Here is a 70748-nt window from a genome sequence, read left to right as displayed (position 1 = left end):
TACTTTTCATTTGTCAGATTGGCAATAATTAAACAAAACAAAACACTCAGTACTTGTAAAGATGTGTTGAAAAGGGCACTCCTGTATATTGTTAGTTATTATTGCATTTTTGGGAAGTTAATACTACAATGTCTATTTGAAATTCCATATCTGGGGCTCCGCCCTACAGAAATAGATTTACCAAAGAATTGTTGATAGTGGCACCAAAAGATAAACCAGAAATAACCTGCCTGCTCTCAGAGGTGGAAGGGCTGAAAAATCAGAATACACTCCCAAAATGGGATATTACGCAGTTATTAAAAATAATTAGTTAGACATCCATCTATTCACCTGGGGCAGTTCCATGTCATATGAACTGCCAAGTTAACAAAAAAAATCAAATTTCAGAGGAAAAAAAAAAGGTCTCATGTGTGGTCTATCTATCTCTCTGGCTTTTCTCCCTTCCTCTCCCCTATTCTGTGGTGTTCTTCAGTCACATTTGTGATTCTTGGAACGGGCCAGGCTCTACCACACCTCTGGGCCTTGCCCATGCTGCTCCAGCTTGCCACCTTGCTAATTCCTACTTACGGCTCATGGTAAAATGGTGTCTCATAAAGCAATTATACTCCAATAAAGATGTTTAAAAAAAAGAAGGGTGTCTCCTTCTCCAGGAAGCCCTCCCTGATTTCCCCTCCCTCTGATGTGTCCCCCAGTCCCCCAGGCTTCCCTCTACTTTAACCTGACTATGTTGTTGCTACTCATCCTTTGCCCTCTGGCCTGGGGGCTCCTGCGGGGAGAGGGATTGGGTTTTGGTCACCCTTGAATGCTCCAAGCCCAGCACCAGGCCTGAGGACGGAGTGCAGGCAGCAGTGTTGGGCTGTCCATTGGGAATTGGACTGAAGCAAGGGGGTGGTCAGAAACTTTCTTGTTTGCTTCCCCAGACTTAGTCTTAGGAAATGTCAATCTATTTAAAAGAAATGCACCCGATGTTCTGTCCTCTGTTACCAAAACACTTTGAATGACTTGTGCACTTTCCAGCTCTTTAGAGGTGGTCAGAACCTGGATGATCTGCCTCCCTGGCTTTGGCACTGAAAGCCCGTATCCCAGACAAACACGCTCAGTTGGTCAGCTACAGTCTTGAGTTAGTTTCAGAGGCCTCTTTCTTTCCTCCCTTAGAGTCCAGCTTGCTGTGTGAAGAGTGGGGTCGCCGGAAGGAGGTCTCTAGGGGACAACGGTCCTGGACATAGGCACGTCCAGCTCCGGCCAGATTCCTGTCATTCTGAGTCATCTCAAACAACTTAATTCCATGAGCCTCAGTTTCATAATACACAAAATGGGCATTAAAATTCTAAACCAGGTTGGTGGGCATTTTCAGTGTGAGGTAAATAAAGGCCCTGGGGTGAGGTGGTCGTAGGGAGAGCTTCTACCTCTAGCGAACACACAATGGGGGCCAGGCACTGTGGTTTTAACCCTTAACGATCTTAGAGCTTGGCGCTAATAAGACTTCCATTCGACAGATGAGTAGACTGAGGCTCAGCGAGGCCAACTGATCTGCCCAGGGTTACAGCCTCATAAGCCGTTGCTCAGATGCCCGGGCTGTGTCTGTTTCTACCCCTGCAGGCTGCAGGTGCTGGCTGAGTAAGTTCCCCATGTGGTTGCTTTCTATGGGGCCAGGTCTCCCCACAATTGTTGGGCCATCCTGCTGGGGAGCCCCTGGCTAGGTCCTCTGGCCCAGGGCTGTGGGAACAGCTAGCAAAACCAGCAGCCCTGCTGGGAGTCCCTGCTACACAGCCCAGTGCTTTGTCAGAGTTGGGAGAAGTCAAGGGACCTGGCAAGGTGACCTGGGCAGTGATTCACTCACTCATGCAATCATTCTTGCATGCATTACTTCACGCAGGCATGCACTGTCTGTCTTTGCCACCTCTCAGGGAGGGAGACCTGCACCAGTGAACACGCTAGTGCTCAGAGGGAGGAAGGAGCGCTCGGGACTGTCTGCCTGGGGCAGTCAGTGAAGGCTTCCTGGAGGAGGATGCCTTTGAACTGAGGAGCAGGTGATAGCCAGCTTTGTGGGCTAGGAAGGGGCAGTTGTGCGTATTGGGGGACTGAAAGGGTCCAGGTGAAGAGAGCGATCAGGGCAGGGGCCCAATCTCTGCCCTTCCCCTGCCCCTGCACACTGCCCTTGTGCTCCTGAGGCTTCCTAGGTGGCCTCTGTGCTCCTGAGGGTCGGCCTGGGCCAGCCTGGTCCTTGGCACACCTTGGATGTCACAGACTGTGATGGAATGATGTTGGTTAGATAAATGACTCATTTACGAAAGACAAAACCCAGTGGGGCGGGAGGGGAAGGGAGGGGTCTAGGCGGAGGCCCAGGGCCCAAAGTGAGGGGGTGGGTGGAGGGCCGAGGGGTAAGAGGAGTGAAAGGACTTGGTTTGAATTTGAAAAGAAAGACATTACCCACTACCTTCCCTAGAAGGAGCAAATGCCTCTCAGTGGTCCTAACAGCCCCTCATCCTGCTGTTCTGCACAGTGTACAATTTCTTTGCATAACAGACAGAGTAATCTCATTTTCTCACTGGCTAGAGCTTAGCTTTTAACCAATTATTCCCAAATACATAAAAAACATCCCGTCTCCAGGTCACATCTCCGCTGCTCAGGGCTTCGTTTACCCTGTCAAGGAATTTGCAAAGCCGTTGCTTTAACAATACTTCCCACAAATTACCTTCAAATGCCTGTGATGTCACCCACGGTTAATGCGCTCCTGATAAATAATGCATCAGGAAGTGGTGAGGCATTTTTTTCCCCTTCCCTGAGATGCAATGGAGGAAAGAGCCTGCTCCAGTGCAAAGCTGTCTGATTTCAGCCTTGGGGCTGGGGCCTGTGGCTGGGTGCTGGGAGGCAGAGGGGGGTGGAGAGGGACAGCTGGAAGGTGAGGGACAGCTGGAAGGTGAGGGGGCAGCTGGAAGGTGAGGGGCAGCTGGAAGGTGAGGGGCAGCTGGAAAGTGAGGGGGCATCTGGAAGGTGAGGGGGCAGCTGGAAGGTGAGGGACAGCTGGAAGGTGACGGGGCAGCTGGAAGGTGAGGGACATCTGGAAGGTGAGGGGGCAGCAGGAAGGTGAGGGGCAGCTGGAAGGTGAGGGACAGCTGGAAGGTGAGGGACAGCTGGAAGGTGAGGGGGCAGCAGGAAGGTGAGGGGGCAGCTGGAAGGTGAGGGACAGCTGGAAGGTGAGGGGCAGCTGGAAGGTGAGGGGGCAGCTGGAAGGTGAGGGGCAGCAGGAAGGTGAGGGGGCAGCTGGAAGGTGAGGGGCCTCTGCAAGGTGAGCCGGCTGGGTGTGTACCCACCGTCTGGGTAGGTTCATGCCAGACCCTGTACCTCCCTGCCTGTCAGCTTCTGCTCCGGGACCCAGGATGGTTAGTGACCATCCTTACAGGTTTAACAAGGGTCCAAAAAACCCCACCCAGGAGCTGGTCCGGGAGGAGCTGCATCCCAAGGGCTCCCAGTCCTTAAGAACCATGGAGAGTGGCTGGGAAGCTTTCCTAGCAGCTTTCCCTGCACTGGCCAAGCTCAGTCTAAGGAAACCTGTGGGTCTGCCTCCTTAAACTCACCATCCCACATTCAGGGCAACTCTGGAGAGGCCTCTGTTCTCTGCATGAGACTGGGGACCCTTAATGCAGGGCCCCGGGATGCCCAGAGGAGTGGTGGCCTTGGTGGAGAGCTGTGCTCCCTGGGGGCTCAGGCAGCACCCGAGCTGGTCTTGGTTGGGGGCGGGATGGCTAGAAGGTCTGGGCCTCTGGCCGGGGTTTACGTAATTCCTTTATCGTATGCTATGTGCGGTGCGTGTGTGCACGCATGTGAATGTGTATGTGTGTATATGTGTGTGTGTGCACTGTGTGTGTGTGTGTGTGTATGTGCGTGCAATCGCTCCATGGGCAGGGCAGTGGACTGAGGCCTCCACAGCAGGGGCCCCAGAGCTCTGGAAAGGCCATGCTTTGGGGCTAGAGAATTTGCTTGCAGGAAAAAAGCTAATTTTTTCCTGTACGACTGTTACTAGTACTAGCGCCTTTATAGCTATAAGTGTATTTTGATATTGCAAGCTAAAATTGCAGAGTTTGTGGAGAATCAAAATAAACTGTACTACAGTTTGTAACAGCACCCACAAACCAAAGGTGCGCCAGCAGCCTGAGATCCCGGGCACTTTGAGGAAGGTTCTGGTCCCAGCACCGCTCGTGTCACCCCCAAGTGTGCGACTTGGGCTCCGTCGCTGCTGCATTTAACCAGGGCCTGGGAGGAACGCACACCGAGTCTCTTAATGAACTGATCGCTCTGCGTCTAAATTACGGCACGGGAGCAAACGCTGCAGGAGAAAACCCTGCCTCTTAGCAGGGCTGCTGGGGTACAGGGTAGGAAGGGCCTGGCTGCTCAGGGAAGTCGGAGGGGATTCTGGAAGGAGAGGACTTTGGGTTGAGGGTGGAGGGTGCGGAGGGTGAGTGGAAGCTCCTGAGGCCAAGAAAGGGGGCTGAGAGAGCGCTGGCATTTGGGGATGTGGCCCCTGGAGCAGGCTGGTGAGCGGTGGGGGCTGGACAGGCTCTCTGTGAGCACCTGGGGTTCCGTCTCTCCAGGAGAGGGGCTTTCCCTGGCAGTCTGGAATCTCTAACTCCACGCAGTGTCCTTGGATGGGCAGCGAGCTTGGGCTGTGTTGGTGGGGAGGTCTTGGGAGGTGCTGTTTACTGCTGCAAACCCAGGAGGCACATGGGGACAGGCAGAGCCTGGCCTGACTCTCTTCATCCCTAATGAAAAATGTCTCACAGATCCAGGGCCGCCAAGCTGCTTTGATTTTGTAACTTGTATTAACATAACGCACAGATGGGTTTTGTGAAACAAACTCTGGGTAACACTACTGTGGGTGGAGAGGAACCTTTGAAAGAACTGGTCCTTGTTTCTTGGGAAATCCTCCGGCTGGATTCTGGCCTGTGAAGGTTGGGATGCCCGACGCCAGGGCACCGGCTGACTCCTGGTGACCCGGCCCTCTGGGCTCCCGCACCGAGATCCTCTGAGGATCATTGGGGTGTGAGGCCCGGTGCACATGGAGTCATTGGTGGCCACAGTGTCCTGGTCTTCAGGCCTTTACCCAGAGGCACCTGAGCTGAGTTTTCTGAACCAGAGGATAAAGTGGAGACTGGAGAAGAAACAGAAATGTATGGAGTCAGAGAGAGTCAGCGTTCCGCTTCTGAATTTTAGGCTCCACAAAACCAGAACCCATCCTGGAGGATTTGGGGTCACCTGGGGGCACACATGGGGGAATTCGGTCCAGTGGAACCAGCCCTGACCTGTGCCCTCCTTCTCCTTCCTAAACGTCCTAAACTTCCTCTGGGGGTAACCGGCTAAGGTGACCAATGCTGGGGCGGGGGATGGGTACAACGTGAGCTCAGAGGTAAAACCCTGAGGAGGTGCTGATAGATCTCAGGTGGCCGACAAGAAGAGGAAAAGCTGCTAACTAGGCCAGAAAGGAGATAGACAGGGAGGTACCACTTCCCACCCAATTGGATGGAGGGATTTAGAACATTGAATAATAGTAAGTGTTGGCCAAGATGTGGGGAAGCAGGCCCCTCGTGTTCTGTGGGTGCAGAGTGGTCTTAGACGGGGTGTACCCTAGGACCTGGCGGGCCTACACCTGGTCTCGCTCACACGGGTCCCCAGGGAACTTCGACCCGGGGGAGTGGGTAAGGGACCTGCAGCAGAGTCACTGACAGCTATGCAGCAGTGGACACCATGGCTGGGTGTAAACACCAAAATAGACTGAGAACCAGAGGTTGAGAGCAAAGCCAAGAACGGGAGTGAAATTTGTGGTACAGCTCCATGTACGTAAAGTAAAATGCAAACGCTCAAAATACAGATTCCAGGATGCCTCCATATTCTAGGAAGTCTATCCACACATGGGAGAAGATGCCTCCAATGGGAAGGAGGATGGAGGGTGGGTTGGGGATCAAGGGGGAAAATCAGGGCAAAAACCAGAGCAGTGTCTCAGCCTGGGTTCCCCAGGAAGGACTGAGTCCCAGTGCTTTATTAGGGGGGATGGGTGGGTGGGACGGGACGGATGGAGCCTGGGCAGTGGACACCCCTGTGTGAGGCTGCATTGCCTGGTGTCTGGCTGCGTCTCCTCTCTGAGTCTGGACGAGGCAGGAAGAGCCAGGCCCTCCAGGAGTGTGCACACAGGCTGCAAGCCGTGGAATGGCAGGGTGGTTTGGTGTGCTGGGGGCTCAGGGGGCAGGCGGTGGAGGGGAGGAGGCCGAGGGCCGAGAGGGTCTGAGAAGGTGCCCAGGAGGCGGCCGCGTGGCCAGGTGGTGAAGGTGCGCCATGGGCTCTGGCTGGGAGAGGGGAGGCCAAGTCTCCCTGCCAGGGAATGTGTGAGTGTGTTTGCATCTTAGATGGAGACAGCCCCGAATTCGAGTCCTTGAGCAAATTACGTAACTACTTAGCCTCTCCTGGGTTTCCATGCTGGTCAAATGGAGACGGTGAGAGGCTTATTTCATGAGAGTTTTGTGAATCCCTTGTAAGGAGTCTTTCTTGCATGGTAATACAGCCTTGAAATCCTGCAACACGGTGCCCCTCACCCAGGAGAAAACCCACCCTGAGCAGTTGCTGCTTCCTAACCGAGCTCACCACTTATTTGTGCTTATCTCCTCAGGTTTTTTTTTTTTTTTTTTTTTTTTTTTTTCCTGGTACGCGGGCCTCTCACTGTTGAGGCCTCTCCCGTTGCGGAGCACAGGCTCCAGACGTGCAGGCTCAGCGGCCACGGCTCACGGGCCCAGCCACTCCGCGGCATGTGGGATCTTCCCGGACCGGGGCACGAACCCGTGTCCCCTGCATCGGCAGGCGGACTCTCAACCACTGCGCCACCAGGAAAGCCCAGGTTTCTGTGTTTTGACACCTGATTACATGCAGCTTCATACTCAGAGCTCTCTTTGCACTAAGCACTAATTATTTCGTGTGTCCTGTAACAGACAACAAAATGACACTTATTACATTAACTGGGATTTGTTTTACCTCCAGGAAACTTGTTCTGCATGTAGGGTTTACTCCATGTTTGTTCATTAACTCAGCCATCCACTCGCCTGACATTTACCGAGGGCTTACCATGCGCCAGGCACAGTGTGGGCACTTGGTTTGCAGAGGTGAGAGCCTGACTCTGTCCCCAGTCCCCACAGACCGGGAGGAGGAGATAGATGGCGCACAGTGGATGGCACAGCCGGAGGGGCTGAGCTAATAGATGAAGAGCCCAGGGGCACTCGGGAGCCGGCTGCCCCTAGAGGGCTGTCTGCGCTGGTCATGAAGCATGAATGGGATTTCTCAAGGTGCAAAGTGGGGTGGTTTGTCCTGATGAGATGCCCACATTCAGAGTGAAGAGTCCCTGGGGTGAGAGGAATAGCTGGATGTGAAGTTGGGGCCAGATGAGGTAGGTTTGAATGCTAGGCCCAGGCATTATCCTGTTGGATTTTAGGTAAGGGGTCACTCTGTTGGCCGCAGTGGGGTCCAGGGCAGCAAGCCTGGGGGTGGGGAGACGGATGGGAGGCTGTGAACACAGACCATGCCAGGTCCAAGGAGGACCTGGCTATGCAGACTAGAGGAGGTCTGGAGTGGTCTGGGGTGCACACTCATTAGGGGTTCACGGAGCCCATCGTGCAGGGCTGCCATGGCGTCTGGCCCCTGTCTTCTGACGCTGAGCTGAGCTCATTGTGAGTGTCTGCTGTCCTTTACTGCAGCACTCGGGACAGTAAGTTTTGCTTACAGAAATCCAGCCTTTGGTCCTTCAAAATTTGATCTTTTATTTTAGGGAATGTACTTATTTTATTTTATTTTTAAATTAACTTTTATTGGAATATAGTTGATTTACAATGTTGTGTTAAGTTTCAGGTGTGAATCAGTTATACATAAACATATACCCACTCTTTTCTAAATTCTATTCCCATATAGGTCATTACAGAGTATTGAGTAGAGTTTCCTGTGCTATACAGTAGGTCCTTATTAGTTACCTATTTTATATATAGTAGTGTGTATATATCAATCCCAGTCTCCCAATGTATCCCCTTCTCCCCCTTTCCCCCTTGGTAACCATAAGTTCGTTTTTTACATCTGTGACTCTACTTCTGTTTTGTAAATAAGTTCATTTGTACCATTTTTTAGATGCCACATGTAAGTGATATCCTATATTTGTCTTTCTCTGTCTGACATACTTCACTCAGTTTGAGAATCTCTAGGTCTATCCATGTTGCTGCAAGTGGCATTACTTCGTTCTTTTTTATGGCTGAGTAATATTCCATTGCACGTATGTACCTCATCTTCTTTATCCAGAATGTACTTATTTTATAAGACAGGACAGATTTTATGTGTTCATGTGGTCTACTCAATAGAAGGCATGAAGTTTTCAAGCAGTAACGACATGAACTACTGCTGGGGGTTAGGATGGTTAACACTATTTCCAGGAAGCCCTTTGCAAAAAGGTGTCCACTGTGGCTTGTCCTCCAAACAGCACGCGGCCCCTCCTGCCCAGGACATAAGGGTGGGCTTGGTGGAGCACCAAGGGAGAGGGCGTGAGCAGCCTACATGGGGGCAGAGACTGAGCGTCCAGTACAGCTCCCCCCGAGTGAATGAGTAAGGCTGGTGCTGGGACAGGTCATGGACCACCTAGAGTAGGGGCTGAGGTCTGCACAGGTGTGCCCTGTCTCCCTGGACAGCATTGCAAGACTTCCCTAGTGTGCATTTTCTAATCTAGAAAGGAGGTTGCATGCAGGTAGCCCGCACTCTTCTGCAGAGCTTCTGTTTACCCTTCATGGCTGCCACCATTAATGTAGGTCAACTGTTCATAGATCAGCTGGTAGTGTGTCTCCAACCAATACCAACTAACCCCCGGGTTCATCTAGTCTTGAGTTTAAAAGCCCTCTAGACAGATACCTGGTTACCCAGAGTCATGTTCATGGAGCCCAGAGTGGGCAGAGTGGGCTCAGGAGCTGAGGGCCCTCAGACAGGCCACTGCCCCTCTCTGGGTGGCCGTTTGCTCACCCATAAAACAGGGGGCTTGTGTGGACTTAATGAGCCCTATGGGCCGCAAAGTTTTGAAACAATTCACTTCTGGAAGCACCTCTTGGGCAGTGGGTATCAAGTCTCTCCTTGGGCCTACCTGGCTTCTTAGGCGACTCTTAGCAGACCCAGGACACCTGCTGGTTCTCCGGTGGGGGCCTGGGTGGAGAGCACCCAAGCCTGCTTTCTAGGTGGCGCTCTGGTCTTTGGCAGACGACAGATGACGTGGGTGGTTCAACGTGCTCCATAGGGTGTGTGTCTGTGGACTCACAGAGTGACTGGCTTGGCCCGGGTGTTCAGACTCCAAACCCAGTGCTCTTCTCATGGCATCTCAGGGCCTACCCCAGGGAGAAGTGAAACTGAGAAGGACCCTGAGGGGCTCCTGGGCACAAAAGCCTTTCCGTGTCCCCCATTTCTTGTGTGTAGAAAATAGGCTTCATTCAGCCTCCATGACCTTCCCTGAGTCCCGAAGGGCAGGTTCAAACAGTTGCTAATCAGGGAAGGGAGGGGATGCAGAAACAAGGGAGTAGTCAAGAAACAATAGTGCAGCCTTGGGGCAGGGTCCTGGTTCCCCCTTAAGGGTTACACATAATAATATCTTTGAGCTGTTTTGCAGATACTAAAACCCCCACTGGGTGAAAGAAGTTAACTGTATGCTACTCACAAGCACGTAGACCCCGGACCAGTTGGAACCAGAAGGCTGATGACTCCCGCTTACCTCATCACCAATGAATCAGAAGAATGTCCACGAGCTGATCACGCCCTCTTTGAACCATTACTGTAAAACTCCTCACTACCCCCTCCAGGTTGGGACACACAGTTTTGAGGGCATTAGCCCGCTGTGGCCACCTTTGCGTGGCAAAGCAATAAAGCTATTGTTTTCTATTTCACCCAAAACTCCGTCTCCGAGATTCAATTCGGTGTCGGTGCTCAGAGGCCGAGTTTCCGCATCAGAAGTGAGGTCCCTGCGTAAGTCAGCATTAAGTAGACAAACACTGATGGATAAGTGAGTGGATAAACCTCACAGGGTCAGTGCAGAGAGGTCTTGGGTTTGTTTCATCACTTAATTCACTACTGACATCGGGGGAACGGCAGTGGCTTGCCCCAAGCTGTGCTAGCTACAATTCCAGTAGGATTAGGGAGAGTCATTTTTTTGTGCCTCCTGGCTTGGGGTCTGGCCCACAGGTGGTAGAGACAGAACTCCCCTGGAAATGTTCTGTAATGGCTGGTGTAGATGGTGGTAGATTATGTGTCTTAAAATGTGATTGCAAAATCAATAAGCCAATTCCAGTGGTTAAATCTTGGCCCTTTCAGAGCTGCTTGCAAAGCTGAGTTGCTTGTTGCTGCATCAGGTAGCTGTGTGTCTTGACAGCAGGGCTGGAGGGGTGGGTGAAGCCTGCACGAAAGGTTTCCTCTCTCTCCTTTGGGAGCCCTGTCCTCACTCTTTGGCCTCCTCGGTAGAAAAAGCAGTTGCCCAAAGCTCTTTTGCATTTGGGCGCTGGAAATGGGGTAGAAAGTAAGTGACGCTTTCTGAGCACCTGTGCTGACTTCATATATTACCATTACTGTTGCAGGAAGGGGGACCCTTGCCTAACACTCGGAAATGAATTGCCCATGGAGACACACGTGCTGACACAGCAAGAGACTCTTGGGAAGGGGCGTCCAGGCAGAGAGCAGGAGGCTAAGGGAACCCAGGAGAGCTGCTCTGCCACGTGGCTCGCAGTCTCGGGTTTTATGGTGATGGGGTTAGTTTCCGGGTTGTCTCTGGATAATCACTGTGACTCAGGGTCCTTCCTGGTGGTGCGTGCATCACGCAGCCAAGATGGATTCCAGTAAGCATTCTGGGATGTTGGTAGGACATATGGACTGGCGTCTCCTCTCTCCTTTTGACCTTTCCCGAATTCTTCTGGTTGGTGGTAGCTTGTTAGTTCCGTGTTCCTTACCAGGACCTTCTATTGCAAGATAACTCATGCAAGTGGTCACTATCATGCCTGGCCGGGGCGGATGGTTTCGGTCAGTGGTTCCCCCAACATTACATCTTAACCCTGTGAACTAAGCCTTGGTATCATCATTTCACATAGAAAGTGCATCAGTTGTCCTTGCTACAGAGCAAACCTGCTCAAAACTCAGTGACTTAAAAAAAGCATCAACCATCTGTTTAGCCCACAGTTCTGCTAGGTGGTTCTTGCGGTCTGGGCTGGGCTGGACTAATCTTTGTGGGGCTTGCATGTGACTGTGGTCAGTTGGTGGGTGGAGTGGGGCTTGCCGGTCCTGAGTAACCTTATTCCCAAGTCTGGAAGTCTGTTGGCTGTTGGCTGGGGTGATGGGGGTGACTGCATCTCTCACTCTCCAGAAGGCTAGCCCGAGCGTGTTCCCATGTCAGTGGAGGGTTCTGAGAGCAGCAAGGATGGAAGCTGAAAGGCTTCTTTTAGCTTTAGACTCAGCACGGGCACAATGTCAGTTCCGCCACTTCCTGTTGGTCAAAGCAAACCACAAGGCCAGCCCAGGGTGATGGGAGGAGCTGTGAAGGACTGCAGCCATTTTTGGAATCCGCCCCACCAAGAAGCTGGGATTCTGGGGCTTTAAGCAGCTTGCCAAGGGCTTGTAGCTGGAATTGGGGCCCAGCCTGTGCCTTTCGCATGCTCTATGTGGTGTGCAGCCCCGACGGGGCGCCTCTACCCTTAAAGAGAGAACAGCGCTCAACTCAGATAAAGGAACCTGCACTGCGGATTTTGGCACTAACGGCTGATGGTGGCTGGGAGTTTGGGGCTGGATGGCGAGTTTTTAAACTGCTGAGTAGGGAGCGCATCCATAGCTTATGGCTGCTGAGTCCTCCTTGGCTGGGACACTGTGCCCCGGGTGGCCCCTAGGAAAGAGCTTCTGCACGTGCTTCTGTCCCCAGTGACCCACCCCCCGGTTTCTCCGTGGCTCTGATCTTATTCGTCCGTCCTCATTTTGTTGTGCAGGGTGTGTATGTGTGTCTGTGCCTCTTCCAGCAGAAGCTACGCCTCACCTTTTTGGAAGTGATGGGTTTAGAAAGACGAATTCGTGTCAAATAGGTTTCTGTTGCAATGCTCACATCTGGTATTTACTTCCACATTTCTAAATAATATGAGGATCCTGCTATTTCTTGATTAATCAATTTAAAAAAATATTTATTTATTTAATTTATTTTTGGCTGCGTTGGGTCTTCGTTGCTGCGCGCGGGCTTTCTCTAGTTGCAGCGAGCGGGGCTACTCTTTGTTGAGGTGCGTAGGCAGTGGCTTCCCTTATTGCAGAGCACGGGCTCTGGGTGTGCGAGCTTCAGTAGTTGTGGCACACGGGTTCAGTAGTTATGGCTCGTGGGCTCTAGAGCGCAGGCTGTGTACTTGCGGCACGCGGGCTTAATTGCTCCGCGGCATGTGGGATCTTCCCAGACCAGGGCTCGAACCCATGTCCCCTGCATTGGCAGGCGGATTCTTAACCACTGCGCCACCAGGGAAGCCCGATTAATCAATTTAAACATTGTCTATTGACTGCAGTAGAAGATGGTGAGTGACCTCCATGGACCTCCTGGCACTGGCCCTTCCCCCATCCTTCACTATACTTTTATCACAACTTTTGGTTAAATCGAGGGTCAATGTTTATGTTACTATGACAGTAAATTTTGCTTACCGCTAAGTGAAGTAGACTATGGTGATGTTTCCTGGACTTAATACCCACATATTTTCCCTTTATTTGGTTTTCTATGTACTTATATTTACTTTTTCTAAATGGTTTACCAGGTCAGTTATATGTGAATCAATATTTTCCAAGTAGTCAAATTGACATTCTATCACTTTCCCTCCTTCGGGGCCCTCCCACGTGGACTTCCTGGCTCTCGGCTGCTGTCCAGACACCATGCTCTGGATGGATGCCTGGGTCTCACGGCTTTCTTTCCAGCTTTACACCATTGTTTTGCTGAAGCATGTCCTCTCATAGCTTCCTAAGCTATTAGAAGTAAATTTTTAGGGTCCCTGCACATCTGAAAATATTTCCCCCAAACAGACTCTGAGACATGGGTCTGTGTAAAAATGATTCATTAGGACAATACTGCCGGGAGAAACTGGGAAAGGAGTGGGGAAAGCAGGAGAGGGCAGAAGGCAGGTCAGGGAGATTTCAGGTGGAGCACCAGTGTCAGCCTGAGCAGCAGCTCTGGAGTGGAAATTACCCTGTAGAGTTTGTCCTGAAAGAGGCAGTCATTGGCTCTAGGTCACCTGTAGGCAGGGGTGGGGTGTAGGGGAAACTGAGCTCTAGGGATTCAGTCTGGTTCGAGGGTAGTTGCCTGGAGACCACTGCGGTGTGAGCCCCTGGGAGCCAAGTGCACAGCAGCTGGTGGCGTAGGACCGGAAGGGGCCATCTGGGGACCTGGACCAAGTATCACTGGGTCTGCCCCAGTTTTCAGCAGGGTCTCACGCTTGCCTGCAGTTTGGCAGCTGTACTGCAGGAAATATAAAGCATTGTAGGTGTTCGCACCAATGTTGGAAGGGCTGAAGAAGCAATTTCTAAGTGGGTCTGCTTGGAACGATTTTCAGAATAATACAGAACTGCCCACGAGGGAGCTGTTCTCCCTGAGGCAGTCTCTGAACCAGACAGCCTGAGTCTGGAAACCCTCCTACCATGGCAGCAGCCTCTGGACCCGGGAGAGCCAGAGGATAGACAGACCCTTAGCTCTTCCATCCAGACTCGGAGTCATATAGAAAAAGCCACCTCCACCATTGCCACTGCTTGGCGTCACACCAACGAAGCAGCAGGAAGGAATCTGGGAACCTGTTAAAGGAAAATGACCCTTTAACCAGGACTGACTGCCAGAAGCTGGTGAGAACGAGCTCCTCCACGATGCAGAACCTGATTTATATCTAGGACCCTGGCTGGGAAATTGAGTTTTACTGGTTCAACGTTTACAAAATAGCAGGAGGGCCAATTGGAGGTTGGGAGAGCAATACCAATGTTGTACAGCTGGATATACAAGCCTAGATTAAGCAGCTTTTTATTTTTTTCCCTGAGGATTCTGAAGGCATTGCTCCATTATCATCTAGTTCCCGGTTTCATTGTTGCAAAGTCGAATGCCATTCAAAATTCCTTTATGAGCAATTTTCTATTTTTCTCCCTCTCAGAAGCTTTGAGGATCTACTTTCTGCCTGGCATTCTAAGAGGTTATGATGATGTGCGTTGGTGCAGGTGGTTTTTCTTCCCCTGTGCTGGGCACTCGGTGGGCCCTTTCAATCTGAACCTTACAACCTGTGCTATGGACTGAAATGTGTCTCCCCTAAAATTCATGTATTGAAACCAACCCGAAATGTGATGGTATGAGGAGGTGGAAACTTTGGGAGGTGCTAGGTCATGAGGGTGGAGCCCTCGTGAATGGGATTAAGTGTCATTACAAGGGACCCCAGAGAGCTTCTGCACCTCCTCCACCCTCGGAGGACACAGCGAGAAGACAGATAGCAGTGAACCAGGAAGAGGGCTCTCCCAGACGCTGAACCTGCCAGCGCCACGATCTTGGACCTCCCAGTCTCCAGACTGTGAGAAAGAAATGTTTGCTGTTTACCAGCCACTCAGTTTACGGCCTTTTTATTACAGTAGCCTGAGTGGACTAAGAAAACCTGGGAAATTTTTACTATCACTTCATTGCTAATTTCCCTCTCCTGTCTTTTTTATTCTCTATTTCTGGATCATGTATAGTCAGACCGCAGATTTTCTGAACTGACCCTTTAAGTTCCTTACCTTTTCTCTTCTATCTTCCATCTCTTTTTGCTCTACGTTTTGTCTTTTTGTTCCATTTATTTCAGCCATCATAATTGTAATTTCCAAGAGTTCTTCATGCACCTGTTACTTTTCTCACAGAACTCTATTCTTGTTCTGTGTCTGCAATATCTTTCTGACTTAAATTATTTCCTCCTTTTTTTTTTTTTTTCTGTTTTGGTTTCATTGTTTTTTTCTTTTGGGCTGTGCTGTGTGGCATGTAGGATCTTAGTTCTCTGACCAGGGATCGAACCAGCGTCCCTGTAGTAGAAGCATGGAATCTTAACCACTAGACCGCCAGGGAAGTCCCCTGGTTTTGAGCGCACACGTCCCCTCATCCTGTTTCTCTTCGCACCTCACACCCACCCTCCACTGTGCTTGGGTCCCCCAGTCTGGAGCCCTCTGGCTCTCCTGGGTCAGTAACACTCCTCCATCCATTTTCTAGATCCCAAAATGTACTGTAATTTTGCATCTGCTGCTGTCGCCTCTCTCATTTTCTCAGTACTCTTGGATTTATATGTTAAAAAAAAAATCCCCTGACGATATTTTAGTGGGGCATTGTGAGGGAGAGCGAATAACGAGTGTGACCAGTCTTCTACATTCCCCTACAAGTCTGGAGGGAAATGCGCTCCATTAGGAAGAACCGTGGCTGCCACCACACTTCCTAAGCTCTTCCTCCGCCAGGCTGTGGCAGCTCAGAGGTTTACTGTTTAATTATCGTACAAGTGGAGTTTGCTGGCTTTCTAGGTATTTACAGTGTACAGGTTATTTACTGGTGCCTCACAGCACCTGGCATTGGGCTGGTGATGTGAGCTCCTGCCCACACAGGCTTGCGTTCTGTTGGAGAGGACAGGTCTTGGGTAGCGGGTGCTGGGTCGGCTCATGCACATGCTGGAGAGGAGGGCTCCTTTTTTTTTTTTTTTCCCGGTACGCTGGCCTCTCACTGTCTTGGCCTCTCCCGTTGCGGAGCACAGGCTCCGGATGCGCAGGCTCAGCGGCCATGGCTCACGGGCCTAGCCGCTCCGCAGCATGTGGGATCTTCCCGGACCGGGGCACGAACCCGTGTCCCCTGCATCGGCAGGTGGACTCTCAACCACTGCGCCACCAGGGAAGCCCGAGAAGAGGGCTCTTTAACAGGCTGCGGGGCATCCGTGGCCACAGGGGCCAGAAATAGAGGCGTGAGGCGTAACGGACACCTTCAACGGCAGGGCATTTGAAGCTTTGTAAAGGAGAAAGTGTAAGAACGTCCAAGAAGCTTTGTAAAGAAGGCAAGCCCTCCCCTCCTCCTTCTCCCCCTCCCACTCCCATCCCCAGTGGGCAGAGGCACCATGGGGGCTACCTCTTGCCTCTTCCGGAACATCTACAGCAGCGTTGGGTGAACTCGTCGGGGCCAATTCTAGTTCACATTAGAGCGTAACAAGAATTTTCTTATTTGCCTAAGTGGTGACAAGAACGTGCTGGTGGATCCTGTGTCTCTCCCTAGCGTCTAATAAAGCAGAATTCAATTCGAGACAGATCCCCCTCTGCCCCATTAGACCTAGTGTGATTCAATTTCTTTCACCACCGATTAATTCCTTGAGCATTTGCTGCATGGGTTCCCTGTAGTTGTCTTCTGTGCTGAGTAACAAATTACCACAAACGTTGCAGCGTTTCTAACTCACGGTTCTGCAAGTCAGAAGTCTAGTGTGCACGGTGTGGCTGAGTTCCTCCCTCAGGGTGAAATAAAAGTTTTGGCCAGGCTGAGTTTTCTTCTGGAGGCTCTGGGGAAAAATCTGCTTTCTCACTCATTTTTTTTGACATATAAAATTGTATATATTTAAGGTGTATCACATGATGATTTTATACATATATATATTTAATAAATAACTATATACATAGTTAAATGATATATAATAGATAGTTAATATAGAATAACTATATATAGTTAAATAATAACTATATAGTTATTATTTTAATTTTATTATTATATTAATATATTATTATATTGTATATTTAAATATATACATATATAGTAAATGATCACCACAATCAAGTTAACACACCTATCACCTCCTATAGTGATCATTTGTGTGTGTGTGTGTGTGTGTGTGTGTGTGGTTAGATTTAATTTAAGATCTATCCTCTTAGCACATTTCAAGTATGCAATACGGTATTGATAACTATAGTCACCAGGCTGTATATTAGATGTCCAGAAGTTATTCATCTTAAAAGACTTTGTACCCATTGACCAACATTCTCCCCATTTCCCTGACCCCCCAAACCCTGGCATCCACCATTCTACTCTCTGCTTCTATGAGTGTGACTGTTTTTGATCCCACATTTAAGTGAGATCATGCAGTATTTGCCTTTCTGTGTCTGACTTATTTCACTAAGCATAATGTCTTCCAGGTTCATCCATGTTGTAACAAAGGGCAGGATTTCCTCCTTTTCAAAGGCTGAATAATATTCCATTGTGTATAAATACCGTGTCTTCTTTGCCTGTTGAAGGACACTAGGTTGTTTCCATGTCTTGTCTATTGTGAATAATGCTGCAGTGAGTGTGGGAGTGCAAAAATCTCTTCAAAATCCTGATTTCAGTATCTTTGGATGTATACACAGAAGTGGGGTTCCTGGGTCATATGGTAGTTCTATGGTAGTTCCATACTGTTCTCCATAGTGGCTGTACTAATTTCCCTCCCATCAACAGTGCACAAGGGTTCCCTTTACCCCACATGCTGGCTAACACTTACCTTTTGTCTTTTTGATAATAGCCATTCTAACAGGTGTGAGGTGATAGCTCGTTGTGGTTTTGATTTGCATTTCCCTGAAGATTAGTGATGTTGAACACCTTTTCACATACCTGTTGGCCATTTGAATTTCTTCTTTGGAGAAGTGTCTATTTAGGGCCTTTACTTGCTCATTTGTTTTGTTGGTGGAACTCAGTTACTTGTGGTCATAGGACTGAGGTTCCCTCCTCCTTGCTGGTGTCAGCTGTCCCAGCTGCTCTTGGCCCCTGAAGGCCACCTGCACTCTTCACCACGTGGTCTCGTCCACCCTCAAGCCAGCAAAGGTGCATTAAATCCTCTTATGCTTGGAATCTCTGACTTCTTATTCTGCCACCAGCTTTTAAAGGGCTTGTGTGATTAGGTTAGGCCAACCTGGATAATCTCCCAGTCTTGAAGTCAGCTGTGCCAAGTAACATAACCTAATCATGGAAGTAACACCCATTATACGCACAGGGCGTGTACACCTGGGGAGTGGAAATTTTGGGGGCCATGTGAGAATTTTGCCTACCGCATGCTCTGATCCAGTCTGCATATGGGGAAGGAGCTTATCTCTGCTCTTCACAGCTACACTCTGTAGGGGACATGAGGCTGACACAGATGAACTCAGTCTGGCATGTGGACAGTGTCAGGGGTTCATGTTCCATCTACTCCCATTTCTGTCACTACCGAGCTGCCTCTCCCTGAAGCTGCATTTATGAATGGCTAAACTGGGATGGACTGATGGCTTTATCTCCGGCCAACTCTGACTGGTTGGCAGTGGTGCATGGCTGGTGAGGTGATTGGTGTCTGTCAAGGACATTCAGTGGGACTTTATGACATCTACTGTCTGATCTCTAAGCCCTTTTAAGCTCATTAAAAAAATTTTTTTTCATCCTCCCAGAAGTATGATTGACAAAAATTGTATGTATTTAAGGTATACGACATGATGGTTTCATATAAAGATACATTGTGAACCGATTGCTGCAGTCGAGCTAATTAGCGTTCATTGCCTCATGTAGTTATGTTTTATCCTTTTCATAGTCCACCCGCCCCACCCCCATCCCCCTAGCAATCACCTGTTTGTTTTCTGTATCTAGGAGTCTGTTTCTGTTTTTTTATGTTTATTCATTTGTTTTGTTTTTTAGATTCCACATATAAGTGAAATCATGCAGTACTTATCTTTCTCTTTAGGGTAATACCTTCTGAGTCCATCTATGTAGTTGCAAATGGCAAGATTTCATTCTTTTTTATGGCTGAGTAGTATTCCATTGTGTGTGTGTGTGTCTGTGTGTGTGTCTGTGGTGTGTGTATATCACAACTTCTTTATCCATTCATCTATTGATGGACACTTAGATTGCTTCTTTATCTTGGCTATTGTATAATGCTGTAACGAACTTTGGGGTGCATATATCTTTTTAAATTAGTGTTTTTGTTTTCTTTGGAAAAATACCCAGCAGTGGAATTGCTAGATTGTATGGTAGTTGTATTTAAAAAATTTTGAGGAACCTCCATACTGTTTTCCACAGTAGCTGTACCAATTCTATTCCACCAACAGTGCACAAAGTTTCCCTTTTCTCTACATCTTTGCCAACACTTATTTGTTGTCTTTTTGATGATTACCATTCTGATAGGTGTGAGGTGATATCTCATTGTGGTTTTGATTTGCATTTTCCTGATGATTAGTTGACCATCTTTTCATGTGCCTGTTGGCCATTTGTATGTCTTCTTTAGAAAAACATCTATTCAGGTCCTCTGCCCATGTTTTGATCGGGCTGTTTATTTTTTGATAGTGAGTTGTACGAGTTCCTTGTATATTTTGTATTTTAACCCCTTATCAGATGTATCATTTGAAAATATCTTCTCCCATTCAGTAGGCTGCCTTTTTATTTTGTTGATAGTTTCCTTCCCTGTGCAAAATTTCTTTAGTTTGATGTAGTCCCATTTTTTTAATTTTTGCTTTTGTTTCTCTTACCTGCAGAGATAGCCAAAAAAATATTGCTAAGACCAGTGTCAAAGAGTGTACTGCCTATGTTTTCTTCTAGAAGTTTTGTGGTTTCAGGTCTTACATGTAAGTTTTTAATCCATTTTGAGTTTGTTTCTGTATATGGTGTGAGAAAATAGTCCTGTGTGGAGTTTGTTTCTGTATATGGTGTGAGGAAATAGTCCTGTGTGATTCTTTTACATGTAGCTATCCAGTTTTCCCAGCACCACCTACTGAAGAGACTGTGTTTTCTCCATTGTATATTCTTGCCTCCTTTGTCATAGATTAATTGACCGCATAAGCATGGGTTTATTTCTGTGCTGTCTTCTGTTCCATTGGTCTATTTGTCTGTTTTTGTGCCAGTACCATACTGTTTTGATTACTGTAGCTTTGTAGTCTGAAGTCAGGGAGCGTGACCCCTCTAGCTCTGTTCTTCTTACTCAAGATTGTTATGGCTATTTGGGATGTTTTGTGTTTCCATAAAAACTTTAGAATCATTTATTCTAGTTCTGTGAAAAATGCCATTGGTATTTTTATAGAGATTGCACTGAATCTGCAGATTGCTTGGGTAGTATGGTCATTTTAACAATATTAATTCTTCCAATCCACATCATGGTATATCTTTTTATTTGTTTGCATTGTGTTCACTTTCTTTCATCAATGTCTTGCAGTTTTCCAAGTACAGGTCTTTTATGTCTTTGGTTAGATTTATTCTTAGGGTTCTCCAGGCTGGTGCTAGCCCTCTGATAGGTGGGACCAGGTCCCAGAGTGGCTGGCTGCGTGGCCCTGAGTGGGGAAGGGCTGGGACCTGGTGCTGGCCTCTTGGTGGAGAGGGCTGGGTCCCCAAACAGCTGGCTGTTTGGCCTGGGGTGTCTGGTAACTGGTGCCAACCAGCTGGTGGGCAGGTAATCCCCTGGAGCTAATAGGCTAGAGGAAGACCTCCACAATGGCACTTGTCAGCCCCAGTGTCCTGGTGGTAGAACAAGCTCCCAAAACGGCTGCCACCAGTGTCCGTGTCCCCAGGGGGAGCTGCAGTTGCCTCCTGCCTTCAGGAGACTCTCCAGGATCAGCAAGTGGGTCTGACCCAGGCTCCTTTCACATGACCACTTCTGCCCTGGGTCCTGGAGTGCGTGAGATTTTGTGTGCACCCTTTAAGAGTGGAGTCTCTGTTTCCTACGGCCCTCTGGGTCTCCTGTATGCGAGCCCTACTGACCTTCAAAGCCAAGTGCTCTGGGGGCTCATCTTCCCAGTGCAGGACCCCTGGGCTGGGGAGCCTGATATGGTGCTTGGGCTCCTTGTTCCTTGGGGAGCACTGCTGCAATTGTAATTGTCTTCCCATTTGTGGGTCACTGACCTGGGGATATGGGTCTTGACTATACCGTGTCTCCACCCTTCTTACCCATCTCGTGTGGTTCCTTTACATTTTTAGTTGTAGGAGATCGTTTCTGCTAGTCTTCAGGTTGTTCTCATCTATAGTTGCTCTGTAGATAGTTGTGATTTTTCTGTGCGCATGGGAGGAGGTGAGCTCAGGGTCTTCCTATTCTGCCATCTTGGTCATGCCTCCTCTTCCAGCTCCTTTTTTCAACACATATTTACTGATGCATGCTCTCCACAATGTTTCAGGCTGCTGCTGAGTTACACGGAGCTATCAGGGAGGTGTTTGGTCGGGGGAGCTTTGAGCTGGACTTTGATGGGTGGAGTGACAGGTACTCCAGACTAGGGTGCAAGGGGAGAAATGAAAGCAAAGGAGTAAAGTTGACATAATGCCCATTATGCCCTGATGCCTACTACAGAGGCCATCTGTGCTGCCCATGGTATGTCTCTGTCTTACTCTGCTAGGTGGGTGCTATATTCTCCTTTGATAAATAAGAAACCCGAGGCTCAGAGAATTAAAATCACTTACCTGGGGCCACACAGTGGGGCAGAAACATAAAAGAAACCATAGCCCCTCTGACAGTATTAGACATTGGGTGCTGGATCTAGGGCCCAGGAGAATAAGAGGAAGCTCCCTGCTCCACCCGCCCCGTGAGTCTCCACCAGCCTGCTGCCTTGATGACATTTCCCCACTAACTGGTCACCCCACTCAGTCAAGAAGCATGTGGCCCAGATGTAGCAATAAAACACTCTTTTTGCATTGAGGAAGTCGAGAGCACAAGGGTCAGGGGCTGGTTGCTCCTGAGTTTGATTCCTAATCACTTTTTAAATCCCTGATGCCTTGCGAAATAAACATGATTGACTCTGGGAGCTGGTTTCTCCACCTCTTGGAGAGGAGAAGCCTGGAGCAGCCAGTGGACAGCTAATTTGATCAGAGGTTGTGAGTGTCTTCTCTCCCCCTGGTGTCTTGGTAGCTAAAATGGAGGGAGGGCGGAGATGGTTAATTAACCCTGTAATTCTTGCATGGGCCAATTAGCATATAGATGAAGACACTCTCCAAGCCTGTCTCTGGAGCTGTCTCCCGTCTGTGTGCACAGCCCTGGGCGCCCCTGGGCTATGGTGCAGCCTGGCCAGCTCCACGATCCAGCATCAATCCTCCCAAGTTCTCTCTAAAGGAGGCCAGAGGACGGTGGGGTGGGGAGAGGGGCATGGGGGCATCTTGCTGGCCTAGTAATTTTTAACACAATCCCTCAATCAGTGCTTGAGGACAATGTTACCAGGGCTGCTTGGGCTTCTGATTATTTTCTCCTGGTTCTGGCATTCAGAACCCCCTGGGGTCAGCTCCAGCCCCACGCTGGGATCTCTGCCCTCCTGTCTTCCTGTGCTGAGCACAGTTGCCTAGGAGGAGGGATTGGACTCAATTCTAGAAAGAGGACCAGCTCTGCCATGGTTTTTCAGGTGGCGCCTCGGTTACGTGCCACCTCCTTCGTCGTGTGTGCTGTGTTCAAGTCTCGGGGATTCTCAGGAGCCTCCCTCTGGGAGTTTCCTCCTGTGCCTCCCGTCCCGCCCAACCCCCGCCAACTAGCCCTGGGCACGCAGAGCACAGCTGTTCCTTTGGTGGTGGCTTGGAGGTCTCCACAATGGTCCTGTGCCCCAGTGTGGCACATTGTGCCAGGGATGGGGGTGACTGGTGAGCCCCCTGGCCCCATTGTCCCCCCCACCTCTGTCCCAGCCTCGTTGGTCCACCCCAGACCATCTCCAGCTCTCAGCTTCCCTGACAGCTCTGGGAATTCTGCCCACTGTAGAATGTGGGACTGGGGTTTTGAAAAATGAAAACATGTGTTTAGCAAAGACCAGGTTTGAACTCAGTCTGGGCTGAGCTTGTGTACACGCATGTAAGTGTGTGCTGATGCACACGGGTTCCCCCAGGAGGTTACTGATGACCCAGACGCATGGAGGGGAAGAAGCACAAAGGGCAAAACTGCCAGGGCAGGGATGCAGACCCCTCCCCACCCCCCATTTCCCCTCCCCCTGTCCTTCCCCTTTTGGCCCTACTTGTTGCATGAGTGTGGTGTGGTATTTTGATAATTATAATATTTCTTGGCCCCAAGGTGCTCATCTGTGAAATGGTGATGCTGTTACCTGCTTCACAGATGTTGTCTCTGGTCTCCCAGGAAGAGCCCCGCAGGGTGGAACCATAGCCCCGTTTTGTAGATGAGACTGCTGGGGCTCAGAGCGGCCATGGCTTGCCACAGCCTGTGGTCAAACACAGAGCTCTGGGACTCTGAGCTCCTGGTTCCCTACCAGGTGAGGGCAGAGGGCCCTGGTGCAGGGCCGGTCAAGGTGTGCATGTGTGTGAGTGTGTGCCCGTGTGCGGTCCATCGTCCAGGTGCGCTATTGAGGGTGTGTGTCGGTCTCACCAGCTGAGGAAAGGCCTGTTCACCCTGTCACTTATCTCCGTGGGAGTGTAGTAGACAGAGCTTGCAGGTAGACAGACATTTCTTTAAGTGAAATTTTTTATTGAGATTATTGTACATTTACATGAATTGATAAGAAATAACCATCCTTTGTACTCTCTACCCAGTTTCCCTCAAGGGTAACGTTTTCCAAAACAATAGTATAATATCACAAAGTACAAGTTGACCTTGATACGACCCACTGACTCAGATTTCCCCAGTTACTTGCATTCCTTTGTGGTGTCAGTGTATCTGTGCACGTGTGTGTATATGGGGGGTGCTGAGGGCTTTGGGCTGATCAAGGGGAAAGATATGACCCTGGGAGGCAGTAATACACAAGTGTTATTGGGTGGTGCTTGGAAGGAGTTGCATGTGGGGGAAGCCCCTCCCAGCAGAGGTCTGTGTCAAGGCTATGATGGGGGGGTCTATACTCAGAGGAGGGGAGGACCATGGACCTTCCTGGAGGGAAGGGGGCTGGAGAGGGGCTTGTGTGTCTGGGTGATGTCACAGCATACCGGTGTCCCTGGGTCAGACTCAGAAGGACAACAGTGGCTTTGGGCCTTATCCTACTAGTAGGTAATAGCTACTGGGAGCATGCAACGCAGGCAGTTTCTAAATGGCTAACACTGCTGCTTTGAGCTATTTTAAGAGTAATTGAATGTGTGAAAATGAGAATTTGTTGTCTGTGGGCTTTTGGCCTAATGGGTCTCAGCCTTTGGTGAAGAAATAAACAAGCTAGAGCCCAATACACACAGGCCATCTTTGGCTGATTTATATAATCATGCGTGTGCATGTGCGTGTGTGCCTGTGTGTTTATACAATTTTATCCCCTGTGTAGGTTCATCTATCCATTGCCACAGTCAAGACACTGAACAGCGCTGACACCCCAAAGTTCCCTCCTACCTACCAGTAGCTATCACCTCCTCCACCTCCAATCCCTAACCCCTAGTCACCACTAGTTTGTCTCCAATTTCTAAAGAATTGCCCTTTCGAAAATGTTATATGAATGGAATCATATAAGCCTTTGGGACTGGCTTTTTTTTGCCCAGCATAATTCCCTGAAGATTCATGCAGATTCTGTGTATTGAATTGTAGTGTCCCATGGTATGAAGTGTCACCCTTTGCTTAACCGTTCATCTGTTGAAGGACCTCTGGGCCGATTCCAGTTTGGGCTATTACAAATAAACCTGTATACATGTTTTTGTGTGAACACGAGTTTTCATCTCTCTAGGATAGAGTCCAAGTCATATGGTAATTTCATGTTTAGTTTTTTAAAGAAGCTGCCGCACCGCTTTCCTGCGAGGCTATACCATTTGACATACCCAAGAGCATGAGTGATCTGGCTTTGCTGCATGCTCCCCCAGTATTTGGTATGTCACTAGTTTTTATTTTAACCAATTTCATAGATATATAGTGATCTCTCATTGTGATTTTTTTTTTTTTTTTTGCGGCACTCGGGCCTCCCACTGCTGGGGCCCCTCCCGTTGCGGAGCACAGGCTCCGGACGCGCAGGCTCAGCGGCCATGGCTCACGGGCCCAGCCGCTCCGCGGCATGTGGGATCTTCCCGGACCCGGGCACGAACCCGTGTCCCCTGCATCAGCAGGCGGACTGCCAACCACTGCGCCACCAGGGAAGCCCTCTCACTGTGATTTTAATTTGCATTTTTCTAGCGGCTTATGATGTTGACTGTTTTTTAATATGCTTACTTACCATCTGTATATCTTGTTCAGTGAAATGTCTTCTCATGTCTTTTGCTGATTTTCAGATTGGATTTATTTTTTTTTTAATGTTGAGCTTTGATAGTTCTTTATATATTCTAGATACTAGTCCCTTTTCAGATATGTGGTTTGCAAATACATTCTCCCAGTCTATAGCTTGTCTTTTTCACAGAACAAAAATTAAAAATTTTAACAAGGTCCAATTTATCAAATTTTCTTTTTATGGATTATGCTGTTGTTGTCAAGTTGAAGAAATCCTTAGCCCTAGATCCTGAAGATTTTCTCTAATTTCTTTTTTTTTCTGAAAGTTTCATAGTGTTATGTTTTATATTAAAATCTACAATCGGGCTTCCCTGGTGGCGCAGTGGTTGAGAGTCCGCCTGCTAATGCAGGCGACACGGGTTCGTGCCCCGGTCCGGGAAGATCCCACATGCCGCTGAGCGGCTGGGCCCGTGAGCCATGGCCGCTGAGCCTGCGCGTCCGGAGCCTGCGCTCCGCAACGGGAGAGGCCACAACAGTGAGAGGCCCACGTACCTAAAAAAAGAAAAAAAAGAAAAAGAAAATCTACAATCCATTTTGAATTAATTTTTGTATAACATGTGAGATTTAGGTTCAAGATTCATTTTTTGTGTTTTGAAAAGGCTATTCTTCCACCGAATGGGTTTTGCACTTTTATCTAATATCACTTGGGCATATTTGTGTGGTTCTATTTCTGCGCCCTCTATTATTTTCCATCCATCTATGTATTATATAGACCCTCTACCAATGCTATGCTGATTAATGTAGGCTTAATATCAGGTAGAGAGATTCCTCCCACTTAATTTTTCTTATTTCAAGATTGTTTATATTCTAGTTCCAGTGCCTTTCTATATACATTTTAGAATATGTTTGTCTATATCTACTAAAAACCTTGCTAGGATTTTGATAGGAATTGCATTGAATCTATCAATCAGTTTGAGGGAGAAATGACATCTTTACTACTTTGAGTCTTCTTTTTTAAATTAATTTAATTTATTATTTTATACTGCAGGTTCTTATTAGTCATCAGTTTTATACACATCAGTGTATACATGTAAATCCCAATCTCCCAATTCATCACACCACCACCACCACCACCCCCGCGGCTTTCCCTGCCTGGTGTCCATACGTGTGTTCTCTACATCTGTGTCTCAATTTCTACCCTGCAAACCAGTTCATCTGTACCATTTTTCTAGGTTCCACATATATGTGTTAATATACGATATTTGTTTTTCTCTTTCTGACTTACTTCACTCTATATGACAGTCTCTAGATCCATCCATGTCTAACAAATGACCCAGTATCGTTCCTTTTTATGGCTGAGTAATATTCCATTGTATATATGTACCACATCTTCTCTATCCATTCGTCTGTCAATGGGCATTTAGGTTGCTTCCATGACCTGGCTATTGTAAATAATGCTGCAATGAATATTGTGGTGTATGTGTCTTTTTGAATTATGGTTTTCTCTGGGTATATGCCCAGTAGTGGGGTCACTGGATCTTATGGTAATTCTATTTTTAATTTTTTGAGGAACCTCCATACTGTTCTCCATAGTGGCTGTATCAATTTACATTCCTACCAACAGTGCAAGAGGGTTCCCTTTTCTCCACACCCTCTCCAGCATTAGTTGTAGTTAGTTTGTAGAGTTTCTGATGATGCCCATTCTAACTGGTGTGAGGTGATACCTCATTGTAGTTTTGAGTTACATTTCTCTAATAATTAGTGATGTTGAGCAGCTTTTCATGTGCTTATTGGCCATCTGTATGTCTTCTTTGGAGAAATGTCTATTTAGGTCTTCTGCCCATTTTTGGATTGGGTTGTTTGTTTTTTTAATATTGAGCTGCATGAGCTATTTATATATTTTGGAGAGTAATCCTTTGTCCATTGATTCATTTGCAAACATTTTCTCCTATTCTGATGGTTGTCTTTTGTCTTGTTTATGGTTTCCTTTGCTGTGCAAAAGCTTTTAAGTTTCATTAGGTCCCATTTGTTTATTTTTGTTTTTATTTCCATTACTCTAGGAGGTGGATCAAAAAAGATCTTGCTGTGATTTATGTCAAAGAGTGTTCTTCCTATGTTTTCCTCTAAGAGTTTTATAGTGTCCAGTCTTACATTTAGGTCTCTAATCCATTTTGAGTTTATCTTTGTGTATGGTGTTAGGGAGGGTTCTACTTTCATTCTTTTACATGTAGCTGTCCAGTTTTCCCAGCACCACTTATTGAAGAGACTGTCTTTTCTCCATTGTACATCCTTGCCTCCTTTGTCATAGATTAGTTGACCATAGGTGTGTGGGTTTATCTCTGGGCTTTCTATCTTGTTCCATTGATCTATGTTTCTGTTTTTGTGCCAGTACCATATTGTCTTGTTTACTGTAGCTTTATAGTATAGTCGGAAGTCAGGGAGTCTGATTCCTCCAGCTCTGTTTTTTCCCTCAAGGCTGCTTTGGCTATTTGGGGTCTTTTGTGTCTCCATACAAATTTTAAGATTTTTTGTTCTAGTTCTGTAAGAAATGCCATTGGTAATTTGATAGGGATTGCATTGTCTGTAGATTGCTTTGGGTAGTATAGTCATATTCACAATATTGATTCTTCCAATCCAAGAACATGATATATCTCTCCAGCTGTTGGTATCACCTTTAATTTCTTTCATCAGTGTCTTATAGTTTTCTGCATACAGGTCTTTCGTCTCCCTAGGTAGGTTTATTCCTAGGTTTTTTATTCTTCTTGTTGCAAATGTAAATGGGAGTGTTTCCTTAATTTCTCTTTCAGAATTCATCATTAGTGTATAGGAATGCAAGAGATTTCTGTGCATTAATTTTGTATCCTGCAGCTTTACCAAATTCATTGATTAGCTCTAGTAGTTTTCTGGTGGCATCTTTAGGATTCTCTATGTATAGTATCATGTCATATGCAAACAGTGACAGTTTTACTTCTTCTTTTCCAATTTGTATTCCTTTTATTTGTTTTCTTCTCTGATTGCCATGGCTAGGACTTCCTAAACTATGTTGAATAATAGTGGTGAGAGTGGACATCCTTGTCTCCTTCCTGATCTTAGAGGAAATGCGTTCAGTTTTTCACCATTGAGAATGATGTTTGCTGTGGGTTTGTCGTATATGGCCTTTCTTATGTTTAGGTAGGTTCCCTTTTTGCCCACTTTCTCGAGAGTTTTTATCATAAATCGGTGTTGAATTTTGTCGATAGCTTTTTGTGCATCTATTGAGATGATTATATGGTTTTTATTCTTCAATTTGTTAATATGGTGTATCACATTGATTGATTTGCGTATATTGAAGAATCCTTGCATCCCTGGGATAAATCCCACTTGGTCATGGTGTATGATCCTTTTAATGTGTTGTTGGATTCTGTTTGCTAGTATTTTGTTGAGGATTTTTGCATCTATATTCATCAGTGATATTGGTCTGTAATTTTCTTTTTTTGTAGTATCTTTGTCTGGTTTTGGTATCAGGGTGATGGTGGCCTTATAGAATGAGTTTGGGAGTGTTCCTTCCTCTGCAAGTTTTTGGAAGAGTTTGAGAAGGATGGGTGTTAGCTCTTCTCTAAATATTTGATAGAATTCATCTGTGAAGCCATCTGGTCCTGGACTTTTGTTTGTTGGAAGATTTTTCTTTTTTTTTTTTTTTTGCTGTATGCTGGCCTCTCACTGTTGTGGCCTCTCCCATTGCAGAGCACAGGCTCTGGACGCGCAGGCTCAGTGGCCATGGCTCACGGGCCCAGCTACTCCACAGCATGTGGGATCCTCCCAGACCCGGGCACGAACCTCTGTCCCCTGCATCGGCAGGCGGACTCTCAACCACTGCGCCACCAGGGAAGCCCTGTTTGTTGGAAGATTTTTAATCACAGTTTCAATTTCATTGCTTGTGATTGGTCTGTTCATATTTTCTGTTTCTTCCTGGTTCAGTCTTGGAAGGTTATACCTTTCTAAGAATTTGTCCATTTCTTCCAGGTTGTCCATTTTATTGGCACAGAGTTGCTTGTAGTAGTCTCTTAGGATGCTTTGTATTTCTGTGGTGTCTGTTGTAACTTCTCCTTTTTCATTTCTAATTTTATTGATTTGAGTCCTCTCCCTCTTTTTTCTGAATAGTCTGGCTAATGGTTTATCAATTTTGTTTATCTTCTCAAAGAACCAGCTTTTAGTTTTATTAATCTTTGCTATTGTTTTCTTTGTTTCTATTTCATTTATTTCTGCTCTGATGTTTATGATTTCTTTCCTTCTGCTAACTTTGGGCTTTGTTTGTTCTTCTTTTTCTAGTTCCTATAGGTGTAAGGTTAGATTGTTTATTTGAGATTTTTCTTGTTTCTTGAGATAGGCTTGTATAGCTATAAACTTCCCTCTTAGACCTGCTTTTGCTGCATCGCATAGGTTTTGGATCGTCGTGTTTTCATTGTCATTTGTCTCTAGGTTTTTTTTGATTTCCTCAGCGATCTCTTTGTTATTTAGTAACGTATTGTTTAGCTTCCATGTGTTTGTGTTTTTTACGTTTTTTTCCCTGTAATTGATTTCTAATCTCATAGTGTTGTGGCTAGAAAAGATGCTTGATATGATTTTAATTTTCTTAAATTTACTGAGGCTTGATTTGTGACCCAAGATGTGATCTTTCCTGGAGAATGTTCTGTGTGCACTTGAGAAGAAAGTGTAATCTGCTGTTTTGGGATGGAATGTCCTATAAATATCAATTAAAGCTATCTGGTGTATTGTGTCATTTAAAGCTTCTGTTTCCTTATTTATTTGCATTTTGGATGATCTGTCCATTGGTGTAAGTGAGGTGTTAAAGTCGCCCACTATTATTGTGTTACTGTCGATTTCCTCTTTTATAGTTGTTAGCAGTTGCCATATGTATTGAGGTGCTCCTATGTTGGGTGCATATATATTTATAATCGTTATATCTTCTTCTTGGATTGATCCCCTGATCATTATGTAGTCTCCTTCCTTGTCTCTTGTAACATTCTTTATTTTAAAGTCTATTTTATCTGATATGAGTATTGCTACTCCAGCTTTCTTTTGATTTCCATTTGCATGGAATATCTTTTTCCATCCCCTCACTTTCAGTCTGAATGTGTCCCTAGGTCTGAAGTGGGTCGCTTGTAGACAGCATATATATGGGTCTTGTTTTTGTATCCATTCAGCAAGCCTGTGTCTTTTGGTTGGAGCAATTAATCCATTCACTTTTAGGGTAGTTATCGATATGTATGGTCCTATAACCATTTTCTTAATTGTTTTGGCTTTGTCTTTGTAGGTCCTTTTCTTCTCTTGTGTTTCCCACTTAGAGAAGTTCCTTTAGCATTGTTGTAGAGCTGGTTTGGTGGTGCTGAATTCCCTTAGCTTTTGCTTGTCTGTAAAGCTTTTGATTTCTCCATCGAATCTGAATGAGATCCTTGCTGGGTAGAGTAATCTTGGTTGTAGGTTCTTCCCTTTCATCACTTTAAGTATATCAGGCCACTCCCTTCTGGCTTGTAGAGTTTCTGCTGAGAAATCAGCTGTTAACTTTATGGGATTTCCCTTGTATGTTGTCATTTTTCCCTTGCTGCTTTCAATAATTTTTCTTTGTCTTTAATTTTTGCCAATTTGATTACTATGTGTCTTGGTGTGTTTCTCCTTGGGTTTATCTTGTATGGGACTCTCTGGACTTCCTGGACTTGGGTGGCTATTTCCTTTCCCCTGTTAGGGAAGTTTTCAACCATAATCTCTTCAAATATTTTATTGGGTCCTTTCTCTGTTTCTTCTCCTTCTGGGACCCCTATAATGCATATGTTGTTGCATTTAATGTTCTCCCAGAGGTCTTTTAGGCTGTCTTCACTTCTTTTCATTCTTTTTTCTTTATTCTGTTCCGCAGCAGTGAATTCCACCATTCTGTCTTCCAGGTCACTTATCTGTTCTTCTGCCTCAGTTATTCTGCTATTGATTCCTTCTAGTGTAGTTTTCATTTCAGTTATTGTATTATTCATCTCTCTTTGTTTGTTCTTTAATTCTTCTATGTCTTTGTTAAACATTTCTTGCATCTTCTTGATCTTTGCCTCCATTCTTTTTCCGAGGTCCCGGATCACCTTCACTATCATTATTCTGAATTCTTTTTCTGGAAGGTTGCCTATCTCCGCTTCATTTAGTTGTTTTTCTGGGGTTTTATCTTGTTCCTTCATCTGGTACATAACTGTCTGCCTTTTCATCTTGTCTGTCTTTCTGTGAATGTGGTTTTTGTTCCACAGGCTGCAGGATTGTAGTTCTTCTTACTTCTGCTGTCTGCCATCTGGTGGATAAGGATATCGAAGAGGCTTATGCAAGTTTCCTGATGGGAGGGACTGGTGGTGGGTAGAGCTCTATTTTGAGTCTTCTAATCCATAGAATACCCAATAAATAGAATATCTCTCCATTTATTTAAGTCTTTGATTGCTTTCATCAGAATTTTGTAATTTTAAGCATAGAGATCCAATACATGTTCTGTTAAGTATATAGCAAATAATTTCATTTTCTTTGGAGCAATTGTAAATGGTACTGTGTTTTAAATTTTGCTTTCTGCATTTCATTGTTAGTGTACAGAAATGTGATTGATTTTTGGATGTTATCCTTGTATTCTGTGACTTTGCTAAACTCATTCATTAGTTCTAGGAGTTTTTTATTTATTTTTTATTTTTTAAACATTTATTTTTGGCTGCATTTGATCTTTGTTGCTGTGTGCAGTCTTTCTCTAGTTGTGGCGAGCAGGGGCTATTCTTCATTGTGGTACACAAGCTTCTCATTGTGGTGACTTCTGTTGTTACAGAGCATGGGCTCTAGGTACGCAGGCTCAGTAGTTGTGGCACACAGGCTCAGTTGCTCCGCGGCATGTGGGATCTTCCTGGACCAGGGCTTGAACCCATGTCCCCTGCATTGCAGGCGGATTCTTAACCACTGCACCAACAGGGAGATCCCTCTAGGAGTTTTTCAAATTGTAGATTCCTTAAGGTTTTTCTATGTAGATAATCATGTCATCTTCAAGTATAGTTGGTTTTTTTCTTTCTAATTTGTATTCCTTTTATTTATTTTTCTTATCTTATTTTAGTAGCTAGAACTTCTTAGGGGGAAATATTCAGCATTTTTTTTTACCAGTAAGTATAAATATTATTTATAGTTTTTTTTTCTTGTAGATGTTCTTTAAGAAGTTGAGGTAGCTCTTCTCTATTCCTAGTTTTGTGAGATTTTCTTTAAAAAATTATGAATGAGTGTTGGACTTTGTTAAATGCTTTTTCTGCAGAAATTGATATGATAAATAATTTTTCTTCTTTAGCTTGTTGATAGTGGATTACATAGATTTTCAAATGTTGAGCCAGTTTTGCATTCTTAGAATAAATCCCACTTAATCATGGTATATAATTCTTATTATTATATTCTTGGATTTCTTTTAAATATGTTGAGGATTTTTGCGTCTAAGTTCATGAGAGATTCTGGACTATAGTTTTCTCCTTAGTTTTGGTATTAGTGTATACTTTTCTGTTTTATGGAAGGGACTGTGTAAAATTGGTGTGAATTTTTCTGTTAAATGATAGAATTCTCCAGTGAAACCTGGTTATTTGTTCCAGAATATTTCTTTTTTGGGAGATTTTCAATTATGAATTCAATTTCTTTGATGGTTATAGGTCTATTAAACTGTCTGTTACATCTTGATTGAGTTTGGTCCTTTATAATTTTCAATGAATTCGTCCAGTCCATTTCTTTTTGTTGTTAAATTTATGAGTGCAAAGTTTTTCATAGTATTCCCTTAGTTCTTTTTTAATGACTGTAGAATCGTAGTGTTGTTGGTGATCCTTACAGGATTAAGAAGGAATGTTATCTGCTAAGGAAGTCTGGTTAATGCAGATGTACAATACGCACTAAAAGGGAGGGAGGAGGCCCAAAGAGACAGAGAAAAATTTTATGTTTAAATTTCTCTCATCTTGCCATAAAATGTAAATTTTATTTATCAATTTCCCCATTTTGATTATTAATCTTTTGATAGAAAGCCTTAAGTGAAGAAATACATTTGGTTCATATGCAAAGGTATGTCCCTCAATGTCAGAGTGGTTGTTTGCCTGCCCTGGGTCCATTATGTTTCTCGATATTAGGTCATAATAGCCTGGTTCTTTGTTTCCTTTTAGTGAGTTGTACCAGTAAGATGTGTGGCAAGAACTTATGGTCAATTCCAAGTTGTCCAATAGGATTTATGCCAATTTTACCTTGCATGTGCATTGTGCATATTCATTAATTTATAGAGAACTAGATGTGATCAGTAGTTTCAAGTTGTTTAGATATCATTATCTTAGTAGGAGTAGGTGATATGCAGCACAAAAGGCAAGAAACTATCTCCTTATAAGATACACAAACTGTAATCAAAATTGCCAATAAGAGTAACAAAAGCATCAGTAAAGGTTTTGGCCAAGATCTCCTTAAACCAAACCTTTTCCCTACTTTTTCCTCTAAAATGGGAAGAGAATCATTCAGAGCAGAAATTTGATTCTTCATATGTGTCATAAAACAAGTCACATTGGAATACTAATCATGTACAAAAACACAACATTCAGTATGCTTCCCCTTGGGAAGCAATTAGAATCTTGAGGGTCATGCAATTCTGTAGGACCACTTTTCTCATCATGGAGACTTCTGAATTGAGCAAGCTAGTAGCCTGATTACTGACATTCAAAGATTGCTGAGTAAATTTTGTGAAAGCCTCTATATGAGTGATGATATCTTCTAAGTGAAGGAAAAAATATTGTTACCAATTGGTCATACCATTGGAAAATTGATCAAACCCAGCATGCTTGCATTAAAGGCTAATCAGCAGGGACTGTTTCTAAGGTTACCTGTAGGTGACCTTGAACCCAAGGGAAACTAATTTTGCATCTTCCTATCCAACCTTGGGAGAGCCAAGACCATAAACTTGTTCCAAAATTCATTGGATCCCATTAGGAGCTACCCAATATTTAGCATCTAGTGAAATGGAGTATTTCTGGCCAGGTTCAGAACAGGTATTTCCCAGGTAAGAGAGTCCCACTTAGTGATACTAGTGGTAGTGTTAACTTGCACAGTTCTAGAGTTTCTTTCTTCTAAAGTAAAATTTCTAAGGGCCATCCAGTTGTATCCTAGGAGAGAAGAAATCTACCAAAGTGACCCAGGACTACTAGACATAGGTAATTGGCCACAGACCCAGCAATTGGATTGAGTTTTGAATCTTGCATATGATTGAGTCCAAGGAAGAAATACATTTGGTTCATAAGCAAAGGTGTGAGCAAGTGTCAAAGTAATTAGTATATGGGCCTGGTCTGTCATCTTGGGTCAGCTGTGTACTGCAGATGCCATCATCTTCTCATCCTGGTCTGGTAGTTCTGGTCTTAGTCGAAGTCAGGTGTGTGTCAGAAACAGGAATTGTAGCCCATTCAAGAGAGGAGGGTGAGTATGGTCCCTTCCAATGTGGCTACAAAGATTCCTTTATCTGATGACTTTTCCAGTATGCATAATCTCCTGGATGCAGGTCATGGGGCACCTGATCTTCATCACAAAATAGATTACTGTGATAATCTTCAGAAACAAACTTAGAAAGTCGTTTCAATAATTCAATTAAACTTTACAATAATGTAACATAGCAGCAAGGAACTATCTGGGAAAGGATTCTTAGGCAGTAAATACAGACCTCAGTTAACAACACTAGAATTTAATATCCACTGAAACATAATTTTTGTCTCTAAAATACCCTAATTTCTACCAAATATAGCCAAATTAATACTAATTTGTTTGCAAAATAAGTCTGGTTTCAATAAAATTGGTCTGATTATTTACTTAAGTCTTGATCATACAGGCTCCTTTAAATTGGCTGTGCTCGACCTTTTTATAAGGAATCTCAAATTGAACTTTCAAAAGACCTCTCAAGGTCACAAAAGCCACACTAAAGTCTTTCCCTCAGATTCTGCCTGTGATATCTTCAGATTTAGGTGAATTCTTCTCTTATTGAGGTCTCCAAAATGTCTCGAGATTTCTGCACTTTCTAGGAGGTGGACTTCCTTATTCACCTAATAAGGCTGTTGGGAACCTAAGAGTTTCCAATTTCTGGAGGGATTGGTTAGATAGAAAAGATAAATGTTTCAATTCTACTTACAAAAGTATAATTTACCAAATTGCTGTAAGTCATAATTAACTGCAGGGGAAAGGTTTCCTTACACTTGGAAAATAAGGATTAAACAGCTCTATGTAACTAATCCTTATTGATCTTTTGCTAGCAGTTTATGAAGCCATCAGGTTTTCTGTTAGAATTCTTTAATTTCTTACCCAGCTCAGCAGTATGATCTGGAAGTTATTGGAAACCTGTACTTGTCAAAATGTTCTTTCTATGAATCTTCTTGAAGATGAAGTATCTCTGCAAAAGCATCAGAGTACATTTATAAATGACAAAAGACTTAAAAAGGCATGGTTAAAAACCTGGTTACAATGCAATTGACAAACTTGGTTATTTCTGTAACATACAACATTTTAAGAGGATAACTAGAATTATGACTGATAACATTACACCAAGACATATCCAACTTTTAGAAATTTCACATAATTTCTAAAACATTTATATTAATTACATTTACACATGCAATATAACCTAAGGAGGTTTATCACCACTCATTTGACAATGCCTCCCATGTAGTTTAACATACCAAATAATCCTAATTAGTTTAATATTTCTCTTTCTGAGATGCTTCAGGGGCCCTCTGAAGCAACCCAAAGTTATCAGAAGTTAAAAGATCTTCAATTAGAATTCTACCTTTGGGAAATTTGTCAAAAATATCACAAAAGTTTTTTTTTTTTTTAAAAGGATCTTTGGATTGGGTTGTATTTTAAACAAGGTCCCCCACTTCCCACCACTTGTTTTTTTTTTTTGGCTGTGTTGGGTCTTAGCTGTGGTACGCAGGATCTTTGTTGCACAAAGTGGGATCCTCTGCTGCGGGACGTGGGCTTCTCTCTAGTCGTGGCATGTGGACTCAGTAGTTTCAGTGCTCAGGCTCTCTAGTTGTGCCGTGTGGGCTCTAGAGCACGTGGGCTCTGTAGTTGTGGCATGCGAGCTCTCTAGTTGTGGCCTGTGTGCTCAGTAGTTGCAGCACATGGGCTTAGTTGCCCTGCAGCATCTGGAATCTTAGTTCCCCGACCAGGGCTCAAACCCATGTTCCCTGCATTGGGAGGTAGATTCTTAACCACTGGACCACCAGGAAAGTCCCCCCAAAAGGTTTTAAAACACTTGGTCAAATAAGCTCATAGGTTACTGTTAAAAAAATACTTGTTCACTTAACTAAATGACAATAAAAGAGTTCAGAAGCAAATCCAGGTAGTTATATCAGATTACTTCAAAGGTAAAGAAACTTTAAATCTATTATCAAAAGCAGATCAATATTCTAAGAAAACTTTGTCCTCTTAACAGAGAAAGAAATCAAATTCAGGTTTTGCACCATCTTACCTTTAATATTAATTCACTCAATTAAATTTATTTTAATCTTGGTCAGTCCTGACCACACATAGAATTCCTTTCTAAAGATCCTCCCCTCATTTTTTAAAACAAACCTTCTACAACTTTCTATATCTATATTAATTTTTTCCTTATTTTCTTTCCCATTTAGAAATAATCAGCTTTAGGACAAAATTACTTTCTTTTCCCTTAACAAAATACATTTCCATTCCTCATACCCTCTTTTACTGAAAATACATATCCTACTTTCCTGCTTAATGACATATATTACTATTTTTTACCCCTTAAAAACCTTAATTTCTAGTGAAAACCAAGGAGCAAGTAATTATGTACTGTTTGTCATACCAACATTTCCTGATTGGCAAACTTATGAACTTATTGTATAACCCAATTTCTTTCCTCAATGGGGAAAAAGACGTGTCCAATGAACCCAAATATCTTTAGTTTTTCTCTAATAAGAAGTCAAAAGTAGGTAAACTGGACTTCCCTGGTGGCACAGTGGTTAAGAATCTGCGTGCCAATGCAGGGGACACGGGTTCTAGCCCTGGTCTGGGAAGATCCACATGCTGTGGAGCAACTAAGCCCATGGGCCGCAACTACTGAAGCCTGTGCACCTAGAGCCCATGCTCCACAACAAGAGAAGCCACCACAGTGAGAAGCCTGCACACCATGATGAAGAGTAGCCCCTGCTCACAGCAACTAGAGAAAGCCATGTGTTGGGTAACAAAGACCCAACACAACCAAAAATAAATAAATAAATGAATAAATAAATAAATAAATAAATTTATATTAAGAAATGTACGTAAACTTAGATTTGTTTAGCAATTAATTTCCATTATTTTATTTGGAAATGATCTGGATATTCAGTGAGTTCCCATCATCTAATTTAATTTAGCAGTTTCAAATTACCAAAAACCTGGAGAAACTACTTTTAAGTAGATAGTCCTAAAACGTACTTATTTCTAAAGAGTTCACCTAAAAACTCTTATCTCATTTACATTTCATTTACTTAAAATTTTCATCAAGTTATTTTTCTTGCTGACAAATTTTGTAACAGGAATAAGATCTTGTTTGATTTCTAGTATATCTAGGCATAATCAAAATATTATACTTAATATTGTTGAATCTAAAGACATGTCTGTATTAATTAAACCAACAAACTTAAACTTTTTTTTTTTTTTTTTGGCTGTGCCACGTGGCATGTGGCATCTTAGTTCCCTGACCAGGGATCAAAGCCATGCCCCCTGCAGTGGAAGCACAGAGTCTTAAACACTGGACCACCAGGGAAGTCCCATTAAACTTGTTTTTATTCATTAAAAATTACTCCTATATAACATCATCCTGAAATTCATTTGGGTTAGCTTCTTTTACATTTCTGAGTTGTTTTTTTTTTTTTTTTGCGGTACGCGGGCCTCTTACTGCTGTGGCCTCTCCCGTTGTGGAGCACAGGCTCTGGACGCACAGGCTCAGTGGCCATGGCTCACAGGCCCAGCCGCTCCGCGGCATGTGGGATCTTCCCAGACCAGGGCACGAACCCGTGTCCTCTGCATCGGCAGGCGGACTCTCAACCACTGTGCCACCAGGGAAACCCTCTGAGTATTTTTATAAGTGCTCAATTTCCTTTAAGTCAATTAAATAGAGTTGTTTTACAAATTAATTTTGACAATACTACACATCTGCAATATACACATATACAGTTACATACAACCACACAAACAGACACAAACAGAGACCCCATAGTTCCCATTCCAAAATTTTAGTCATGAAGCAGGTACAATAATACAAAACCCATGAGTTACAAAAGAAGTTGGATTCAAATTTGGTTTCTGGCAGATGGAACAAATCAAGGTCACCTGTTTAGATGGCTAAATCCTTTTTACTAATATTTACGGAGGAGACACTTAAGATTTGTATTTGTCTTTGACAAGTCAAGCTCCAGATTACCTATTCCCCGTTTGTTCTTTCTTCCCATGAGAGTTACCTTCCTGAAATTTGCATTTTAAAAAGATGGCTTAGATAAGAGTTCCTGGAGAAGGCCAGGTAGAACATTTATATCTCTAAGGCACAGGTGGAGAAATGCTAGTTTCTCCTATGAGGACTTTGTTTCCTTACTACCAGAATTTTTTTTTTCAATATATGGCCTTGACCCGAAGAGGATCACCTATAGACACAGGTGGTCCCATTTCTAAAGGCAACCTTTTTTTTTTTTTTTAAAATATTTATTTATTTATTTATTTATTTTTGGCTGTGTTGGGTCTTCGTTTCTGTGTGAGGGCTTTCTCTGGTTGCAGCAAGCGGGGGCCACTCTTCATCGCGGTGCGCGGGCCTCTCACTGTCGTGGCCTCTCCTGTTGCAGAGCACAGGCTCCAGACACGCAAGCTCAGCGTTGTGGCTCACGGGCCCAGTTGCTCCGCAGCATGTGGGATCCTCCCAGACCAGGGCTTGAACCCGTGTCCCTTGCATTGGCAGGCAGATTCTCAACCACTGCGCCACCAGGGAAGCCCCTAAAGGCAACCTTTTGATAACCTCTTCAGAGTGGAAAGGCAATTCAGACAGAGGATTACTAGAATGAGTACTCAATTAAAGGAAAACAGAGGGGAACAGTAGTTACATCATTCTTATAGTTTTTATGTCTTGGGTATCTTTTATATCATTAATCTTTCATAACGAATCCTTCAGTGAGGCTATTTGGGCATTTTGAAGTCTTTTGGGGCTTATGCATGACAATTAAAATAGGTACAATAGGGACTTCCCTGGTGGCGCAGTGGATAAGACTCCACATTCCCAATGCAGGGGGCCCGGGTTCGATCCCTGTTCAGGGAACTAGATCCCACATGCATGCCGCAACTAAGGAGCCTGCATGCTGCAACTAAGGAGCTGGTGAGCTGCAACTATGGAGCCTGCCTGCCGCAACTAAGACCCGGCACAACCAAATAAATAGTAAAAATTAAAAAAATAAATAAAATTAAAAAAAAATAGGTACAATAGTTTAAGCTGAGAGTTCTCTAAAATTTTAACAACTTACAAGTCTTTCCAATGCAAAGGAACAAAGAAACTAGCCCTACAAATATTTTCTCCTGCTAACCTAATTTTAGAAAAGAGAAAAACTCTTACCACTCTTGTTTCCAGTAGACCCTACAGGCAGGGGTCCAGGAGACTGTCGGACAGAGCAAGACCTTACTTTCTGCCAGCTTTCTCTAACTGTACACTCAAAAATCAGTTTTGGAATGCCAAAAGAGCCTCATCTTGGCCATTTCAGGATGGGATTCCCTTTAATTCCTAATTAAGTAAGCTTGCAAATATCACTGCTTTATGTGTTATATGTAAAGTCAGCTGGCATTCCCACAGGTGGCTGTCTGTCCAGGAGACGTTTGGCCTTTGAGGCACAATTTCCCCTTATTAATTTGGTAGTCTAATTCAGATATGAGGTATGATCTGAACACATTTCTGAGGACAGATATGTGCTGCTAAGTCTCCCTCCCCAAGGGGTGACCTTTGGGTCAGTTTGGCTCTTTTACGTGTTTCGGTCTCTCCCTCCAATAGTCTAGAACCACTGTGGCTGCTTGGAGTGCTAGGTGATCAGCCTCTGTTGCACACCCCCATCCGCATCCCGGGAAGAGCAGCATTCACTTAATAGCTGTAGTGGTGTTAGGGAAACCACTGACCGAAACCGCCCGCCCTGGCCAGGCCTGTTAGTAACCACTTGCGTGAGTTCTCTTACAACAGGAGGTCCCGGTAAGGAACGTGGAACTAAACAAGCTACCACCAACCACAAGAATTCAGGAAAGGTCAAAAGGAGAGAGGAGGTGCCACTCCATATGTCCTACCAACCTCCCAGAATCCTCCTCGCTGGAATCCACTGTGGCTGAGCGATGCATGCGCCACCAGGAAGGACCCGGAGTCAGCCCAAATATGGGCTAAGCAAGGTGATTGGCCAGAGACAACCTGGAAGCTAACCCTATTACCGTAAAACCCGAGACTGCGAGCCACGTGGCAGAGCAGTTCTCCCGGGTTCCCTTACCCTGCTGCTCTCTGCCTGGGCACCCCTTCCCAGGAAGGTCTTTTGCTTTGTCTGCACATGTGTCTCCACGGAGAGTTCATTTCTGAGTATTAGACAAGACCCCACTCTTGGGCCCTGGAAGGGGTCCCGCTTCCTGCAACAGTGGGGTTCCCTGTAGGACTGCATGTCACAGGGTTAATCCTCAGACAGTTCTGCTAAGTCCTCAGTTGCCTGAGAGCACTGTTTGGCCAGAAGGAGCAGATGTCCCTTTTTCTTTGGAGCTGAATAAGTCAACCTCTCATTTCACTAGCAAACAGTTTGTTCAGACCATATATCAACTTAAAAAAAAAAAATTAAGCCAAGTTTAACAAAACCCTAGCCACCCATGTTTCCCTGGGCCTCCTGCCCAGATCCCCCTAGGTCCCTGCCTAGGAAACGCACTGGTGCCCCTTAAGACTCCAAGTATTAAGCAAAAACAGTTTGAATAAAAATTTTTAGGATCATCACTTAAAAACAATGAGATCCAGGTATCAGGTGAACTCATCAGAATATCTGGGAGTACTGAGAAGCTGGTGGGGCTTAAAGGGTAGTTTCCAGGTGTCCTTTGGTGGGTATCTCTGATGTCTTGCTGACTACACCATGTGAATGTTGATGAAAAATTAATTAATAGTCAATCTAAGAAAGAAGTAGAACATTATATTCTAATCAAGCTGAGGATTATAACCTGGGAGACAGTCTTTCAGAAAGCTCTAAGGACTGTTCTGCCCATTAGAGGTCAAAGTGAAGCCATGCACCTCAGATTGGCACTCGCACCCACGTGCCGGGACTTGAACCCGGCCAAAACCCACCGTCTTCCAACTGAGATCACACACCTGGTCTCAGGACTTGATGAAGCTCAGGTTCTTGATGTCTCGTAGCAGAAAGAATTCAGTGAGAGACAAAGTGTTAGGTAAGAAGTGGATTTATTTAGAGAGAAACACACTCCACAGACAGAGTGTGGGCCATCTCAGAAGGCAAGAAAGGCACCAGGGTATGGGGTTGTCAGTTTTTATAGGGCTGGGTAATTTCATAGGCTAATGGGTGAGAGGAGTATTCCAGCTATTTTGGGAAGGGGCAGGGATTTCCAGGAACTGGGCCACTGCCCACTTTTTGGCCCTTCTCTTCGGCTGTGGAACTGTCATGGCACCTGTGGGTGTGTCATTTAGCTTGCTGATGTGTTAACAGTGAGTGTAAACTGCGGCTCAAGGTCTAGTGGAAGTTGACTTGGACCTGTTTGGTTCTAATCAGTTTATGTCATGTCGTCAGGCTATGTCATTCCTTTAAAGTTTGTGCCCTGCTCCCTTCCCTCCTGTTTCAGAAGCACAGTTATAACATTTCTGAGGCAAAGGGTTATATATCAAATGACGTATTGACGGTTTTTACAATCCCGATCTGCATGTACAAATCGAGTCCTGGGTCATCATGACCCCTTGCAGGATTAAGAAGGAATGTTATCTCCTAAGGAGGTCTGGTTACTGCAGATGAACCATATATACTAAAGGGGAGGGAGGAGGTCCAAACAGGCAGAGAAAAATGTTATGTTTAAATTCTTTTTGTCTTGCCATAATATATGAATTTTATTTCATCAGTGTTTGATTGTCTTTTCTCATTCCGGTTGTGGTTTTCTTGGTTCTTGGTGTGACGGATAATTTTTCTATTGTTTCCTGATATTTTGTCTATTATGTTAGGAGACTCTGTGTTCTGTATCGTCTTTTATTTTAGCAGGCAGTCACCCTGTTTGGGTTCAGTTTGCTGTCTACTATTGTCAGTTGTGGCTCCGATGAAACTTCAGAGCCTTTGCACTGCTGCTTTGGTCTGCTCGACTTATCTTGTGCTACTGACTCTCCCTCTGCTTCCTGCTGGTGCTGTCTGGGGTGTGGGAGGAGTTTTCCAAGGCCAGGTTACCCAGGGTTTCTTGGTGGGGAGGGGAGTGATGCCACCACTCTACTGCTGCCCCCTGGATGTCCAGGTGTGTCCGGGGGAGCAGAGTCTTGGGCCCAGGGGGACAAAAGGGCTTCCCAGACCAGACCACTTGCTGTAGCAGGGCCCTTACTTACCCGCCCAGGTGTTTCTGGTCAGGGAAGGACAAAGAGCTTTCTGGACTAGGCTGCCTGTGGTGACCTCTCTTGCTGGCCCTGCCTACCACCCGCCCTAGTGTCTCTCAGTGGAGAAGGGAGTCTCAGGCTCGGAAGGGAAAAGAACGCTGCCACTGCCACTTATTTCTGATGGTCTCCCAACTGATCAATCTTTTTTTGTTTGTTTGTTTTTTGTTTTTTGCGGTACGCGGGCCTCTCACTGTTGTGGCCTCTCCCGTTGCGGAGCAGAGGCTCCGGATGCGCAGGCTCAGCGGCCACGGCTCACAGGCCCAGCCGCTCCGCGGCATGTGGGATCTTCCTGGACTGGGGCACGAACCCGTGTCCCTGCATCGGCAGGCGGACTCTCAACCACTGCGCCACCAGGGAAGCCCCCAACTGATCAATCTTGCTGGTGGTGTTGGGCTTATCTAATGGTGGGTATGTGTGTGTGTGTGTGTGTGTGTGTGTGTGTGTGTGTGTGTGTGAGTGTGTGTGGAGGTGGGGGAAGGGGACCTCTGATGGATCCAGGGGAGGAGTAAGCCCACCTGGGCTGCCTTCCTTTGCTAGGTTGGAGGTTGGGAAATACTGGGCCTGGACCTCCTTCTTCTGTTGGGTCAGAGGATGCAAGACTTCCTGCCACTGTGCTGTTCCTTGATCCTGGAGTCCCAAACCAACTCACCTTCTTTTTTTTTTTTTTTTTGCGTAGCCAGTAGTCTTTACTAGGACAGAGGGAGTGAGGGGGGAAAGGGAGGATCCAGAGTAAGGAGAAGGGGCCACTGTTAGAATGGCAGAGGTCCTGGGAGTCTTGAGTCATCTGCTGGGGATGGGAGTTAATGCTTGTTGGGGAGAGGCGGAGGGACGCGGATATCCTGGCCTCTCTCCAGACGCCGTTCACAGTCAATCAAATAGTTTACTCCATCGATGACCAGCTGCACCAGCTCCACCTCTGACTTGCCCAGTCGGTCCAAATTAGAGATGTCAATGACGCCGCCTGTGGCAGCTGTGTCCACTCCTCCAGTCCCACGTTTTTGGAGTCTTAGGTTCTCTAGGATCTTTGGGAAGCGGCTATCTTTGCTTAGCAGGGGCAGTTTGACGTGCACTCCCGCCCGAAGTCCAGTGCCTAGGTTAGATGGACAGGTCAAGATGTATCCCAAACGCTCATTCCACATGAACTCCCAGCCACGCTCCTGGATCAGCCGCTCCACCTCTTTGAGGCCTCGGCAGAATCTTTCAAACACTTTCTTCATGTTGCCACCCTTCTCCATGGAGATGACCCGTGTATGATCCTCCTCATTCACCCAGATCAAGAAGCTCTTCTCATTGTTGTGCCAGATTCCACGAGCATCTGGCCAGTCTCGAGCCATTCCTGCTGCGGTCAATAATGGGGACACAGGTTTATCAAACAGGAAGTGGTCATCAATTAGCTGCTGCTGCTCAGCCTCTGTCATCTCACTGAGCCGATAGTAGCGTCCAGCCAGGTCACCCTTCAGGCCACTCAGTGCCTCTACCACAACACGCTCCACCTCTCGTCGCTCTGCCCGGGTGCAGGCTGGAGGCAGGCTGAGACCCCGGATACTTCGGCCGGTTCTGACTCTTGTGGACAATACATACCTCTCATCAAAGTAGCCAGAACGGATCTTGCTGGCATCCAGGTCAGTGGTATGTTTCATCATCTGGGGGTTATATCCATTGTGTCGCTCTTGGATCACAGGGTCAAACAGCTCAGCAAATACCTCATAGGTCTCCTCATCACCAGCTACCATGCCCACAGTCTTGATGAAGGGGTGGCCAGGGTTGTCCACGCCAGTCTGGATACATTGATCTAGCGTCCAACCAGTGGGTGTGGTCTTGTCGCAGAGCCGGGCATAGACTGCTGGGGTCAGGTGACTGGCCATGCAGTTGTTGTGCTTTCGGAGGTCTGGGTACTCAGCACTCGGGGGATACAGCCTCCGTCGTTCGCCGGCGGCTCGAACAGGTTCCGAGCGGAGAAGAAACCCAGCGGCTAGAGACCCAGCTCCAGCCAAAGCCAGGAGTCTGAGCCCCGGGCGGGCAGACAGGAGACGAGAGAAGGGACCAGCCATGGCTTGAGGGTCTGGTTACGGAATCCCGGAGTAGGAGCTGGCTCAGGGCAGGAACCGGGAGGGAGGATGCAAACAGGCTGACTGAGAGCCGGAGGTGGGTGCGAGGCTGGAGCCGAAATGGAGGGAGGCTGGAGCGGGAGTGGAAGCCGGTGCCGACCAGGCTGCAGGAGAGGCGCGATGAGCTAGCGGCGGTCGGGCGCAGGAGAGCCAACTCACCTTCTTACCTTTCTTTTCTTTAAAGAGATCTCCTTTGGTATTTCGTCTACTACACCATTTCCAGGGTCCACGATGAACTTAGAGGGAACAGAGAAAATGGGTTTGCACCAGAAGTCAGGAGCCAGGATTTTAATCGACAAGTTTCAGGAAGATCGATTTTTCACCCCAGGATACATCCTCACCTCTTGGAGCTCCAGGTGCCTGAGCTATCTCCATTAAATGCCATTACCTTTGTTCCAGTATCGTCTTGCTGGGGCCCTGTCATAAACACACATACCAAGGGCCATTTAAAGAGGCAGCAGGGTGGAGGGCTGAGTCGGCCGAGGAGACAAATGATGTGACTTCAGTTCTAGTCGTGCTTCCAATTGTGTGGCCTTGGACAACAAATTCCACGCTCACCTCTGTGTCTCAGTTTCTTTATCTACAAAATGGAAGAAGGGGTTTGGGGTTGAACAAGACAAGGGAGCCCTGAAAACCCTTGTAGTGATGATGTCCTAGGACTCATGCTTCCCACGTGTGCCCTGTGTGAGTGATGCTATGTGGTGCCTCTGTGCAAAGAATGCTTTTCTTAGGGAGTGCAAGGCTGGGGGTGCCAGGACCGGCCCGTGGGCAAGGCAGGAGGGGGAGCACGCAGGAGCTGTCCACTGTGCTGGACTTGATTGAGTCCAGGGCCCCTGAGCAGCTGTGCCCAGGGCTATCCCTTGGGATTCGGGGTGAGGGTGGGGGAGGGGAAGGAACTTGCCCACTGGTTCCTGTGCGCTGCTGGGTAAAATTTTGTCCAGGGTATTAACCCCTGGTTCCCCCCTGTGTATGTGGATGCCATGGCCTCCCTGGGGATGCCAGCAACGAGTCCCGGCAAGGGCGGGAGCGTGCACTTAATGTTCATCTGTGTGGAGTATGTCAGAGAACACACGGATTCGGGACAGAGACAGGTGAGGCCTGGAGGATTTGGAGTGACACCTGGGCCATCTCTCCTCTCAGTGTCAGTGGTACCTGTTCCTTCCTTTCCTCACCGACTCAGCTGAACACATGCAAAGCATCGTGCCTTGTACAGATGACTTGATTATTTTGGTTTGTTTCTTCAACATCTGGGCACATATGAACCTTTTTCTAATGGACGTGAAGGCTCGGAGCACCTGGCTCCCAGGTCCCCCTGCGGGGTTGGAGTTGGGGCTTCCTGCCCCTGTAACACAGGTGGAGGCTTCCCTGCACATCGCGGCCTCCTCTGCACATGGCTGGTCTGGGAGCCACATGTCTAGACGAGCACTGGCAGCTCACAGATGCAGGGGACCTAGCACTTCTGTGCTGATGGAGCACCCTGCCAGGGGTCCCCTAAGAGGGCTGCATAGGCAGATGTGGCGTCTGTCGCCCCCTCTCTTCTGCCCTGAGATGCCTGGGGCAGGGACCATGGTGGGCTCAGTTCCAATGTGCTCGTCACCACCCGTACGTAGGCAGTTACTTTGTGAGGATTTGCTCAGTGAACTGCTTTCTGTACTACGGTGCCTGAAAGATCACTGTTAGCACATAGTTCTTCCTGGAATTCAGAGGTGTTCCCCTTAGTCGTGGGCTGGGGGATGACTGCTGACACAAAAACCAGTGCAGGCGGGTGACAAGGACGGGGCTGTCGAGAAAATCCCAGAATCAGCATCAGAGGATAGACATTTGCCTGATAACTGCTCCAACCGTAGGAAGTCAGGAAAAACCTTTTTTTTTTTTGGCTTTTGCCTTTTTCTCCTTTTTCTTCTGGCAAGTGGTAGTGATTCAGGCTATGGTTCCAATTAGGACATATGGTGAAATTAACGAATCTCTTCCACTGTTCGATGTTGGCCAAATTTAGTAAAGAGAGGATGTGAACTTCTCCTTGATGATAATCATGTCGGCAGCTGTCATCTCCCCAGGCACCTGCTAGGTATCAGATCGTGGCCTGTGCTGTCATCCTCGCAACCATGCTGAGGGTGGGTGTTATTACCTGATGTCACCTGTTCTGTGTGGGGTCTGGAAATTCTTTTGTTCACCTAGGAGGTGGAGCCTGGGTCATCTCGGTTGCTCTGAAACCCGGCCATCGATGAGCCTTGTGTGAGCAGGTAGGTGCTCTCAGGGAGGGTGTGGAGAGGTGAGGCTGGAGGCTGGTGCCCCAGGGAGTGGAAACCTGGCTGGTGAGGTGAGACAGGGCCCTGGGATGCAGAGGACGTGGGGAGACTGGCATCAGCCTGGTCCCCAGGCAGACCTTCATCCTTGGGCCATTTGGGGCCCTGGGGACTGTCACCCTTCTGGGCGCAGAACCTCTATCCCAGGCTGTCCAGCGCTTGGAGTTATGGGCTCCACCTCGGAAGTGGAATTTGGAGAACCTGGGCTGTGTTTTATCCTGGGTCAAGTCCCTGGGATGGCATGGGGCAGGGACCAGGGGCCGGAAGCTGTGTGGGGCCCCGGGAGAGGGAATGGGGAGACGTGAGGTGTGTGCCCCCCGGCCTCACCAGAGGACGCCAGGCCTAGTGGCCCTGCCCTGCTCCACTGTGGCCGCAGACAGGGCTACCTCCTCTCCAGCCTGACGCTTTAGCAGGAAATGACATCTCTATGGACTGCCCTTTTATGACATGGAGGTCACCAATTCCAGGCACGAGTCGGGGTTGGGGGGCGGAGCTGGAAAGGCCCCCTTAGGGCTGAGGCCAGCTGGTGGGCCCAGCACTCAGGCTGGCATCACACAAGTTCTAAGATCTTCCAGTTTTTCAAGGGAAGCCAGAAATCTAGATTTTATGTGTTATCTCCTGAGTTGTAAAAATGGGTAACTGATTTAAGAGACACAGAAAAGCCACAGTAGGGCTGAACGATTTGCTAGCTGGATGTCCTGTGGGTGCACCTCTGGGGTGGAGGCTGCGAATTATGAAGCCAAATCTCTAAAGGAGGAAAGGGGGTGTCGGCGTTGGACCAGCGCTGCGCCCTCGCACCCACGTCCCCCGTCTCCTTCCTTCTCTGCTGCTGCCCCCCACCTGGGACAAGCCTGGCGCACGGTGATGTCCAGCTAGTCATTCCTGAGGAGGTGATTCCTCTTCGTGTGTTCTCCATGACTGTCCCCCAGGGGTCCACAGCTTTGTGCTGTGGTGACATTGTGTGTGTAACTAAGTGTGAGAGTCTGTGAGTGTGATTGTATGTGAGCGTGTGACGTATGCATGTGTGTGATGTGTGTGGGTGTGATCGGTATGTGTATGGATGTGTGAGGGCGATTATGTGTCTGTGAGTGTGCTGATGTGCATGAGTACGTGTGATTAAGAGTGTGCAAATGAGGGAGAGCGTGTGTGTGGGCAGGTGTGAGTGTGGGTGAGAGTCTGGCATTGCTCTGCCTGCTGGGCACCGTTGCTCTGATGTCCCCCTCCTGCTGAGCAGAACCTACCATTCCAGGCTGCTGGTTCCCCGGGCTCCTCTCCAGGCCGCTTCCCCCACCTCTGCTGTGGGACTTGGGCCTGGCTCCCAGCATCTCTGCCCAGACTACCTGCTGCTGGAACACTGGGCCACCACACAGAGGCCTGGCGGCCCTGCAGGGGAGGCCCTGAGACCAGGATGGGAGTGGCAGCGCCTGGGCGTGGACATCCTGGACCAGCTGCGCTTCAAGCTGGGCACTGCAGAGCAAGCCCGGTCAGGGTCATGCAGAGCAGAAGGGTCACCCGGCCGAGTTCTGTCCTGACACGGAGAGAGGACGGGCCTCTATAAGCCAAGGAGGGAGGCCCGGGATGGAGCCTTCCCTCACAGCCTCGGACGGAGCCAGCCCTGCCGACACTTTGAGTTGGACTTCTGGCCTCCAGAACGGTGAGGCAATAATGTCTGTTGCTGAAGCCTCGCGGTCGGTGGCACTCTGTTATGGCAGCCCTAGCAGACGAATACACCGGTGTGTGCGTGCTGTCACAGTCACACCCGCGGGGGTGGCCACGGCTGGCGCTGGCCTGCACTCCTGGGCCTCCTGTTTGGATACCCATCCACTCACCACCACGTAGTGAGACATAATAAACTGTGTTGCCCTAAGCCACTAAGTCTTGGGATGGTTTGTAAAACAGCAATGGGTAAGCAGAGTAATCAATGCCTTGATATTTCCCAAATGGTAATGTGTCATGTTTGGTAAAAGGTTTCTTTCATGCTGCTTCAGTTTAGGACAAACTATGTCAGCAAACTATGACAATTAAAGAAAAAAAAAAAAGGAAAAGCAGCAGCCCAAATCCCAGGGAGACCCACGGTAGCTCATTCATTTGGATTCGGTTCTAATGATGATGACTTATTTTCCCTTGTTAGCAACATCCCTGGTAACTGAGCCTTGGCTCAAAACTCGATGTGTTACTTTAGAGCCCAGAGCAGGCAGTGAGCTGCCTCATGATGGACGACGGGGTTGCTGGGGTTCTGGCTGGTTCTGGGCTAGCCCACAGCACTCTGCTCTTGCCTCCGGGGAGGAGGGCCGTGGGGAGCAGCGACCAGTGGCTCCCGTGGCCCGCAGCCTGTGCAGAGGCACACAGAGCCCCCAGCGGGTTCCCTGCTGTCCTCAGGCCAGGCCTTCCTTGATGCAGCGAAACAGCACAAGTCCACGAGGACTTGGTGCTATGGGCTGGACTGCATCTCTCCACTCACATGCTGGGGTCCTAACCCCCAGCACCTCAGTATGTGACCTTATTCGGATATAGGGCCCTTATGGAGACAATCAACTTAGAATGAGTTCATGGGGTGGGCCCTGATCCAATGGGACTGCACTCCTTGTAAGAAGAGGAGATGGGACACAGACATGCACAGAGGGAGGACCCCGTGGAGACATGGGGAGAGGACGGGCCTCTATAAGCCAAGGAGGGAGGCCCGGGATGGAGCCTTCCCTCACAGCCTCGGACGGAGCCAGCCCTGCCGACACCTTGAGTTTGGACTTCTGGCCTCCAGAACGGTGAGGCAATAATGTCTGTTGCTGAAGCCTCGCGGTCGGTGGCACTCTGTTATGGCAGCCCTAGCAGACGAATACACCGGTGTGTGCGTGCTGTCACAGTCACACCCGCGGGGGTGGCCACGGCTGGCGCTGGCCTGCACTCCCGGGCCTCCTGTTTGGATACCCATCCACTCACCAGCACGGCATCCCCGTGGCCTCGCTGAGGCGGGATCCTCAAGCCCTTCCCTTGACCGTCTTCCTTCCCAAGCTGATGCCCACAGCCCCACCTGCACTCATCCCAGTGACCCTTTACAGCACTGGTGGGGTTCCGCTCTTTGTGGCATCATTAATGTGAGGCGGGGTTGTCCCACAATTGGGCCAACCAGGAGTGACCCTCCAGCTGGGTCCTTGGGCCCTCCACTTCCGTGTCTCACGGATGAGAAATCCCCAAGGTGGGACAACCCGGTACCTTCTAAGTCAAAGCTCCACTAGCAGCTCTCCGTGGCCTGTCCCCAAGCTGTCTCTGACCTTGCACATTTGGACCCAGGGGACCTATTCTTCATTTGCTCCGGCCAGGCTCCCCAGGGCACAGTTGTCCTGCCTGTGAAGGCTGAAGCCAAGGCTGAGGCAGGATTAGGGCGCCTGGGTGGGGGGCAATCTCAGAGGGGTCGCAGCACGAAGCCCTGTAGGGCTCTGAGCAGGCCTTGAGGACTGCAGTGGTGGCGAGCAGCTGGCAGAGGGCCAAGGCTGCAGGAAGGAGAGTGTGGGGAAAGGAAGGCATGGCGAGGGTTAGGAACCGGGCTTGGCAGTGCTGTGGTGGACACTGGTTCACAGGGGAGCAGGCAGTGAGCCCCAGGGGAAGAGATGGGCAGGTCCAGGACACAGACCGGAGAGGCCTGCTGCTTCTCACTGTGCCCAGCTGCCTCGGGAAGCACCTTGGCGTCATCCCTGGGAATCATGAGGCTTGTACACTGGCATCCTGGAACCAGGCTCAGACAGAGTCTACTGGGCTGGACAGTTTTTAGAGAATGACCTTGGGATAGAGTAGGCAGAGAGAAGCGGGGCAGCCAGCAGGCCACCTGCTAGCCTGGAGTGGCCTCAGAGATGTCCCACGGCGGGCCGAGATGGCCGGGCCCTTATGATCCTGCCTCAACCAGCCACTGGACCAGGCTGCCTGGGAGGGCGTGGCCTCTGCAGCTGGGATGCGCCCCTCCCACCCCCGCGGAGGCTGACAGCATCTCCTAGTGACCATTCGGGCTTTCCTGTCTTTGCCTCCCACCCTAGCAGCCCTCTCCCCACCTTCTATCCCCCAGTAAGCAGGGATCCCCAGGGGACATCCTACCGCTGCTGGCAGCTGGGTCCCCAGTTCTTGTCTGGCACGTGCTGCCTTTGCCTGGAAGAGGGGCTGTGCCCAGAGGTGCCTGTGAGCTGTGTGGGTCCAGCTCTTTGGTGATGTCATGTGTTCAGTGATGTCACAGGAGCCATGGGTTCTGCTGGCCCCGCCCAGCTCCCCATGAGCACGACCCCACCCCCTGGGCTCTGCCTGCCCCGGGGCTACTCCGCGCTTGGTCACCTGTGGCCGGTGGCCATGTCTTCCACCCAGCCCTTGGTGCTGGCCCCGAGGCCCTGGTCCTCCGCCTGTCACACCTGTGGTGATTGCGCTGTCCCCCACCCCTTCCTGGGCGCATCTGTTGCCCCAGGTCCCTGTGGTCAGGGCTGCTCCTCTCCCCCGGCCTGAGCCAGGAACCCAGAGGAGGGTGCTTGGACCAGGAAACCTATCTGGGGCTGACTAGTCATCTTGGCCCCAGGGGAAGCCACAAGGGCCTGAGCTGGGCCAGTCAGGCTCCCCCAATGGGGACAGTGTGAAGTGGGGAAGTCAGCAGAAACTGTGGCCAGGGAGGGGCCAGGAGGGAGCTTCACGCCGCTGGCAGGCAGCTGGTCAGGAGAGGAGAAGGGGGCGGTGAGGAGAGGTGCAGAGAGGCAGAGCCCCGTGGGAGGGAGCGCTGACTCAGGGAGCCCCACCTCCCGGGGCCTGAGGCCTTAGTGACGTGACACGAGGCAGCCTGGTTCCTGCCTCAGCTGTTCTGGCTGGATGTGCTTTGAGGAAGGGCGTCCCAGACCTCTCCCCAGGGGCAGGCATGGCGCCCCAGGCCTGCAGGGGCAGCGAGGGCTCCATCCCGGGGAGGCGCCGCTCTCCCCGCTGTATGTTTGTTTCCAGACTGGTAACCAAGTCGTCGTCAGGTATGTTTCACAGACAAGCAGTGCGAGGCCGGCCTGGGCCAGCCCTGCCTGGCGGGTGTGGGGGGCAGAGGGAGCGAGGGGTCCAGCGGGCGAGCCCGGGCTGGGCAGAAGTCCTCCCCCTTCAGGCTGGAGGTGAGAGCAGGACCCGAGGCTGCACGGGGAGGGCCCCGAGGGCGCAATCCCAGACCTGCTCTTGAGACGGTGCCAGCCATAGTTGCTGGAAAGCCGTTGGCATCTGGTTCAAAGCCCGACTAAAGCCAGCGCTCCGAGCAGGGAGGCCAGGTGGGAATCTGCCCTGGGCACGCTGGACATGCTGACCTCGACTCACGCCCGGAGAGAGGACCTGGGGCCATACTTATGTGGCCTGAAATCGGTGGCTACTTAAAGTCCCCATTAGAGGAAGACTATCTAAATCATGGAGTGATTAATATGAATGCGGTGCGGTGATTACTAGACGTATGAGTTAACACCAAAAAAATCCTTGCAATGTGACCTTGAGCACAAAACACAGGCAACAAAATCGTCCCCAATCCTAAACAGCGAAAAGGCTGGAAGGAAATATATGACTATGTCAACAGTGAGTTTATGAGTTTCTTTCCTTTTTGTCTTAAATTTTTTTATTTGGTATTTTACATATTTTTGATTAGGACAAAAGTTATTAAAAAATAAAGAGAAGGTGAAATGCTATTATCATGTTGGTATGAGGTGGGTATCAGTGAATTCATCCATCCTGTCCCACTAACATCCTGATCTTGCTGAGGCTGGACCTGTGCTGGGCTAAGGTCCAAGGTGGGGGGGTGACACTGGGTCCTGGCCCGTGGGGACCCATGTGTATTGGGGGCAGCTGACCAAGGACCAGGCCTTCAGCTGTGGTGAAGGGGAGCAGGTGGGGCACCTGGGGTGTAGAGAAAGCTTCTCAGAAGAAGAGGTTCCAGGAAGACCTGCCCTGGGGGCAGACCCAAGGGGCGCCAGTTGGGAGGAGGGTTTAGTTAGCTTCCTGCAATGGAGGCCCTGGCTCGGGCTTCCGTGCATGCCCTTCTGGTTCCCTGAAGGATGCTGGTGAGCTGCTGCCCACTGTGTCCTCAATTTTCTCCTGAGGCAGGCCAGCGGGGTCGAGTCCCCAGTGGGCAATTTGCCAGCAAGGTCAAGACAAAGCTTTTATGAGCCTTATTGTCTCACATGTGTCGTCAGAGTAGGCTCAGTGAGCTGCCCTCCCGCAGATACTCCCGGGAGGTACGTGTCCTGCCAGGCTGGTGGGCAGCAGGTCAGAGTGGTCCGGTGGGCCGTCCTTGCGGTCCCGGGGCCTGGTGCTGGCAGAGTCCTTGGAAACATGAGATGAGGGGGGAGGAAGGGGCTGCGGGATCAGGGCAGGCCTGGGGTCAGAGCTCGGCAGTGACCCTGTGTCTGGTGTCTGGGGGCAGGGCTGCTGCCGCTCTCACCCGGCCCCGGGCTCCTCAGACGAATTTAAGGTCAACGAACAAACAGTGTCAGAGTCTTGGGCAGACATTTGTTCCTGCCTAAGGCTGGCATCGCTGGAAGACGCAGTAAACGTGGTTGTAACTGTGCAGGGCTGTCTCTCCCCGACCTGTGTTCCTCCCCAAGGTGGCTCCGGGTCCTGGCAGGTCCTGCGTATGAGGATGAAGCTACACGACCAGCAGTAAGTTCCAAGGTTTAATTCCCCCTCCTCTGCAACCCCCTCCCTCGGACCTTCCCAACCCCCAACTACTGCTTTTCTGGGATCCCAGGTGCCTGCCCACGTGGTCTTCCCTCTCCTGCTCTGTCCCCCATGAAGCTGCTCCACGCACAGCACCCTTGGGAGAATGCTCAGGGGCAGGGCACAAGGAGGGTCCCCAGTTGTCTGGTCCTGGAGTCTTCCTACACCCCCCAGCCCTTGGTGCTGGCCCTGAGGCCCTGGTCCTCCGCCTATCACACCAGTGGTGATTGCGCTGTCCCCCGGCCCCTTCCTGAGGGCATCTGTTGCCCCAGGTCCCTGTGGTCAGGGCTGTTCCTCTCCCCCGGCCTGAGCCAGGTGCCCAGAGGAGGGTCTTTGGACCAGGAAACCTCTTTGTGGCCGACCAGTCACCCAGGCCCCAGGGGAAGCCACAAGGGCCTGAGCTGGGCCAGATCCCCGGAGTGGGGACAGTGTGAAGTGGAGAAGCCAGCAGAGGCTGTGTCCAGGGAGGGGCCGGGAGGGAGCTGCACGAGGGCTCCCACCGAGAGCCTGTCTGGCTGGGGCTCTCCTTCCTCTCCGCACAGGGCTCAGAGCTGGTCCGAGGGCCAGGCGGCCCCTCCCCATTCCCTCTCGTCACCAGACAGCTCCCCCCGAGCCCCTGCTTGGGAGATGCGGGTGTGGGTGGCAGTCAGTGGGCTGCTCCCTGATGTGTGCTCAGCTGGCCACCTTCCAGGCACACAGAAGGGGGAACCTCCTGGTTTCCTCACGGTTGGGTGGGGCCCAGTGACTGGCCCGGGCTTAATTGTGAGCAGAAGGGCTGAGTGTAACCTCCAGGCTGGGTGTTCACTCTCTGATGTCAGACCCTTCAGAGATCCTGCTTCCTCTTCCAGTGACCAGCCAAACCCCTTGAGGCAGCTTGACTTGCCCAGAAATGAGGCGGTGCCCCCAGCTGGAGGGGCCCTGGTGATGCATCTAGCTCAACCCTCCCATTTTACAGAGGGAGAAACTGAGGCTGGAGAGGGAAGGGTGGTGTCTCAGGCCACACAGCCACTTGGTGGCACAGCTGGAACCCGATCTCTGCGTGGCGCCTTAGCTTCTTTTTTGCTGAATCATGTTGCCTCCGGAAAGTGGATTTGTGGAAGTGTTTCCAAAGCAGAACAGAAAAGTGAGTGGCCTGACTTTGGGGCGAGGGAGGGTTCATAAAGTAAGGAGAATGCTCACTGGACACTCATGATTGAAGTTAGCCTGAGGCCAGAAGGGTGTGTACAGCTGCTGTCACACAGGCTGAGGCTTCCTGGCAGGGGGGTGGCCAGGCGAGGCCCAGGGCATCCTTGGGCAAAGGTTTGTACTTCCTGAAACACACAGCCAGGCCGGAGGTCTGCTGGGAAGGGAGAAGGCAGAGCTCAGATGCAGGATGGGATGAGGGCCAGCGATGGGCTGCCCCGTTCGCAGCGTGGCTGGCTGGGCCCTTTCTGGATAGACTCGTGGTGCTACCCTAGGCAGTTGTACCAGCCTGTTTTGGAGGGTGCTTGCCCACGTTACGTGATTTGTCCAGGCTCACGCAGCTTGTGGTGACAGAGCTGGGGTTTGACCCTGGGTCCCTGGAGCCGGCTCGTGTAGCTGCAGAAGAGAACCAGGCTTTGCACCTAGATCTTGCCACATTTGAGCTGTGTGTCCTTGGGAGAACCGCTTTGCCTCTCTGAGCCTCAGTTTCCTTGCCTGCCCATCAGGTAGAGGTCCTAGGGCAGATCTTGGGACAGATGTCCTGGCGTTCCCACGAGTTTTGTAAACAATGTGTGTGAATGCCGAGCAGTGCCCAGCAAATGGCAGGCCTGCCCTTGACTGTGATTTCGGAGGTCCCAGGCTGGGTCTCTGGAGGTTTCTCAAGCACAGAACAAGTTTCTCTCCCCTGGTGACCCGTGGGGGTGAGTGCACTTTCCCTGGAAGAGAAGCCTGGTTTCCTGAGGTCTGTGGGTGGTTCTGAGAAAAGACCAGCCCCTTCTGGGAAGGAAGGAGGAGAAAGGGTGGTGGCAGGGAGCAGCTGGGGCCTGAGCGGAGAGGTCAGGTGAGGGGAGCAGACTGTACCAGGAAAAGCGTATTGATTTCCTCCTTTTAGAAATGGATTCAAGTGGAATCATTCATAATGTGCTCTCCCCACCACAGACAATACCCATTCCCATCACTGTCAGGGAAATGGATTTGCAGCACTCTGGGAAAGAGAAAACAGATTGCCTGAGATGCGCAAAGACAGCTCGGTTCTGTCCCCACGTGCTTTCTCCAGAGCCTGGTGGTGGCTTGCTGGGGACGGAGGGCAGAGCAATGCACCGTCAGGGCTGCTCTAGGGACAAGGTCTGCATTGAGCATTGCAGCCATAACAAGTGGTCAACCCTTGGTGGGCAGGGTCTCCAAGGGGGTATTGATGGAGCCGGGGGTCGGGAGGCCACCTGGGGGTTGCAGGATTTGAGCTGAGCCTCAGAAGCAGGAGTGGCCACGAAGAGCAGTCTGGGCAGAGGGACGCCATACCCAAGGGCTGGCCGAGGGGCTTCTTTTTTTTTTTAATTAATTAATTAATTGATTTATTTATTCATTTATTTATTTATGGCTGTGTTGGGTCTTCGTTTCTGTGCGTGGGCTTTCTCCAGTTGTGGCGAGCCGGGGCCACTCTTCATCGCGGTGCGCGCGCCTCTCACTATCGCGGCCTCTCTGGTTGCAGAGCACAAGCTCCAGACGCGCAGGCTCAGTAATTGTGGCTCACGGGGCCAGTTGCTCCGCGGCATGTGAGATCTTCCCAGAACAGGGCTCGAACCCGTGTCCCCTGCATTGGCAGGCAGTCTCAACCACTGCGCCACCAGGGAAGCCCCCGAGGGGCTTCTTGCTGGGAACCAGCAGAAGCTTCGTGTGGCTGGGACCCATGGGGTAAAGGTGGGAGGTGATGGCTGGAGCGGAGGGCAGGGGTGGTGCTGGGCATCTTGACACCTTTCCTGGCTGCCACCCTTGAGGGACTGCAGTCCAGGCGTGCATCAGAACACCTCTGGAGACAAGAGTAGGTGTGAGTGCAGCCTCTGTCAGTCAACCAAAGATGCCTGCCCTGGTCCTGGAAGAGGCTGACTGGGGTCACGGTTCTGCTTCCCTTAGGCTTGGCCTGAGGCTGCCTGGCAGCAGGGTGGCTTCAGCGGACACTGGGCTCAGCCAGCTGTGACCCACTCTGGACAGGGCCCCGGGGCCAGCCCCCTGCCCAGCCAGACTGCAAGGCGCGTCTTGTTGTTGGTCCGTTCATTCATTCATCTGTTCATCCTTTCCCCAAGAGGAATATCAACACCAATGCTAGGTAAGCTGGACTCATGGCATTAAGTGGGGCAGGGGGTGGGGGGCACATGGACAGACACAGGCCTTGGAGCCAAGGAGACCTGTGATCAAGTCGCACACACGAGTATGTGACCTCTAGAAAGCCACCTAAGATCTCTGAGTCTCAGTTTCCTCAACGGCAAAATGGGGCTAACTCTCGTCAGGTGGTCGTGGGGCCCCAGGGATACAGTAACTGTAAAGGACGTGGCAGGTGCCAGGCCCCCACCTGGGCACTGGGAGCTCAACAAGGTGCCTTCATGTACCAAGACACAGTAGGAAGTCGGTGCCCCAGGGCCTTGGCACATGCCGTGTCCGTGCCTGGAGCGCTCTTCTTCCTGATACCCTGTGGTCAGCTCCTGAACTTCCTTCAGGGGTTTGCTTGGCTGTCACCTTCTCAGCGAGGCTCCCTGGTCACCCCCTCAACCCTGGGCACAGGCCATCTGACGTGGATTTGTGAGGTTCACGAAGGTGGGGCTTTGATCTTTGTTCCCTGAGTCTCTTCTGTGCCTAGAACAGTGCCTGGCACATGGCACCGGGTGAAGGGATGTTGCTAAGATACTGTGCAGTGCAAGGTCACCAGCGCGTTGCTCATTGACCCCACGACCACGGAAACGGGGCCCAGGGTCACAGTGGAAGGGACTCTGCTGGTCTCCAGAGCCTCGGTGAGGTGCTGGGGAGAGCACGCTGGGCTTTGAAGCGGAAAGAGCTGGTTTGACCGTGTGTGTGTGTGTGTGTGTGTGTGTGTGTGTCTGTGTGTCTGTGTGCGTGTGTGTCTGTGTGTGGTGGGGAGGCCCTGTCCTAGCTGGCAAGGAGCTCCTGGTCTGAGGGGGACACAAGGCCTAAACTGAGATCCATCCAGGATGACGTCAGAACCAGGCCCAGGCAGGACCTCCCAGGGAAGGGATGCCCCACGGGGACCTCAGAGGGGTGCTTGGTGGCTCCTGGGCAGGGCGCCTCACTGAGCCGCCTCTGTTTGTGTCAGGGAGACCTGGGCTCCTTAATGATGCTGCCCTTGGGCACCCGAGCTGTTCTCCCCTGGACCTCACGGGGCACACACAGGTGGAGGAGGGCTCTGTAAAACTTCTGAGAGAGGTGGGGTGCAGCAAGGGACAAAATCAGGACCCCTGCGCACACCCCACCCCTGACACAGAGCCCTTCCCTCCAAGAGGGGCAACATGGCTAGGAACACAAGCCTTTCTGGGAGAGCTGGGTCTGAATCCTGCCCCTGCTGACATGCTTGGTGACTGTGAGCTAATGACTGAGCTCACTAAGCCTCAGTTTCTTTATCTGTGAAATGGGCAGAGTGACAGTGCCTGCTGCAAGGGGCTCTGGCGTGGTGCATTCATCCCAAGGGACAGGGATGGTAGGGGGTGAGAGGCCTTGAGAAGAGACCACAGCCAAGACAGGAGGGCTGTGGCCCAGGGCACATCCAGCCACCTTCCCAGGTGAGCTAGTGAAGGAGCGGCCAGTGCCACGTGGGCCTGGCTCCAAGCTGGGACACCAGTTCCTCCCTTCGGGGGCCCAGGCCTCTGGCAGCAGACTTCCCTCAGGTTCCTGGTCCAGGCAGGGCAGGGACGAGTTGCTGGGGTCCCATCTGAGGTTTACTCCCATCCTGGGCAGGAAGGGTGCATGGAGGAGTAGAGGCAGCTGGTCCCTGTCCACAGGATGGAGGTGTCCCTGGGCCTGTGCTGAGTAAGGCCGCTCAGGGTGGACAGGGTGGCTGCCTGGAAGAAGCATCCTGGGCTGGGCTGGCTGGGAGGGTGAGGGCAGTGGGACGTATGGGGGAGAGTTGGGAGATGCAGCTAGTTTTGATGCTTCTGCGTCTGTGACCCAGTTCACGTGGCCGCGGCTTGCTCCTGCTAGACAGGAAGTTAACTAGCCAACCACACGTAGAGAATTTTCGCGACCCGGTTCTGAAGCCGAGAGTTCGCCTGGTGCAAAGGGGTGGGTGATTCCCCTTTTCTCAGGGGTCACCGCTGAGGGCAGTTTGTGCCTCGTTCCTGTCTCTTCGAATCATTACAACAAAACCTGGGTCACCCCAGTGCCGCCCCATCTTACAGAAGAGGCAGGTGGAGGAAAAGTCAGGGGAGTCGCTGGTGAGAGATAGATGAGGGTCTTGCCCAGGACCGCTGTGCCCTCGGGCCACCCGCCTCAGTTCTGGGCCCCAGCAGCGCTGTTGCTTTCAGGAAGCTTGTACTTGGGTCTCCGCCCCACCCCTGCTTCCAACTTAGGTGCCTACCTAGGTCCCCAATCTCTCTGCCTTGTCGAAAGAGATGAGTGCCGCAGGGAAGCAGCCCCAGGCTTGGGGGAGCCATTTCTAATGGGAAAACATGCACATTTGCCTAAATGAATCAAATCCATTTCTTTCCCATACATATTTCATGGGCTTCCTCTCTGTGTAACTTAATTATCACAGTTGTTAGTGTTAATGTCCTGGTTGGTGCAGCTCTGCTCCCCAGACCCTCGGAGCCTAATTCGGCACAGGGCTCTGAGGAGGAACCGGGAGGGTGGACCCATCTCTATGGCAACAGGATGTGATAATATTTCCGGGTGATCTATTGCTTTAATCTTGAGGGCTCTGAGTATATTGCCAGCATTAATAAATAAATCTAAATAACACCCTGGCGAGATTGATACTATTCTATCCATTTTACTGATGGATGAACAGCAGCTCTGGGGGGTTAAATGCCTGGCCTGGGGGAGAGGTGAGAAAGATAGGGATTGTGGAAATGCCTGCTGGGTGCTGCCCTGGCTCCTGCGAGGCCCTGACATCCCGGCTGGAGGGGCTGGGTCAGGGGCCACGGAAGCCTCCGAGACCCAGTGGGATGGTGACGGCCAAGCGGGTTCTGGATGTACAATCCATTCCTCTTTGCAACCGGGTGGGAGCAGGGCAGCAGGAAGGACCCTCGGGCCCTCAACGTTGCTCCTCTGTTTTCTAAGTCCAGACAGTCCACCCAGAGAGCATCCATCCTTTGGCCTTTGTATGTTCAACAGTACATTTCTTGGAAGAAATAACCTTTAATCCAGTACCAGTCTAGGTACCCGTAGTGAGAGCTACCAGGATGATTTCTCCAATTCAGGGCTGAACGCACACACCTTATTCAGAGGAGACCTCCCCTCCCCTTGGCTGTCCTGGGGCTTCCTTCAACTTGAGGAGCTGGGCCTTTCCCTAAGGGCACCACGTGCTTCCTGGCCTGGCCGCAGAGTGTCACAGCTGCACCCTGGCCCCTGCGGCCCGGTGGTGGCTTCCCGGCCTGTCTGTTCAGGTGAGAACGCACAGGCCGGGCAAGCCGCCACCGGGCCGCAGGGGCCAGAGTTACCCTGCGCTCACACTCGCGCCTGCCCTGGGGGGCTGGGTCCCGGCACTGCTCGGTTGTGAGTCCTCTCCTCTCCCTGCGGTGAGGTCCTCACCTCTGTCTGCACGTGGGCCAGAGTAGCTGCTCTGCCTCCAGCCTCACCCCGCTTGCCAGCACAGCCCCCGCACAGGTCCTGGGTCGAGTTTGTTAAGCAGCTTCCTTCCTCCTTCTAGGTGAGGACCCTTTTGAGGGTCCTTCTGTGAACCTTAGTCAGGCCCACCCAGTCCACCAGAGGGGGCCTAATAACGTGGGGCCAAAAGACAAGGGGTCTGCAGGCCTGTCCCTTTCATGAAGGTGCCTCCTTTGCTCCTGGTCAGATTGACTGGTCCCCTGTCTCTGGGACCAGCTATGTCCACGCAGGAGACTTAAGTGCGGCATTAGGTCCAAGTGTGCCTCATTTGGCCGTGAGGTCAGATCATCTCAGACTGAGGTCATTTTAGACTGTTTCAGGTCTTTCTGCGAAAGAAGGTCTGTTCCAGGATGCTGTGCCGACGGCTTCTCTGGCTGAAACAGGAGTGTGGCCTCCTTGGGCTCCTGGTCCCGCCTGTGCACTTTCTCCCTCCCGCACTCTCTGCGAACCCCTGGTCTCCCCTGTCAGTGTGGGAGCTGAGCGCCGTGCCTGGGGAGCGGATGCGTTTCGGAGGAGTCTCTCCAGCCCACACCACCTTTCTCCGCACCCGCCTCCCTGGCCACGGCTGATGGGAGCAGGTGTGAGCACCTGCCTCAAGCTGGTCCAATCACATTCTCCCTCCCAGTCACTGGGGATTGGGCCTCAGACAACTGAGACTGTACCTGAACCGCAAATGAAGGAGGCAGCTGGCCTGTGGCCAATGGAAGGGGAGGATGCTGGCAGGGACGGGGAGGGGGAGAGAGCGGACAGGGGAGGAGAGAGGAAGAGAAGAGAAGGGCAGACAAGGAAACCAAGAAGGGCAGGAACAGCAAGACGGAGAGACAAGGCAGCCCCTGCGGGACGGAGGAGGGAACCCTGAAGACTTCCCTGCTTGGTCGGCTTCCCTGGAGGCTCAGCTGTCAGCCCCGCCCCGAGCTCTGGGAACAGCTTCTTCCTCATTCTGCTTCGTGGCAGGCCCTGCCCATTCCAGATAAAGGCCTGTCTTCAGAGATCTTGGAGTATATTGCCTGGCAAGAGTGTTTCTGCATGCCTGAGGCCTCGCGCCATGATGGACCAGTTTGACCGGATACGTTTATCCTGACAGTGTGATTTCTGGCAAATGCCTGTGTTTTCTCTGGGGCTGGGTGGGCGCTGCAGGCTTTCGTGACTGAGCTCCAGTAAAAACTCTGGCCACCGTGGCTCGGGGGACAGTCCCTGGTTGGGAACGCTTTGCACCTGTTTCCACATTGCTGGGGGAATTAAGTGTGTCCCCATGTGACTCTGTCGGGAGGGACCCCAGAAGCTTGTGCCTGGTGTCTCCTGAGCTCCTCCCAGGTGCCCTTCTCCTCCGCTGACTTTCATCTGCATCCTTTCCCCATCACAAACCGTACCTGTGAGTATAACAGCTTCTTCTGTGTGGTGTGAGTCCATCTAGTGAACTGTCCGGCCTGAGGATGGTCCTGGGGACGCCTGACACAGGGGTTTAATGTGGCTTATGCATTTTCTCTCCCTTGGAAACCAAAGAGCCTTGTCTGAGGCAACTTGGAATGACAAAGGTGGCAGAAGGGGGCCCAGCAGAAAATAGCACACTTGACCTGAGTGCCTGTGGAGGGAACCAGTGAACATAAAGAGAGAGCAACCACAGGGGCTGCAACCACCCAGGCCTGAGGGATGGGGGGTGCTCAGGCACGACCTGGAGCCGGAGAAAGCCCTGGCTGGAGGAAGCAGCCGCTCATGGGGGCAGTGGCTTTAGGCAGAGGACGTGGCCCTGCTCGCTGTGGCCTGCCGGGGAGACAGCCAGGTTCTGACCTGTCTTCTTCTGCCTCTAGGTTCCCACAGGGGCCTCGTGTTGGCTAGACCCAGCAGGAAGCTCCAGGGCAGGTGATGCTGGGGAGGAGCGAGGCCCCGTGGCCGGGCCTGATGCAGGGGTGTCCCCTGGGGAACGCTGTGGAGGCTGAGGCTCAGGGTGTCAAGGGCTCTGCCCTGTACCTGCAGCTTGGCACAGCTGCAGAGCCGCCGTGGGCCCAGGAGAGGCGACGAGCTCCAGGTGGAGCTAGAGCGGCGTGGAGGTCCCAGTTCCTCGGAGGGGCTCAGGAAGAAGGAGGAGGCGAGCAGGGCGGACCTGTCGGTAGGGGGCGGGGTGGGAGGGGAGGCTCAGGTGGCCAGGCTGCTCCTGAGGGTGGCGTCCAGCTACGGAGCTCCAGGCCTCTGTGTGCTGCCCACAGGCGCGGGGAGAGTCTGGGTGGGCTGCCAGCATCTCCCAGCGGGGCCACCCTGCCTGCCAGCACGCAGACTCCCCCCAGCTGCAGGGTGCTCAGGGCGGGTGCTGTGCTGGGACTGGGCAGGCCCAGGTATAAAGCGTGGCTGGCAAAGGACTTGCTAATTAATTTGTGAATTAACGAATGCCCTTCTTCTTCCCACAGGGGGTTCAAGAACTCATACAATACAGTAATTACAAAATAGAGACAGAATCATTGCCCAGGGAAAAGGTAAATAAGGGTGCCTAGTGGGCAGTGGCAGGCTGGTCCATGGCCCTGGGATCAAGTTCACACGCTCTGCCCCCAACCTGGCCTCATCTCCTGCCTTAGGTCTGGGCTCCAGGGTGTGTGCCGCCTCTGTGGGGTCCTCCTCATTTGGGATCACGTCACAGGGGGCTGATTCCACCCCAGGAACTCTCTCTGTCCTCCCTGAGCTGGCCGGCTAGCGCTGTCACTCCTCGGGTCTCTGTGTCCCAGGCTGGGCTGGGCTCCTCTGACCGCAGCCCTGGTCTCCACACTGCCTTTCCCTGCCAGGTCTGTGAAGGGAAGAGTCTGGGTCATCCACCCGCCCTCCCCCCAGGCTGCCCCAAGCCCAGACAGGTGCCCGAAATGGGGAAGGACTGAGTGAGCAAATGTCTGCGCAGAGGTGATGCACTGACAGCCCGGGAGTGTGTCACCCGCTTCCACGCTGGCCCACTCCCCCTTAGCTTTGCCCTGGGTCTCTTTTTATTCTGCTTAACATTCGCTTGCTCTATATATGTAACTTTGTAGCAACTTCTGTTTCTTTTTTGGAACAAGGCTGAATGTACTTAAAACGAAATAAAAGAAGAAAGGAAGATGGAACAGTAAATCCATGAAAAGTGAGCAGGCAAATTAGCAGCTGATTTAGGACCTGTGTCATTTCTGCAAGCTGAGAGCTGAGTTCCAACGTGGCTCTGAGCTCCCTGGCAGGTGGAGCCTGGGGAGACACAAAGTGCTTATTTTCAGCAGGGTGTGCATCCAGGATTCCCACCAGCTACACATTTCCCAGCGTGGAATCCAGGGAAAAAATGTGCCCTCGCCTTTGTACGTATCTGGGAAGGCGCAGCGGACCCTGGCTTGCTAGGTGGGTGGCCGGGAAGGGAGTGAGAAAGGAGGGGCTTCTTCCCTGGAGCAGCGGGGCTTCTGTGCTGCAGGCTTAGGTGAGACCTCAGGCCGCAGCAGGCTTCAGGGCAGAGGATCGGACTAAGCCCGGCTGGTCAGATGGCCAGAGGCCAGGGTGGGGCTTTGGCAGACACCTCTGTCCAGCACACACGGTCACTGGCCTGGTTTGGTCAGCTCCGGCCAGCATCCTCTTCTGAGCGCTCCATCCTTCTAACTATGGTACATGTGTAACTTGGATAAAAATAAAACCTAATCACTGCACCCAATACTTGCGCCCTGTGTCCTCTGTCTCTCGATCCTGCCCTTCTCTCCGTCCAGCCTCAGTTTATATTCCCCGACTGGAAACCCGATTTCTGGTTTCAAAAGCTCTGGTCTGCTGGAGTGGCAGGAGGCTTTGGAGTGGGCACTCAGGGCCAGATCCCCTCTCCCCATCTCAGCACCTCGGTGTATTTGCTCAGACCCTCCCGACGCCTGCTGGCCCCCATGTCTGTGCTCTGCCGGCAGCTGTGCTTGGGTCAGGCCCCCTCATCCCCAACCCCACATGCCGGGGCCCCTAACCCCCCTGCCCACTCTCTCCTCGCAGCCCATGATCCTTGCTCCTCCGTGAGCCCCCTGGGCAGGGCCTCTGCCTGGGACCCTCGTCTCCCTGCCAGCTCCCTACTTCCTTCAGGGCTTTGCTCAAATGTCCCCTTTGCAGGAGGCCCCGGCCAAACTGACAGTGACCGTGTCCCTCCTGCATGGCCCACGCAGCGCTGCAGCCGCCTGCCCAGGGCCCGTGTGCATGCTCCCGCCTGCCCTCTGCTTCCCAGGAGTGCCAGCCCCGCCAGGGCTCACTTAGTCACTAAGTGCAAGCTTGTTGATTTAACCATTAATTAGTGACTGTAAATCCGGACATTACCTTGCAGGACTGTTGAGTGCAGCCCAGCGCCCAGCAGACAGCTGACACCGAGTCAAGGGCCGTTCCTTTGCCTGCACGTTCAATACCCTCCAGGCCTGCGGCCAGCCTGGTCCCAGCCCGACCTCAGGCCTCCTGTCCGGTTCTCCCCATATTCCAGCCCAGCCCAGTCTTTCTTTCTGGCAGACCTCCACCCTCCAGGTTGAAGATAAAGCTCAGGTGGTTTACCCCTCTGGAATGATTTTGTTTTAGAAAAGCCCCAAGTTGCCCGCTTTTCTCCATCACAAGAGCTCCCTGCTTCACCAGTACACAGGTCGTGTTTCTGAAGGTCGTGTTTCACGGGCCAAGGGAGCGTGCTCACCGACCCAGAGCAGATAACAAACTTCTGAGGGGTTCACAAGCAGGTTGTTAATCACAACTATTATCAACAACTGAACTGTATAACCCCACAATTGAATGAGTTGTGTTGTAAACAAAGGCATCATGTCTCTCACTTTTTCACTACCTTTTACCGTGCTGGACGCTCTTGGCATTATTCAGGCTGGCTGTGATCGTGAGTGACTAAATGTGACTTTGTGTGCACCTACGCACCTGGGGCACATGCAGGGAGCCCTGGGGCGGGTGTGGAGGCCTGCTGGCCTGAACCACACGGCTGAGAACGTCCCGCCCAGACTTCCTGGCTGCTGGCACAGGGAAAGATGAAATCCACCCCCCAGGACTTCCTGTAGCCTGGCCCTGCTCCCTCCTCTAGGTGTCAGGGGGTCACTGAGATCGACAGAAAGGCTGTTAAGACATCCACGTGGAGATTGAGGGGGGCCAAGGAGAACCACTCACTTGGTTTGGGCCCAGTATCAGAATCCCTGCTGTTCAAGGAGGAACAGACAAACGACGCAGGGATGTCCCGGGACGGATGTGCTAGCGGGAAGCAACCAGGTCTGACTTTGTCAAACCATGAAGCCATAAGTAAAGAGCGGAAAGCAGGATAAAGTGTTTCTAAAAATAATGGAAGATAAAGTAAATGATATAAAATAATGATTTAAGATGAGTAGCTCCGGGGGCTTCCCTGGTGGCGCAGTGGTTGAGAATCTGCCTGCTAATGCAGGGGACACGGGTTCGAGCCCTGGTCTGGGAAGATCCCACATGCCGCGGAGCAACTGGGCCCGTGAGCCACAACTACTGAGCCTGCGCGTCTGGAGCTCATGCTCCGCATTTAAAAGAGGCTGCAACAGTGAGAGGCCCGCGCACCGCAATGAAGAGTAGCCCCCGCTTGCCACAACTAGAGAAAGCCCTCGCACAGAAACAAAGACGCAACACAGCCAACATAAATAAATAAATAAATTTATTAAAAAAAAAAAAAAAAAAAAAGATGAGTAGCTCCAACAGTGTATTCTATGTTAAAGTGACATTTCATGTTAGCTGGGAAGAGTGGATTCATCTACCAGCAAATACATGGAGCTGTCCATCAGGCCCAGATTTTCTGTCCCCCAGTGTCCACTTGGGCCTGGATCTGCCTGGCCTTGGCCACTCGCCTCACTTCCTGGCTCAGTGGTCGGTCCTCGTGATGGCTCTCGGGCTTTCTGTGGCCACCGTGTGTGGGCCTCCCCGGGGCCAAGAGTGAAGGTCAGCCTCCGAATCCCATCTCTGCAGCTCCCTGCCCAGATCTGACCCAGTGGACCCATGGGGGCTGCTCTGAGAGACAGAGGATGAAGGCATATCTGGAAGTGGTGATACACACGTTTGACCTCAGGCTCTGATTTCTAAGGAGGCGATGCTACAATAGCACATACTATGTCCCAGGCAGTGTTTTGGACACTGGGAGACAGTAATGCACAAAACAGAGAAACATCTCTGTCTTCATGCAGCTGATGTTCTAGAAGTGCTGGTGAGCTGGGGAAGACAGTAAAGAAATAAGGAAGTTGCAGACAGTGTCAGAATATGGTGAACAGTATGAACAAGCTAGGCTGGGACCCAGGCATGGGAATGCCAAGGGAGGAGGAGAGGACAGTTTTATACAGGGCATTCCAAAGAGGCCTCCACACCAAGGCTGACATCTGAGCACAGACTTGAAGAAAGCTATGGAGAGGGCCACGTGGGTACAAGGGGAAGAGGGCTCCAGATGGAGGGAACCGAGGTGCAAAGGCCCTGAGGCAGGACGATGCTTGGCATTTCCAAGGCTTAGGAAGGAAGCCAAAGTGGCTGGAGCAGAGGGTGAGCGAGGAGCACAGTAGAGGTCCAAGTAGGCCAGACCATGCTGGGTCATGATCTTGTCGGTGTTGGGAGAAGCAGGGAGAGGTGTAGTCGCTGTTGACTGGTGCAGTGAGAGATGATGGTGGCTTGGACCAGGGTTCAGCAGAGGAGTTGGAGGGCAGACTCTGGATAGAGCTTGGAGCCAGTAGGCGTTAGATTTAGACAAGAAGGAGGAGAGAAGGCAAGGATGACCGCAGGGTGTTTGGCCTGAGAACCGGAAGGTGGAATTGCCATTAAACAAGCTGATGGGAGGAGCAGACTCTGAGAGGAAAGATGAGGAATTCAGATGTTACGCGCTGAGTTTGAGGTGCACGCGGAAAGGTGGGTGGTAGTTGGGTATAATAGAAGATGGGAGTTTGGGGTGGGGATTTGCATTGGAGATTGTGCACAGTTCTACCTGTATTCTTTTGCATCTTTCTGCTTCACTTGACATAATGTTTGAGAAAGTCGTGTGTATTGTAGTTTGTTTATTTTGCTGTATGGCATTCCATGGTATGAATACACCCCAATTTATTTCTCCATTTCACTTTCCATGGTATATGGATTGTGCCCAATATTTGACTAATATGGGTATTTCCATATTAGTGATCATCCTTTATATGTGCACATGTGCTCACGTTTCTTTGGGTTATACACACAGAATTGGGATTTCTAGGTCATAAGCAAGCATATTTTCAATTTTACTAGATAAGACCAAACTGTTTGTCTTTTCTTTTCTTTCTTTCTTTCTTTCTTTTTTTTTTTTTTGGCTACACCACTCAGGATGCGGGATCTTAGTTCCCTGACCAGGGATGGAACCCTTGCCCCCTGAGTTGGAAGCATGGAGTCTTAACCGCTAGACCATCAGGGAGGTCCAGGCCAAACTGTTTTTCAAAGTGTTTGTACCACTTTGCACTTTTCCTAGCAGTGTCTGGTGTCTGAGAGTTCCTGTGGGTCCATGGGGCTTGCTGGTACTTGATACTGTCAGGCCTTTAGTGTTTGCCAATATGGTGGATGTATAGGGTTATTCCATTATGCCCTTAATTTATGTTTTCCTGTTTTGTTTGTGAAGCTTGTATTACTTCTTCAGTACAAGTCATTAAAAGATATTAGTGATAATAAAATCAAAGAGAAACTGACTCTAAAATTCCAAAGGTCAATAAAAACTTGAAGAAAGGGGTGAGAGGGAGTAAAAACATACCTCTTTTCCATCTAACACTGGATTAGTCAGTGGAGCCTGGGTAACTTACTGGGCTTTGTATAAAATGAGTGTAAGAAGACCCAGAAGGCCCTTGAAAGTCATACTGAACACGTCCTCTTTGAGTATCTCAGTTCTCTTTCTAAGGGGACATAGAGGCTAAAGCTATTGATGGGGCAGAGTTGCGGGGAGGATGGGTATGGTTTTAAGCAGGGGCTGGTAGTACAATTCCCTTAACTTGCTGCCATATTGCTGCATAACCCCCCAAGCCCTTTCTGTAGACTGGTTGCCCAAAACAATGGAATATGGAAAATTTCCTAACATGCTGGGTATGCCCCAGAATTGGAACATGGAGCAGTCTAAGGATGTCCTATGAGCAGCGGGTCCCAGGCTAGGGTGTCACCTTCCCTTGGGTGGGCAGGCTGGGCTCTGCGGAGCACACAGGGGCTCCGGCTACTGACCATGGGTGTGCTGCCTCTCCTTTGTTCAGTGACCTTTTCCAGTTGTATTTCTTTGTAAACAGCAGCATGCTAGAATAACATCAGGCCCCTTTGCTGACATCAGCTCCCTTCAGCTGCACCCATGAACACAAGGAAAATGTGAAAGAAACACAATAACAGTGAAAAACTGTAGCATAGCTCTAAGGGCTGGATGCATCAATAAGGACAAGGAGACTCTTAGTGGTGTAATCAGGGGGATGACCCCAAACTTACATACCACACTCTGTATGTATGAGAAGCCATGCTCTTCCCCAGTGCTCATGGGACATTTACAAAAATATTTCATTCATTACGCAACAGGCAAGAAAAAATTTTCAGTAAATTCCTCCTAATAGAAATTGCACAGGTCAGTGCTTTGACCCGGTGCAGTGAAAATGGAGACTAGTAACAAAAGTACAAGAAAAACCCTCCATCTATGTGAAATTTAACCAAACATAAAAACACTGCAATCATTTCCTAAATAACTTCTGAAGCAAAGACAAATTTGAAACTACAACTGCTGAGTACTAAGAAAACGGTAATGTGAAAACTTTATATATCAAGACCTAGGAGATCTGTCAAAGTTATAATGAAGCAAATTCATGACCCTAAGTGCTTTCAATGTTAGGCAGAAAGGAGAAATAAATAAAGTAAGCTTTCAATTCAAGTTAAAAAGAGAAGAATAGAGTAAACTTAAGGAAATCGGACAAAGGAATTAGTAGTTAAGAACAGAAATTAATGAATTAGAAACCCCAAGCCATAAATAAATAGTAGAACTGGTTCTTTGGAAAACCCCCAACAAAAGAGATAAATCACTAGCTGGTCCTGCTGGCCCTGGTGTGTTTCGCCAGGATACACATGATGGATGGCATTGCAGGCAGGGTGGCTTCCTGAAGGCAGACCCAGGGTTAATGTGCAAGTCCACACCCTTCCCAGAAACTCCATTCCTCAAACACTCAGGAAACTCTCTTGGAATGCAAGTGAGTGGAGTGTGATCGATTCAGGGATAAACTTGAATTTGGTCTAATTAATTTTAAAAAAGTTTGCAAAACTTTAGAAATTGAACTATAATTAGAGAAAAAAACCCTTTTATTGTACATTTAACCTCATGCCCGCAAACAGAGCGTTGCCTCTTCATGGTGTGGAGGAAGCAGGAACCTAAAGCACAGGGGCCGGAAAGGAGGGTCAGCACCTCAGATGTGGAGGGGATTGAAATGGGGTCAGGAAATTGCTAAGTATAACTCAATAGATAGATGATTTCCCAAATAAATATAAATGACCAGAACTTACTCCAAAAGAGAGAGAAAGCCTGAATATAGAAATAGGAAAAAGTAGAAAAGTGATCCATAAAATGGTAGATAAACAACTAGTTACATGTTGTAGAAGATGGCAGAGCGGAAAATTCCAGGAACTGGTCCCTCCACCAAAGCAGTTACTGAACTGGCATAAACTGTCAGAATCAACTATTTTGGAACTCTGGAAATTAGTCAAATCCTTGCAGCATCCAGGGGAGTGCTGGATGAAGAGAGGGTTTGGTAATTTTGGTGTTTCTGTAGCAGCTACCGTCCTCCATTCTTCTGCCTTGAGTCAAGCAGTTATGGGACAGATGGCCTGTCTTCCTGGTGGGTTTGCTGGTGCCAGAGTGGGCAACAAAGCTTCCCTTCCAAACATAAGATTGTGTGTTTTTTCTGCCTTGACGGGTAAAGGAGGGGCCAACATAGGTGCTGGTCATTGTTTCAACCCCTCTGGCTGAAGCACCTTCCTGAACAGCGTCTGTTGAAAGAATTTAAAGAGACAGAGTGTCTTTTTTTTTTTTTTTTAATTGGATCCAGGCATTCAAAGAAATCACTGTCAGGTCACTCTCGGACCACAGAGACAACAGAACAGAGACTTCAGTGACTACATAAAACAAGGAATATAGATTTTGCATAAAATAGTTTAGAAAAGTCACCAAACA

At 49.3% G+C, this 70748-nt stretch overlaps 1 protein-coding gene and 1 long non-coding RNA gene across 2 annotated transcripts; both read right to left on the bottom strand.

Annotated features, from left to right (window-relative positions):
- Positions 1 to 34518: 34518 nt before the first annotated feature.
- On the bottom strand, positions 34519 to 41675 carry LOC307188161. Its single transcript, XR_013828816.1, has 3 exons — positions 41443 to 41675; positions 35394 to 35481; positions 34519 to 34614 (listed from the first exon to the last, which is right to left on the bottom strand). It is a non-coding gene; the product is annotated as an uncharacterized lncRNA (long non-coding RNA).
- A 1426-nt stretch (positions 41676 to 43101) lies between these two features.
- Positions 43102 to 44816, bottom strand: LOC307188014 (creatine kinase U-type, mitochondrial-like). Its single transcript, XM_079924672.1, has one exon. The coding sequence runs from the start codon at positions 44763 to 44765 to the stop codon at positions 43515 to 43517; it is 1251 nt and encodes a 416-aa protein (XP_079780798.1). The 5' UTR covers positions 44766 to 44816; the 3' UTR covers positions 43102 to 43514.
- Between the last annotated feature and the right edge of the window lie 25932 nt (positions 44817 to 70748).

The sequence above is a fragment of the Stenella coeruleoalba genome, assembly GCF_951394435.1.
Source record: "Stenella coeruleoalba genome assembly, chromosome: 6".
In the NCBI taxonomy this organism is placed as follows: domain Eukaryota; kingdom Metazoa; phylum Chordata; class Mammalia; order Artiodactyla; family Delphinidae; genus Stenella; species Stenella coeruleoalba.
Note: the sequence above shows the minus strand (reverse complement) of the source record. Positions and strands in the feature narration are given on the sequence as shown.

Bases quoted from the DNA above. Each gene is read 5' to 3' on its own strand.
- LOC307188014 (XM_079924672.1), bottom strand. From the start codon at position 44,765: ATGGCTGGTCCCTTCTCTCGTCTCCTGTCTGCCCGCCCGGGGCTCAGA.